Here is a 52,502-nt window from a genome sequence, read left to right on the forward strand (position 1 = left end):
TAATATCTCCTATTTTACCTTATACCAAATAAGAGCGGATTTTGACATGGCAAATCGAGCTTGCAAAACTCCAAAAGCACGCTCGACATCTTTACGGCAAGCTTTTTGATGTGTTGCAAATAAAGATGCTTTATCAATTTGTGGAAGTGAAATAGATTGGATAAAGGTAGCCCATTTAGGATAAATGCCATCCGTGAGATAGTAACCCAAATGATACTCATTCCCGTTGACTGTATAATTCACTGCTGGTGCTCGTCCTTTTAAGATGTCATCAAAAACCGGAGAGCGATCTAGAATATTGATATCGTTTAAAGTACCTGGAGGTCCAAAACACGCATGCCATATCCAAAGATCTTGGGAAGCTACAGCCTCTAAAACGATCGTTGGTTTTCCAGAGGCACGTGTATATTGTCCTTTCCAAGAGGTAGGGCAATTCTTCCACTCCCAATGCATACAATCAATGCTTCCCATCATCTCGGGAAATCCTCGAATCTCTCCAATAAGGAGTAGCCGTTGAAGATCTTCTGTAGTGGGTTGTCGTAGGTACTCATCTCCAAAGCAATCAATAATTCCGTCAACAAAATGTTCCATGCACTTCATCGAAATTGTTTCACCAATCTGGAGGTATTCGTCAACCGCCAAACCATATGCAAGCATACTAATTGTTGTTGTACACTTCTGTAGTGTAGAAAAACCGTATCTTCCTCTAGCATCTCTTTTTTGTTGAAAGAATGGAATTGTGGAGAGTCGATCAACAACACGCATGAATAATGGCTTATTCATTCTAAAACGGCGTCTGAATAGATTAGGAGGGAAAGTTGGATTTTCTGCGAAATAATCGTTCCATAACTGGATGTGTCCTTCTTCTCGATTTCTTTCAATATGGACTCGTTTTTTCCTCGGTTTTGCGGCTTGCTGACGATCACCGTAAGAGTCCAAAGAATTATCCAACGCTTGCTGGAAAATATTGGATAATTCTTTGTCCAACGCTTCTTCGAAATTGTAATTGGAAGATGATGTCATTTTCTATGTAGAATTTTTAGGAAGAAAAGGACTTGGGTTTAGAACAAGAAATTGTTGTGAAAAGAAATTGTTGGTTTTAGATTCGAAACATTTAGTTTTGGTATAACATTTGGATTTTTTTTTTTTGTGACTTTGTAAGTAAAAGAGAGAGTTTAGACGAGATAATTCAGGTGATATTACAAGTTGATATTTATAGGCAATGTTCCTAAATAATACATGGTTACAAAGCAAAGAAGACTTGTTGTGCAAAGCATATTGAAGACTTGTGGTTTCAAAGCATATTGAAACTTGTGGTTACAAACAAGACTTCTGGTGTTTGTTAAAGTACAAAGTCAGACTTGTGGTTTAAAGTACAACTCTTAAGTCTAACCTAATATTAACTAAAGAATAATCAATGTTCTAAATGGAGTTAAAGATAGCATTTAGATATCTTAATGTCTGGCCATTAAACTGTGAAAGAAGCACGCAGCTTATGATCCTCACAGTCCATCTCCACTCCTCTCAGTTCTCTCATCTTTATGTCCAATTAACACCATATCTCACAATAAACAGAAAACAATAAATCAAATTCAAGATTAAGAAACAAAACAGATTAACATTTTAAAATAAAAATCTCAAATAATCCTAACAATCATGCGAATTGCAATAAAACTAATCAACATCATTAATAAAATTAAAATCCAACATATTCGTAATCCAAAGAATCATCCACACTGATCAAAAACAGAGTATTACGATTCAACATAGTGTTAACCAAGCCTAGTTTGTTTACAATCATGCTTATTTACAATCATGTTTACAACCATGCTTAACAGAGTATTACAATCATGCTTATTTACAATCATGTTTACAAAAACAGAGTATTACGATTCAACAAAGTATTAACCAAGCCTAGTTTGTTTACAATCATGTTTACAATCATGTTTACAATCATGCTTAACAACGAATAACACTTTTTCCCCAGATCCAGAAATCCTAATTTAACAAATCCGAAGAACCCTAATTAGAAATTACTTTAACAATACAGACCCACTCAATCATGCTTCTAATTACCCAAATCAAATACTTAAAAACGAATAACCCCTTTTCCCCAAATCCAGAAACCCTAATTTTAGAAATCCAAAGAACCCTAATCAGAAATTACTTAAGCAATACAGACACACACTCAATCATGCTTCTAATTTGCCAAATTAAACACTTAACAACGAAAAATCCCTTGTCCCCAAATCATGAAACCCTAATTTCTCAAAAACGAAGAAACCCTAATTTGAAATTAGTTAAATACATCGATTCACACAATGAGATAGACATGCATACCTTGAAAAAGAGATAATTGAAGATAAGGATCCGATTTCGACTCGAAACTGGGAGATCCGGTGAACTTCTCCCCGATTTCGCAACCCAACCTCCAAGCTTTGGTGAATCGAAGACGCCGTGGACAACCGGAGACCATGGAGAAGATGGCCTAACGGAAGAACGATGGCCGGCGGTCATTCGCGTCGGAGATTCCTCCGATTCGAGTCGAAATTCGCAATTCGCCTCCGATTTCTTCTTTGTCGCATATCGCGATTTCAGAGAAGAGAGAGAGAGAAAGGAAAAAAAAACACGGATCCGTTTTTTCCGCTTATATATTAAAAATAACACTCAATGATCACGGGCCACGTGGCTCCTCTTAAAACAGAAAATGTGCCTTAACTAAGGAACGTTCTTTAGTTATAATCACCATTTCCGATTTAAATTAAATCATTCTAAAACCTAAGATTTGGTTAAGAACCTGCTGATAATCCTGCTCTAAGTACTTGTTCACTAAGGAGCTTGTTCTCCAAGCAAATATTAGTATAAATAAGTCGTCCACTTCATTGTAAAAATACATACACTAGTCAATAATAAAGAGCTTTCAATACTCTCTCATGTCTCCTTCTTCTTTTCTATTATTTTAATACTAGGGGTATAGACCGGACTACGCCCGGATATTCATTTTTTGTTTTTATTTATCATTAGTCTATATACTCCCTCCGTTTCATTTTACTTGTCGTTTTAGAGTTAAAATTTTGTTTCATAATAGTTGTCGTTTTAGGTTTTCGATGCAAATGTTTGGTGAAAATTCCAGTTTTATCCCTACTGTTTTAATGTTTTGGCCAATGAAATTTTTTATAAAATATATTAATAAAGGGTAAAATAAAAAAATCAAATGCTTTTCTTAATTTGTGTGAAAAAACCTTAAACGACAACTAAAACGAAACGGAGGGAGTAGTATTTTTTTCATCTATATATTTCTTGTGTTTTTACCTAGTTGTATCTATTTTCTTTATTTTTCTTTATCGATATAGTGTTCTGTATTCTAGCATTAAACATTGCCGTGAACTTGAAAAATATGTACCAAAAGATTATAGCATGAATACGAAACCTATAAACGTACACATGAATGATGACTCTGACCCATATAAGCTAGTATAATTCGCCATGATCTTCATGAGCCGGTATACTTCTCTGTAATATACTATTGTTTCTGTTACCAAAATACAACATATGTGCTCCACGACATGGCTCTAACTGGGTGAACAATGACGACCCAAAATCAAAATCAAACTTTCAAAAAGCAACATTGAAAGAGTTATATGAATCTAAAAGGCTGATGACTAATGGTACTATTATAAGATGAACGATACAGAGAGATATAACAAAGACATGAGTTTCTTTTTTTCAGCTTTTTATGTTATTCAAATATGAAAATGATTGATTAATAGTTCTATGTACGTTGATTTTTTGCGTACAATACTATATGACTAAATTGAGGAACTATACACACTTTAGTTAGTTGAACCAAACAAACAAAAAAAACACATATGATATTTCCTTTAGAATATTTTTGATGGAAGAGCAGCTCTTCCAATGTTCTCTCCAACATAAGATCCATCTCACCATCCTTGTAAAGAACATTACCTAGTAGGTTGGACTGAAGATGTGAATAAAAACTACAGTAGATAGTCTCACTAAGAATTTTTTTGACTACCTCATATATACAACTGATCATTCGTGTGGTGTCCAAATCCCCGTTTATGCTCTTTCGTGCAACCTCTACATTGCCGCCAAACCTTGTTGCATCTAGCAGCATATCACCATAAGATCCATTGCCCCTAATCATCAATCCCTTCTCACGTTATATTGTCGATTGTTCTCCCAGCTAAAATAGTGCATTATAATTTTGGGGAAGACAAAGGGGAATCATATTTTCAAACCAATATGAGATTAGGAGGGGTTTTTCCGAGGGATATGTAAAAAATTTTTGATGATAATCTAAATTAATGGCTAATTTCATTATACAGTAGTAAGTGGATGGATATTGAGAGAAAACCATCACATATATAGGGTGAACAAAGTGGCCCATAATTAAGAATTCTTACCGAACTGTAAAGTTGATTGTTATACCTTTTTGACATAGCTGGAATGTAACTTAAGAGTCGAGTAAGAGTTGGAAGGCGATGTGTTATGAGATTTGGCACTTGTGGCCGATGTGCAACGGCGGTGGTAGGTTTGATCATGAGATAGAAAGAGATAGAGAGAAGTGGAAAGGATGTGACGTTTTAGACTATGATCTACGGAGGAAGGAATAGAGTATGACCTAATTTTGAAGGCGTAACTGATGTGGTTATTGACTTACGAAGGAGTGGGGGGAATTATATTTGGTTTCTCAATTCTCATTGTAGTAAGTTTAGGAAGCTGATGTGACACGAAAAAGAGAAATTTTTTTAGAAGCTGATGTGGCATGTTGAGAATGTGTTTTAACAAAGCTGATGTGGCTATGTTGAGAGACCTCAAACTATCTTTTTTATTAGTAAGAGATTTTATTATTTTAGTATTTTATTCAACACATTATCAGCACGAGCGACTCTCGATCCGTTAGCACGAGCGACTCTAGTACAATCATATTTTTGGATCATAATGGTAGGCTCTGCCTCCTCGATCATATGTTCATATCTATATTTTTGGATCAAATGGTAGGCTCTGCCTCCTCGATCCTAAGAAAAGCTATGCCTCTTGTACAATCATATGGATGGCTATGCCTACTTAAATGATTGTTTTAAGAGAAATTGTTAAAAATGCCCCTTTTTCAATACCCCTTTTCAAAAATGCCCCCTTTGAGAGTCCATTTTTAAGTTTGCTCTCTTTTAATTTTTAATGACCATTGTACCCTTATTTGAAACAAAATTAGGTCCACAAAATACAAAATATTTTTTGGCGGGAAAAGTGATCCCGCAATTTTCCCGCCAAAACACTTGTAAAAGCCTTTAAAATACCTTGTAAAATTTTCCCGTAAAAATTTTTCCCGCCATAAATTTATTTTGCGGGATAAGTTATTCCGCAATTTTTTTGGCGGGAAAATTTACAAGGTATTTTAAAGGTTTTACGGAGTATTTACAAGTGTTTTGTAAGGTTTTACAATGTATTTTAAAAGGTTTTACAAGGTACTTATAATGTTTTATAAGGTATTTATAACTTGTAAAACCTTACAAAAAACTTGTAAAACCTTATAACTTGTAAAATCTTATAATATCTTATAAATACGTTGTAAAACCTTTTAAAATACATTGTAAAACCTTATAAATACCATGTAAAAAACCTTTACAATACCTTGTAAATTTTTTCCGCCAAAAGTTTTCCCGCCCAAAATTCAACGCCAAAAAAATTGCGGAATCACTTTTCGCGCAAAAAAAAATTTTTGGCGGGAAAATTTTTTTGCGGGAAAAAATTTTACGGGAAAATTTTACAAGGTATTTTAAAGGTTTTACAAGTTTTTACAAGTGTTTTGGCGGGAAAAATTGCGGGATCACTTTTCCCGCCAAAAAATATTTTATATTTTGTGGACCTAATTTTGTTATATTTCCTTATATATTTGTGATATCTTTTATTAAAAGAAGGGTAATTTAGTCATTTTGTACATAAAAAGGGGTATTTTTAAAAATGGACAGCCAAAGAGGGCATTTTTGAAAAGGGGTATTGAAAAAGGGGCATTTTTGTGAGTCTCCCTTGTTTTAATTTATGCTTTTATCATAGCTTATAGTATATAATTATTTTTAAATTTATTTTTTATGTCGCTTTATTTCTAAAATAAGATTTTGCAAAAGTTTTTCAAAAATTTATATTTAACAAATTGCTTTATTAATTATAGTTATCATGTCGAATTTAGCAAAGCTTGATATCGCTGCCCTTGATGTTTCTGAAAAAGATTATATGACATGGGCATTAGATGCAAAAATGTATTTAAAAGGGAATGGGCTTCTCAAAACCCTCGATCCGTCGGAAACGATGTTAGAAGAAGAAAAGGCAAAAGCCATGATGTTTTTACGTCACCATCTCCATGATAGTTTATAAGATGAATACATCATGAGAGAAAATCCCGCAGATCTCTGGGTCTCTCTCAGAGATAGGTTTGATCACCAGAAATATGTGATCTTACCAAAAGTCAAACATGAATGGCTAAATCTGCGATTTCAGGATTACAAAAGTGTAAGTGAATATAATTCCGCTTTGTTCGGAATCACTTCCAGGATGATTTTATGTGGAGAGAGTGTTTTCGATTATGATATGATCGAGAAAACTTTCCAATCATTTCATCCTACAAATGTAATCCTGCATCAACAATATCGAGCTAGAGGATATACTCGATATTATGACTTAATGCAAGTTCTTCTTGTTGCTGGGCAAAATAATGAACTCATGATGATGAATCATCAAACTCGCCCAACTAGAGCAGCTCCACTTTTAGAAGTGAATGTTGCTTCATCCAGCTATAATTATTGGCGAGGACGCGGACGCGGTCGAGGCAGTGTTCGCGGTCGTGGACGAGGAAAAAGAAGGGGCCTCCCTCCAAATAATTTCAACGCAAGAAAACCAACAAAAATCTTCAAGTTAATGATGTTGGTCGCGTTTCCAAGAAACAAGATGAAAGTACTTATTACAGATGTGGCATGAAAGGTCATTGGTACCAGACCTGTCGTATACCAAAACAGTTAGCCGATCTGTATCAAGCATCTCAAAAATCAAAAGAAAGAGATGTTGAGACCAATCTCATCTCTGATGAAGCTGGACCTTCCTTCCATGGCCTTAATGATGAAACCCATCTTGATATCGCAGATTTTCTCGTTGATCATGAAAACGGAAAATCAGGCTAATAAGATCGTTATGACATGATATGATTGTAATAGTATTATATGTACTTTTTGGTTTAAAATGTATCGTTTGGTTTTCAAAGTCTTTTTGAATAATGGTTTCCTTGTAATATACAATAAAGTTTTCTTTGTAAGTCTTTATGTTATTTTATTAATGCATATTTTATCTCAGAAAATGTCAAATTTTGCGATTGAGGATGGAGATATATGTCTGGCAGACAGTGCTACGACACACACGATACTTAAAGATAAAAAATATTTCTCCTCTCTCATAATAAAGGACTCCGCTGGAAGCGTGAGTACCATATCTGGTAATGAAAAGATCATTGTGGACTTTGGAAAAGCCATTTTTTTAATGCTAAGGGGAACGAAATTTGAAATTGATGCATTATATTCCCCTATGTCTCATAGAAACTTAATAAGTTTCAAAGATATCCGAAGAAATGGATATCATATAGAGACTATGAATAAGAATAGCGTTGAATATCTTTGTATTACATCCGAGGGGAAACATATACTAGAAGAATTGCCAATGTTTATCCTCTGGATTATACTGCACAAAAATAAATATGTTCGCATCATATGTTACAGTAAACTCAAAGTTTACTAGTACATTTAAGATTTGGCATGAAAGACTTGGACATCCCGGTTCAGTCATGATGCGAAAAATTGTGCAAAATTTTAGTGGCTATCCATTGAAAAACCAAAAGATTTTTCAATCTAATGAGTTTTCATGCGATGCATGTTCTCAAGGAAAACTCATAATTCGGCCATCGCCAAGCAAAATTGGGAATGAATTTCCATTATTCTTAGAGAGAATACATGGTGGTATATGTGGACCTATCCACCCTTCGTGTGGGACGTTTCGTTACTTTATGGTAATGATTGATGCATCCAGTAGATGGTCACATGTGTGTCTATTAACAACACGAAATACGGCTTTCGCGAAATTCATTTCCCAAATAATCAGGTTGAAAACACAATTCCCTGATTACGCCATAAAGAATGTCAGGCTTGATAACGCTGGTGAATTCACTTCACAAGCCTTTAATGACTATTGTATGTCAATGAGAATCGATGTTGAGCATCCGGTCCCTCATGTTCATACACAAAATGGTATGGCTGAATCTTTAATTAAACAGTTGCAACTCATTGCTAGACCGTTGATATTAAGAACAAAGCTCCCAATTTCTATATAGGGTCATGCTATATTGCATGCTGCGGCGTTAGTCCAGATACGACCAAGCGCATATAACAAATATGCCCCTTTACAATTAACGCCTGGTCAAGAGCCAAACATAGCCCATCTCCGTATTTTTGGGTGTGCGGTTTATGTTCCTATAGTCCAACCACAAAGAACAAAAATGGGACCACAACGGAGATTAGGTATATACGTCGGTTATTGCTTAGAACTAAACATCGCCCTTAGGGGGGGGGGGGGGGGGGAAGAATTAAACAAGTACCAAAAGATATGGCATGGTCTACACCATCTTTGGTATATCTTGATCCTCCTACAAATCAACGTGAGCTGGAAGTCCAGAAAATTGTACATTTACAAAATTTGGCAAATCAATTACCAGATACATTCCCGCTGCAAATTTCCTATCAAGAGTTGAAATTCCTAGAGAGGAATTCGATGGAAGCAAAGTTAATGAACTTAAGGTTCAATTGAAACGCGGAAGACCGATGGGCTCTAAAAATAAAAATTCCCGAAAGAAAAAGAAAATGGGAGACGAAAATGAAAAGGTTCAAGAAAAACCTAATAAAGAGAAAAATCCCCAGGACGAAATAGAAAAATATGAGATTTCCATTAACTATGCCCGAGATGGAAAATTATGGGCTAGAGATGAAATCGATGATGATGATGGAATATTCTCTTTTTCTGTATCTAAAGAGATCGATCATGAAAATGATGATCTAGATTCAAAGTCCGTATCAGAATGCCAACAAAGACTTGATTGAGAGAAATGGAAAACTGCAATGCAAATTGGGTTGCTCTCCCTCAACAAAAGAGATGTCTTTGGACCTCTTGTCACTACATCTAAAGATGTAAACCTGTTGGGTGCAAGTGGATATTTGTGTGTAAAAGAAATGAGAAAGATGAAATGACACGATATAAAGCCCGACTTGTTGCACAAGGTTTTTCTCAAAGACCTGGAATTGATATGAAGAAACATATTCTCCGGTCATGGATGTAGTGACAGCATATTTATACAGATCATTGGATAATGATATTTATATGAAAATCCCAGAAAGATTTAAAGTTCCTGAGGCATTAGACTCAAAGTCTAATGAAATATGTGCTATCAAATTACAGCGATCACTTTACGAATTAAAACAATCCGGACACATGTGGTATAATTGTTTAAGCGATTATTAGTTAAAGAAAGGGTATGTTAATAATGAAATATGCCCTTGCGTCTTTATTAAGAAATCTCCATCGGAATTTGTGATCATTTCTGTATATGTTGATGACCTAAACATAATTGCAACTCAAAAGGAGATTGATGATACAAGAACTCATATGAAAGAAGAGTTCGAAATGAAAGATCTTGGAAAAACAAAATTTTGTCTTGGACTCCAAATAGAGCATTTCCAAGACGGAATATTTGTCATCAATCAAACTATACCAAAAGGACCATTAAGCGTTTTTATATGGATAAAGCGCATCCTTTGAGTACTCCAATGGTAATGATCCATTCAGACCTTGTGAAGATAACGAAGAAATACTTGGTCCCGAAGTACCTTACATATGTGCTATTGGTGGACTTATGTATCTTGCAAATTGCACCCGACCGGACATTGCATTTGCCACTAATCTACTTGCGAGATACAACTCATCCTCTACCCACAGACATTGGAATGGGATAAAACACATCTTCCGCTATCTTCAAGGTACGATTGACTTAAGATTATATTATCCTAGAAACTCTACGTTTGGTCTAGTTGGTTTTGCAAATGCAGGATATTTATCGGATCCGCATAAATCTCGATCGCAAACTGGATACGTTTTCACAATTGGAGGAACTACAATCTCGTGGCGTTCTCAAAAACAGAATTTGGTCGCCACCTCTTCAAACCATGCAGAAATGATTGCGCTTCATGAAGCATGTAGAGAATGTATGTGGCTCAGATATATGACCAACAACATACAAGAAGCAAGTGGAATAGTCACAAGAAAAGAGCCGACAACGTTATTCGAAGACAATGCTGCATGCGTCGCCCAAATCAAAGAAGGTTATATCAAGAGCGACAGAACGAAGCATATCCCTCCAAGGTTTTTCTCCTACACCCAAGAACTCGAGAAAAACAAAGAAGTTGATATCCAGTATATCCGCTCAAGTGACAATGCAGCAGACCTGTTAACAAAAGCGCTTCCTACGTCAACATTCAGAAATCATATTCAGAGTATTGGAATGCGTCATTTACGAGATCTACAAAGGTAAGATTATACTTATCTTTTCTAGGGGGAGATTACGCTACTGTACTCTTTTTTCCTTGTTATGGTTTTTATCCCAATGGGTTTTTCTATGATAAGATTTTTAACGAGGCAGTACGTAATTATGGATGATCAAGGGGGAGTATTAAGATTAAAATGGATAATGTCCCATGTGATTATCCATATTCTAACTTACTCCCTAAGCTCCTTATCCTCTAAGTACTTGTTCACTAAGGAGCTTGTTCTCCAAGCAAATGTTTGTATAAATAAGTCGTCCACTTCATTGTAAAAATACATACACAAGTCAATAATAAAGAGCTTTCAATACTCTCTCACATCTCTTTCTTCTTTTCTATTATTTTAATATTTCATTATTTTAGTATTTTATTCAACCTTTTTTTCCTTTTTTTTAGCTAACTCAATTTTTAACTATTTAGGTTTTTTTTAAAATTAATTAGGTTTTATATAGATGTAATTTGAGAACAATCAATAATTTCAACATCTAAAAAGTTTAGAGAGAGATAAAATGATTTACTTTATGAAAGATATGTACTTATTTATCTTTGGTTTCTGCTCAAAGCTAAACACAAACTAATTTTCACGAGGATATACTTCATTCCAGCTTTCTAAATTACATATATATAGGAAAATGATTACAATTACTTTACTCTTTGTCAAGGCAAACGAAGAGTTTATACTTCATACAGCTTTTGTATCTTGAAACAAAATGTGTGGTTCGTATAGTTGTTGTATGATTCAATCTACAGAGAGTATAATTAAGACCATTTTCATCTAATTCGATGGGCTTGGTTCCAAAAGCATCGATCACATATCTTTCACTCTATGCCAAAGAAAATGATACAATAATAAGCCTCTAAACATGTGATCATGCTATACATAATCAAAGAGGTCAAGATTTGTAAAATACGTAGATATGTATGTAAAATACTCCTTGTAGAGTTCCATCAAACTATTTGCAACAAATAAGCAAGAGATAGTGATAAACACCAAAACTGAACTAAGAATCGCATTCTACTTTAATTTCTTGTCCCACTCTGGTCGTCATGCCCATTAAATAAGTTGGAATCGATTATATCAACAGGTCTAACGAATTCTCATTGAAAGTATAACTTGGTGCATTCCAAACGCGTTCAATTACGACAATAGGAACCCGCATAAGATCCACAAATATATGCATGTCTTGTATTGCCCGGTTGTTAATCTACAACAATAGTTTAAACAATAAACAGAGATCAAATCCCACACCGGCAAGATAAAATGCACAGTCTCAATGCAAACCACCGCTACACATTAAAGAAATTGCAGTCGAAGGAGCAAGATTTCTGCTAAAGTTCTTAAGCAGAAATGTCAGTTTCATCATTTTCAAGAGTCTTGCAAACAATTCACAAAAATAAGTGACAACAATCTAAACAATAATAAAACAGTTTAAAAACTAACAAAATAAATTCTAAAACATACACGTTTTGTGAATTTATTTAGTGTAATTGATTATTTTAACTTACATGTAGAAACTAAAATTGCCATTAACCTTGCATTTGGGACAAAGCCAATTATTCTTCAACTCAACGCCACTTCTTAAGCTTTCCCTTTGTACCTATAATTTGAGCCAGAATCATATTCATAACACGATCTTCATATCTTATATATCTCTCGTACCACAAAACATAAATCTCAAAATATATATCAAATTAAACATTTTTAATAAGCATTTGGGACAAAACTTGATCGGTAGCTCCTACGATAAGCAGATCTCTACATGTATAGGAAAACCACTCAAGCAAATTATAAAATTTATTGATGCATTACGAATCACATCTATCATTCCTCATATTCAATCTCGTTTAGCGGCCTCGGCAAATTTTTATGAAACAATGCAATGGGACCCTCATTTCTAGAGGGACCCCACATAAATTTTTTGGTTATATATATACAGATTTATTGTATGTGTCTAATGTTTTTATAATTATTATATATAATTGAATGATTAAAAAATATAATTTTTTACTTAAAAATTTTCTAAATCAATCAAGAGTTTTGCTTAAATTGAATGTTTTTATTCTAGTTTTTTTTTTTCTATGATGCTTTTGAACTAAGAAAAAACTACATGCTATTTTTTTTTAAAATCCGTATGGGGCCCAAATTTCTTTGGTTCGGCTATGGGCATAACCTTCATAACTTCTCCTCTCCTCATGCCGGCATCTTTTCAGCTTGCTTTCTATAAATCTCTGCTTTTCAAATCCAAAACCATTTAAGGATGCATAAATCATTTGATCAAATTTGAATGATTAGATTTTATATATCATAATGAAACAAAAATGCTAACCAAACTTTTCTCATTATAAGAAACCAATGAATGAAACATTCAAAACATTTATTACCAAACCTACTGACATGTATACGACTTAGCTCACATTTTGTCCTCACCGCATTGCTACAAAATGAGAGGAGAAGGACAAAATCCAAAATCAAAATTCAATTAGATTACTCATTCAGAATACAAACAGATTCAATATTGTTTTAAAATTCAAATACTAAACTGGAAAAATATATGTTAATCGCCCCAAACTACCATCTATGTTCTAAGGATTCCACGGTCATCGCATAGTAAATTGTGATGAATATTTACAAAAGTTGAATGGTTTGAGATGTGTTGATAATAAACAAGTATGTTGTTTATATAGGAAATTGTGATCAGTCAACATAGTTTTAGGTTTTGCAAAATATAATCTTTGAGAAAGAAGCACAATTGTGGCAGTCAGCCCAAATTGAGCACAATTAATAGTTAAAATCCGTTAGAGGTAATACGGTTAGCGGAAAAAGAAGCACAATTGTGACAGTCAGCCCAAATAGAACCTCATAATGGAAATCATGGTCATGCGGAATTGGTAACTCGATCTCGAGTGGGGGATGCTTCGCTTGATTCGAATTATTCTGGATACCACTGCTTTGTGGATGGATCATGGAAAGAAAGTGATAAGTTCTCCGGTACAGGGTGGTTTTGTACATCATTAAATGGAGAGCCGCCAACCATGAGAGCTGCCAACCTTCGTAGAAGTCTATCTCCATTACATACAGAGGTCGAGGCCCTTCTATGGGCGATGAAGTGTATGATTGGTACAGATAATCAAGAGGTAGCGTTCTTTACAAACTGTTCTGATCTGGTGAAGATGGTGTCTTTTCCAACCGAATGACCGACGTTTTCAGTGTATTTGGAGCAATTTTAGAGCGACAAGGACGAATTTACAACTTTCTCTTTATCTTTAATTTTTCGTAGTGCTAATGTAAAAGCGGATAATCTGGCACGAAAAGTTCGTACAGAACCGTTTCATATCACATTTGTAAACAACATTCCCCAAGAATGGCTCTTTTGAGCTCTAATTAATTTCGGATGACAAAAAAATAATTAATCTTTGAGAATCTTTACATCCTATATTATTATGCATATTGAAGACGCATTGCAATTTCAAGGATAATCTAATTATTGTTTTTAATAAATTAATTGAATTTTTATTTATTTATCTTTAGACTTCTTTTTGTAAGAATTTTTTTCGAAATCTATACTATTAATTGGGAATTACTAGATATTAAATAACCTTATAAAAGATAAAATATTACATAAATTCCCATTAGTTTTTAGTTTTTGCTAATATTCAGTTTTGTTATAATATTTTCACAAAATTTAAAATTTAAACGAAATTTTATTTCATAATTTCTAAAAAATGATATTAGATATTAACAAATATTTATATTTACTATGAAATAAACTCAAATAATGATAAATTTAAAGTAATTATCATTATGGTCTTCGTTTAAAGCAAATTTCAGAAATATCTAAACAATAGATTATGCATATTAATTTCGAATATTTTGTGTTTCATTTTTTCCTTTTTAACCGGATCTTCCTTAAATAAATCCATAATACATTGCACACACTGTTCAAAATAATGTGAACAAATTATATATTTTGCATTCAAAACAAATTATGCAGCAATAGTATATCTCTTTTATAGCTGTATCTCAAATTTTTATTTTTGTCCAAAAAATTGAATTAAATATAATTAAACAATAAAAAGAAAAATATGCAAAATTTAGCTAAGAAAAGAAACACTAATAAATTGGGGATGTGCCTTTAGTCAAGTGGATAGGTCCATTTGACTCCGCCTTCCCCACCAGACTTCGACTCCACTAAGTCGCGTTATCCCGCGTAGTAGGGATTGGCTATGGATCGGGCCTTGTCGATCCGAAGATGTCAAAAAAAAAGAAACACTAATAAATTTGTTAAAATATATTTGTAACTTTGATAGCATACATATTAATCCGCAAAACTCAATATATATTGTATGGAATTTAAAGGTAAGAAAACAAGAATTTGGAAAATGATTTTAATGGAATAAAATGGAAATAGGAATTACGAGACGGGATGGGAGGGGAACATAAATTAAAAATCAAACTAAATACTCAACTGGCTTGAGTTCGGGTTATGAGCACTGTATAAAATAAATTTGTTTACACATAACCATGTACGTATGTTTTCAGTTACATATATTCTATTTATGACGGATACGGACTGTATTATTTTTATTTCACATATACGACAGGTTATGGGACGAAGAATTTTTATGACATATACAAGACGGGATCGGTTTCCCGTTCCAAAATAGTTACGCCTAGCTAATATACATGAAATGACCCAAACTAAAACCGAATCCATATCCTATTTAATATCTGTAATCAAACTGTTAGAAATGTTTTGATTAGTTTAGAAAATAAAAACATAAAATCACTTAACTTTTACAACTAAATTAGTCCGGATCTTGAAATATATGCACTAACAAAACTGAATTTCATTCATTACTCTAACTATATAATATCTATACTATTACGAATTTTACGAACACAAAAAAATATTTTATAGTTTTAAAATCTATATAACAATTTCTAGAAAAATATCTCTGCACGTACGTGTGGATCCAAATCTAATACACTAAAATATATATCATAAAAAAAAAATCTATATTGAATTAAAATTTGATAGAAATTCTTTTAAAATATGAAACCCCGCACGTACATGCGGGTCAGGATCTAATATAAAACTAAATTCGACTTGTAAAAATTTATGGAAACAAAACGTATTAATATATGTGTACATATAATTATATCTTTATTAATTAATTTAATTTTATTACTTCAAATTAGTCTTGAAAATAGTTGATATCATTTTAATGATTATGAAGATTTTAATCATCAATTCTGATTATTATTGGAATTATTTTCTAAAACAGAAAACCAAAATATTGTGTTCATAGAAATCGGATCTTTCATCATTTAATAAATATTCTATTTTTCGCCAAGATTTAGATTGATATCTTAATGATTTTTTCCAAATCAAATTTCTGTTTCAATTTATTCAAATCTTGGCATAATGTGCAAGAGGATATCCTAAAGAAATCTAAAAAACAAAATCAACGATCATAATTTTTTGTAATGAACGGTCACGATTAAAACATAAGATCCTAAATAAATCCTATCGGGTTTGATTAGATACACATGTTTTTAAACGGATCTTTTTATGTCTTCGAAATTTTTATATCAAGGGCATTGTATCGTAAATACTTTAAAACTTCAAGGGGAAGATTGTAAATGTACTTCTTAATTAATAGTATTGGATTGGAAAAATACATTACATGCAATGTGCAACAAATATGTCCTTGATATAAAAATTTCTAAAGTTACAATTTTTCTGATTGCTAATGTTTTTCTTCTTGTAGGATAATTCTATTTCATATAATGAAGGTGTAAAAGATTTTTTTAAATGGGCTAATCCTGGTAAAGCAGGCTTACCATCATAAAAAATATGTTGATGTTGATATTTGTTGTTCTATTAGATTTCTATGTAGGTGTTTGAACTTTTTCTTGTAATTTTTGCTTAATATTTTGTAGTTGTTCGAATAGATGGGCTTTGATACACTGCCACAAGTTATCTCTTAGCTGCTGATATTCAAGATGAGGATGAACTGGAAGAGAATGAAGCTTCTGATCATGAAGATAATGAATTGGAAGAGAATGAAGCTGCTGATCTTCAACAGAATGAAGCTGAATTGGAAGAGAATGCTAAATTTGATGAGCACGATGCTGAGTTTGCTGATGGAAATCTTTAGCATATTGATCATCAAGACTTGGCTCCGATCTTTGAAGCCTCAAGAAACCGCCGGTTAACGGCTAGCGAACTCTCTCAAATCTTTTAGAGGAGATTTAAAAATTCACTTATTGCCATTCCGCCTAACCCACTAGTTGAAGTTCTTTACTATATTGTAGGTACGTTGATCGTAATGTCTGGGATCATGTACAGCCACCTCCTCCTAATCGCTTTTGCAGACCCGCTAGATTGGTTTGAAACAATTTTTGTTTTGATATTATTGATTTCTTTGATGACCTATGACTTTCCACTTTTGTTTCAGAATAATGATGTCTCTATTAATCTGATAATAGCACGAGCAAATTTAAGGCATGAGCTCTATTATCACAAACGAGTTCATAGGAGCTCACCAAAAAAAAAGTTCATAGGAATAGAGATTGGTTTCTTTATCCATGCCTCGTACATTACCGACTGAGCTTGGATCCAGATGGTGTTGATCCCTTTTGGGTTTGAAAATGTAAGTGCACAATCCAAGATTTATTCCCTTAGACATAAATTTGCATATTAGTAGTTTGATATGTACATATATGGAAAAAGTACAAGTAGGTTTATAAAAAAAACGCAAAAAAAAATGCAAGAGGGATTAATAGTCAAATTAAAGATCCAAAAACAAATATTTATAACATAAAATAAACATTAAAAAACAAAAAAAAAATATAAAGAAAAAACAAAAGAAATTGATAGTCGATTAGAAAATCTAAAAACATATTTTATTTACAACATGAAACAAAAGAAATATATATAATTTTATTTAAAAAATAAGATATAATTGTTTATAGGGGTCAATTTTTTTTTAATATAAAATATATATAATTTTATTAAAAAAAAAAGATATAATCAAAATATAATTTTTTAGAAATATATCATAGTATTATTTATATCATTTAAATGTTTTATTAATTTTTTTTATTTGTCACAGTGTTACACGACTACGGGAAGTCATTTTCAAAATATTCATAGTAAAAAAATTTCTTTCAACTATTGCAATTGCAATTTTAAAACATCAAAAATAGTTTTAAAAATCGATAAATAAAAAAATGAGACATATTTTTCTTTGTAGTATATGAGCAAAATCATCAAAACGTTTCATGTCAAACTAAAAAGTATATAAATTTGAACTTAAAATTTTATTTCCATTATGATTTTCAATGGATAATGTTAATTGAAATAGAGGAAAAAGAAAAAAAATCATAAAATAGCGAAAGAATAGTGATAATTAGGTTGAACTCATTTTAATGGATATTTTTTTATTTTTAAATTTATTTGTAATGAGTTTAATTATAATAATTCTTTTTGATATATAATATTTAGTGGTTTTCTCTTAAATTAAAATTTGATGGGGGTCAAATTTTATTTTATAATAGGGTCAATTTATAAATGATTAATCAAATTAAACTAAGTTTTAAAAATTCATGGGGGTCAATTGACCCCCATGGTATAACACTACCTCCGCCACTGATTGTATGAATGATGCATTGTTGAGAATGTTGCTAGAAAATATATTTTAATACTAAAAATAGTAAATAATTAGATAATTAAAAATTACATTTATCAAAATATAATATCAAATAAACTAAAATAAATAAAACAGAAAAATTCCGCGACGTAAGCGGATTATCACCTAGTAATATAATTTTTATACAACTTGTTTTTTTTTTTTTCCTCTTTTTTATACAACTTGTACAAACTTTAATAAACTTACGAAGTTAAGCAATTCAGCTCCTGGGCCAGTAAGGCAGTAAGGCCCATATTTACACGTTGACACAGATATTTATTTTTGCCTCTTAAAATAGTTTATAACGAAAAAAAGAAAAAGAAAAAAAAAAAGAGAGAAGAGAAAAGCATTATCCCTTACGACGAGGAAGCCGTCGTTTTGAGGGTTCGTACAAATCCTGAGATCTGCCCTTCAAACTCTTTTTTCTTGTCTTCTTTTTTAATCTCACTCCGTCGTCGTTTTGATTCATTCAAAGTTCTTCGTCCTCTGTTCCGCGCTGTTTTCTGGTTAGTCCTCCCTTCTCCGGCGTCGTTTCGTGTTTAACGTCTCTGTCTCTCTGATTCCATATCGTTTCTTCTCTGTAACCTAACAATGATAATAAAAATCAAACCTTTTTCTCTGTTAATTGAATTCCTAGTGTTGAGGAAATCTCTGTCTTTTACATTTGAAAGATTGGATTTTGTTTTAGGGTTTCTTCGATTTGATGGATGAATCTATAATTTGCTTCGAATTTGCTTCAGGGCACATCAAAATTATTGTTTTTTTCTGGTAAAGTTTGAAGCTTTGGAGCGTTTTTGATTAAAGTTTGAAGATTTGTTTGGTTTTGTGCAGGTGAGTGTTGATTCTGATGGATGTCTTAGCGAATCCAGGTCCACTTAAGGACATTGTGCTTTATGATCAAGAGAAACATGTTTCCTCTGCTGTTTGGGATGGCCAGGTTTAAAACTCTTATGGCTCTTTTTAATAGTTACAATCGATTTGTGGAAGCAGTGATATAAATGGATGGTTTTGCTTAGTATTGTTGTTGATGTATTTGCATTTTCTGGTCCTTAGACTAACAATTATGTGGTTTAGGAGCGAGGTGCGTTGAGGTGTCATGAGCATACTTCAAAGTTGGGTGAGTGGAAGCTTAAACCAAAGCAGATAGAATTGGTGGAGAGAGCCGGTTTCGGGTTTTTGAGACGGATCCCTGCCATTAGTCTTGATAACCCTCTTATCTCTGCGTTGGTTGAGAGATGGAGGAGAGAAACCAACACTTTCCATTTCACTGTTGGGGAAATGACTGTGACTCTTGAGGACATTGCCTTGTTACTGGGATTGGGGATTGATGGTAAACCTGTCATTGGAGTTACGTATACAACTTGTTCTGCGATATGTGAGAGGTACTTAGGGGAGGCACCAGCATCTAATTACGCTAGTGGTGGGATGGTTAAGCTTAGCTGGTTGAAAGAGAAGTTCTCTGAATGTGAAGTTGATGCATCTTTTGAAAAAGTTGAGCGCTGTACACGGGCTTACCTCTTGTACTTAGTAGGGAGCACCATCTTCTCTACTACCACTGGAAACAAGGTGCCTGTTATGTATCTTCCGCTGTTTGAGGATTTTGATGATGCGGGAACATTTGCTTGGGGTGCAGCTGCTTTGGCTTTCTTGTATAGAGCACTTGGCAATGCTTCTGTTAAATCCCAAAGCACGATATGTGGTTGCTTGACGCTATTACAGGTACTTAATTTTTCATTTCTTGTTCTTAAACTGTTGATCCAAGAGGATATTATTACCGAGCCTATCCAGAATGTTTCTGCTAGTTTCAGCAGTTTGAATACTTATGAAATCGAAGACATTGATTTAATCTTCTTTCCTTATCTTTTGTTTTCTGTAGTGTTGGAGTTACTATCACTTAAACATTGGCCGGCCAAAGCTGAATCGCGAGCCCATCCATGATCATTTCCCATTTGTGCTTAGGTGGAAGGGGAAGCAAAATGGTCCAACAGCAAACCGTGATGTGGTCTTTTACCGGAAAGCGTTGGACGTCTTGAAGCCATGTGAGGTAAGCTTGTTTATCTTTCACATTCATCAGCTACTCTTCTTTGTGTAAAATTCTATTGATCTAATGTTGCTGATATACCTTGGGAATTAGGTGGAGTGGCTTCCGTATGAAAATATGAATGGTAGATTCATACCGGATCATATTAGAGACTCTCTGCAGTTGGGTAGATCGAAAACAATGCTGATATCTTTTGACAAGGCGGAGAGACATCTGCCTGATCGCTGTCTCAAACAATTTGGCTTGTTTCAAGGCATCCCAGAAGATGTGCAAAGGTGGGTAAGAAAGTCCCGGGGAGTTGATGGAGGGGTAGACCTGTCGGTTAAAATGGAATCAGAGTTGAGTGAATGGGAAATGCGGTGGGAAAACATTGTTCCTGATGATGTTCTAGGTGTTGATGAAGCAGACTACATGAGGTGGTATCTGGGAATTACCCGAAAAATTGTGGGAAGGCCCATCTCTCTCTCAAGCGAGTTTCAAAGAACGGTAATAGCTAAGCACAAGTTTCTTGACACTCAGTCGTATTGACATTAGGTTTCTATGTGTGACTTTAATACTTTATCCTCGTTATTTCAGATTTCAAATGTGAGGGATATATTGGAGTTGGCTGAGAATTTTCAAATACATGATTTGGACCTTGAAAGAGGCAACATGATTTCACGGATTATAGGCCTTGCGCAAGATTGCCTGAGAGATCAAGTTGGAGTAACGGCTACAACAGAAAGCCAGCAGCAGATCGAACTTGGGAAAAGAATGCGCGGTAAAGAGAGGGTGAGAAGGAAGGGGATGGGAAAGAGAAGAAAAGGTATCGATCCAATGGAAGACTATGGAGGTAGTGAAGATGAATCCCAGTTTGGACCTTTGGTTGAGGTTGGTCAGATGCATTTACCACTTAGTCATACAAATTCGGTTTACGATGGAACACATATGTACGATGCAGTCACCAAAGTTGATGACATGGAGCTTTGCGACACCATCCCTCAATTGCCCGAGACTCAAGACATCCACAAGATTGAAGGGTCATTGCTAGACGACACAGACAAGTCTATTGAGGACAGTAAGTTACAAGAAGAAATTGGAGTAACTAATGTTCTGAGTGGCGAGGAGCCAACTGAGAGCTATGATGTGAAGAAAGAAGATAAAGAATCAAAGGCTGAAGATGATGATGCAACAAAGGGCTTTAGTGATGTGAGCGGTGAAGAAAACGCGAACAGAGAGGAAGAAGATGGAACAGAGATGGGAGAAAGTGTTGCAGAGTCGTCTTCTCTTGAAAGAAGAGGAGAGAACACTGTGTTGGCTTGAAACCAGTTGGTTTCCTTCTCATCTGTTTAACCAATGTGAATTTCTGCCTCTTCTTTCTCTCGAGTTAATGGAACTGTAAGATTCCATGAGAGTTATACTATACATCAAGGCAAATCAAGATTGATGAAGAAAAGCTGGAGAAGAAGTTGAGTTTAGTTTTTATGTTGTGTTTTTTTTTCTTTTCTTAACTTGTAGTCTTAAGTACTGCCTTTTTCAAGATTGTGTTAAATTGTTTGTAGAAGAGGTAACAGAAGAAAGATAGTTCTTTTGCCATATATGAAGTTGTCGAATAGTTGTACATTACAGTCGAATTATATGACTCTCTCATTATACAAACTAGGAAGAAATTTAATAAGAGATGGAGACTATCTTCGGAAAGCCCCGGCCCAACTTAAATATTGACCCTTGTGCAAAAAAAAAATTGGACCTTTCATTATTAATTTTTTTTTTGAGTTTTTTTGAAGTTTTAGTTAAAATCTGAACCATTTAATAAATAACTGTTGAATGTTTTTAAAATATATTGAATAAAGCTTTAGAGTGATTTATATTAAAATGACAAATCCTATGTTAGTCAAAAATGAATTTAAAAAGGTTTTAAAAATCAAGTGTTATTGGATTAATAATTTTTAAATGGACAATCAAATCGAATGTTATTGGAAACATTTTAAGTAATAGATTTGAAGTGATTTGAGTGACTTAGGTGAAATTTCTGGGAATTTCTTAGTTAGAAATATAATGAATCCAAATTCCATGGTTTTAGCCTTTTAGGTAATATTTGAAAGAATTTTAATAACAGATTTTCTAATTCACCAAAATTCAGTAAAATCATCTCGAAACTCATTAAAACTCAAATCACTCCAAATACATTATCCAATATACCCTGAGCCTTTTTTATTAATTTTCAGTTCACTTTAATTTTTTTTTTTAAATATGAGCTATTTTTAAAAACAAATTTCACAAAAAACATAGACCCATGGACCTATGGGCCAATGCTTCTCTACCCACCCTATTTGGATAGTACCTATTTTTAGACCAGTGAAGTAATTCGCATATGTCTGAATGGTAAAGGAAAACAGTAAAGACAGACTTGTCACATATGAAATAGCGAAAAGCTTCTCTGGAAGTTTTTTTTTCCAGAATTACGCACACCCTACCGCAAGATGCTCCTGTTTATAGGAGACCGCCAGATCCTAACTACAACCGGACCGGTTGGACCGCGGAAGAAGACAACATAATCTTCCTCTTTAATGTTTTTAGAAGAAATTAATTCCTTCTATCTGGTATTTTTCTTGCTTTATACGGTGGTGAGTTCTTGAACGATATTGAAATCACACATCGTGTCGCTGACATGGTCAAAAAGAAATGTTGTTTTACAGATGATTTTTAGGTATGTTTTATAGTAAGAGAAAAAAATGTGGTGTTTGGTGAGCAATGTTCAATGTGACTTTGAATGATAAAGTCCACCTCTTCTCTACTCACCGGACCAATCGATCTGTCCGCCGGTGTAAATCCTACTAACCTCTAAGTCGAAGATAGCTGCCTTTTTTGAATTGTTTTGTAAAAATAGAATCTAAGACATTAATGCACTTTTGCAATAAAAACAAATTCTCACTTAAACATATAAGGTTGTTTTAAAGTTTTATTTTATTTTTTGAATAATGAATTTAAAAAAAAAAAACTTATTGTGGTTATTAATACTCTTATGAAAAAAATTATAAATATGTTTGGTGGGTTAAATTCATGAAAATTATCCCTAATTTTTACTTTTTTTTATAAAAACTACAAACTTTTGTATTATATGAAAAATATATCCGTTAATAAAAAATGTCTTTTAATGCTTAAAGTTTCAAATATTGTTCTTTTAAACCTACAATTTTACAAACAAATCTATTTTTTAGAAAATTCAGGAATACCCCTAGTTATCTCTAATATTTTTTTTTTTTAAAAACATAAAAAATCTGTGCAGTTTGATCCTAAATAAAAAATATTTGGAGTTATTTTTCGAAATTGTTTCTGTAATTTACCTTAAAAGATGCTTCTTTTTTTTTTTTTTTTTTTTTTTTTTTTTTTTTTCAATTTCTCTCTTTTTCTACTCATCTAATTTGGTATAGAATGTAGTATTAATCTTTACCATTTCACATTTGTTCTTTTGTAAATTTTGGAATTTAAAAAAATTATCACCAAAATTCATTAGTGTTTAGAGATAGATCAGCGGTGGTTCAACAAATTGACATTGAAAATTCTCCTTTTTATTAAACATTTTCTTACAAAAGTATTCTAAGTTCTTAAACAAAAGTAGTCCTAAAAAAGATATACATCCACTTGTGTAAGAATCAATACTTTGTTTTGTTCCTCGTAGTAACTAATTTATATATATTTGCAAAACCGATCCCTAAACTTTAACATTACTCTTACTTTGTAACCAAGAAACAACAATACTAATGAGAGACACATCTAACCGTTAGATCAACGACGTCCACATATATTATTGTACACCGCATCACACCCAATTACAACCTCTCCTTCCCACTTTCTTCTTCTCTCGAAGCTTTTTTTCTTCTTTCTTCATTAGTCATTTCTAAGTCCAACCATCTGATTTTTGGACAAGAGTCTTGTCACAAGACCTTTTGTTCTTCTCTCTCTGAAACCCAATTTGAGGTTGTTCGATTCGATCTACGAGATTCTTGATCTTATTACAAGAACTTAAGCGGCTTCAGTTTTTATTTGGTCGGGTGATGATCTTCTCGATGTCTGTGCTAGGTAAATTCTTTTTTATTTTTGAAGTTGTATTAAATTCTTTAATTTAGTTTAGTAATTAGTATTAAATGCTTAATCTTTATGCGAATCTTGATACTGGGTCGTCTCTAACTCCGTAGAATATGGAACCAATTTGCCGACTTTTTATGATTTGGTTAAAAGATTTTAGCAAATGCTTTAATTTTGGGGTTTAAATCCCTACAAAAATGGGTATTTTGTTTGTTTCAAAGATGTCTATTGGTAATACTTGAGTCTGAAGATCTTTAGATCTTTATGAAGATTGTAATTGACATAGAAATTTCCAAAAGTGGAGACTTTTAGTGGTTATTCTGCAAAATTATGTTCCTAATTGTTGTTTCTGTGGAGTTTAATGTCAATTCACTGAAATAATTTGGTTATTGTTTGTTTGATTTCTCCTTCAGGCTTTGGGAAGTAAATATATTTGGTGTTAAGCTTGAGTCTCTCCGGTTTTGAGCTGACTTGAGTTTGTTAGTATTTATGGCTGAGGTGGGAAAAGTTCCGGCTAGTGACATGGAACTAGCCGATTCAAGCGAGACTAAAGCAGCTGATGATGTTGCCGCCACGGATAAAGTGGAGGTCACACCAGTGACTGTAACTATAACTGACACTGTTGTTGAAAGTTCGAAATCTACAGACTGCAAAGAGCTACAACAACTTGTTCCCCATACCGTAGCTTCACTGTCAGAAGTAGATGTGGCTTCCCCGACATCCGAGAAAGCACCGAAGATTTCTGAAAGTAGCACTCCTATCAAATCGCTTAAAAACGCCGATTTTCGCGTTACAGTAACAACTCGAAAAATGGTGACACTGATCGTAGCCACCACCTCCGATCCAGCGTCGATCAATCCTGCAGCGGCGCTTCTCGCCATGCCCGGTTGGATCGCCGGACCTATCTTACCGCCGGTAAAGTTTCTCAATCTTTCTCCGCATGTAAAGTTTCAATCTTTGACTAACACTTTCCGGCTACGATTCTTTTCAAGACATAAAGAGTTTCAGTAACAAGCAAACGAGAGTGATTCAACACGATAGATCTATAGTTAAAGAAGACGATCTTGATTTACGTTGGGAAGAAGCTACCGGTGAAGTTATTGATGAAGTCATCTTCCTCAGCCGTCACACCGCCGTCTCAAATCGTCCTGCTTTAACTGTTCATCCGATTGGTAATGCATAAAAATCCAAACTTTTGATTTGGGTTTTGTTTGTTTTATGAGTTTCTGAAGGATGATGTTTTGGTTGATAAGTGTAGGAGTGCTTCATCTAAAGGATGGAGAATCACCGCCGCAAGGAGGAAAGCCAGGATGGGCGGCGTTGCCAAACCCTAGAATTGGTCCATGGTTTCGTCTTTTGAAGAAAATGGCTGAAGCTCATGGTTTAGTTCCTGAGTTTGAGGTATTTGTTGTTTAGTCTCTCTCTCATGAGTTTTGGTTTTCGTTGGAATTGAAATTTGGTTTTAAGTAAGGTGAGAATGTAAATTGCTTTGTGTGGATGTAGATAACATTGGAAGCTACTCATCATGGACCAATAACTAACAAGCCAACGATGTTTTTGGAGATTGGTGAGTTTCTTTCTTTGTTCCTTTTATCTGAATTGATTAGCTCTCTGCGTTCTCGAAATTGCCATTTTGTTGGTATTAAATTTTGATGGTTATATGAATTTATAGTCATCATTGATCTCTAAGAATGTTTATCGTGTGTGTGTCGACAATTCTGAGCTCTAGTTAACCGTTGCTTATTGTGTATATGTAGGTAGTACAGAGGAATACTGGAAGAGAGATGATGCGGCTCAAGTCATGGCTCTTGTAAGTAAAAAAAGTTTGTTACTTTCATTGGTTTCTTTCAGGAGGTAGAAGAAGGTCGTTGTTCTTGTTTCTTGTTGCTTCCTGTGGGTTTAAAGACTGATTAACAACAATTTTGCGGCTCATGACTGGCCAGTAGCGTTTAGTCTATATCAATGCTTCATGAATTAACGTAAAATTGCTTGACAATATCTATAATTTTGCTTCCATTTAGCAAAATGCATTTGTGTTTTATGATTTCAGTTAATGTGGGAAGGACTTGGGCTAGGAGGCGGTGAAGCCGTGGGGAACTGGAACAGGTATATTTATGGTAGCTTGACCATTACCACGACATAAAGAAGAAAAGTAGTATCGATCTAAATTAATGTGGATCGTTTTTGGTAGACAGTGAAACCGGAAAGAGGAAAGTTCTCTTAGGGATTGGAGGTGGACACTATGCTCCTCGTCACATGGATATAGTTTTGTAAGTTGTCAAGAACTCTGCTTTGTGCGAGCACAACATTGAATCTGTTATTTTGCTCATTGTTTTGATTCTGCAATCATCAGGAAAGACGATATTTGGGTAGGCCATTTACTTTCTGGATACTCATTACCGATGGAAGATCCAACTCAAACCAAAACAACGCCTGTAGAGAATTACATTGGTGGAAATTGGAGACAGTCTATTAAGGCAGCATTTGAAGCTACTAAAGCAGCATTCCCAGGAGGCGAAATATTGGCTCATCTTGACCACAAGTAAACTCTATAACTTCCTTCCTCCTCTTGATATTGTTTGCTTTCTTGATCCTCGCATTGGATAACGAGTAACGGGGTTTGTTTTTCTTTATTGCAGGAGCTTCAAAGGATGGCAAAAGAAGGCCATTACAGAGTTTTTGGCTGAAGAGAGTATCAATGTTGGGAAGCCAAACGATTTCACATAAACTGTGAGACCCTAAAACATGTTTATGGATTCAGAATCTATCATTTGATGATGGGTTTAGATTATTTTCAACTATTACAACTAAGTTGAGATTGGAATTCATCTGTAAAAGTTTCACTTTCAGATTTAGATAGACGAAGAATAAAACATGAAAAGACAAAACAGGAGAAATATAGAATAAAACACAAGTTGAGTTTTTGTTTTTGTTTGTCTCTTTTCAATTGTTGAGAGACTTTTGAGAATTTCAAATTTGTCACTTTTATCTCTCTATTAGTCAGTGGCATGGCATAGTTGACTTTACTGAAGTTTTGGATAGGAAATTCCTTTTGAGTTTGATGGTTTCTAACTTTGTCTGAAGCTTCACAAATTACAATTTCAAAATTAGTTTATTTAGCTAAATTATTGAAAATTTAGACCAAGGAGATACAGTAACATTTTATTCAAGTAAGTCAACTGATCACTATATCAATTATGAATTGGTCATTTTCGCACTTTTGTTAGTGCTTTTTCTTTTGCTTCGTTTTCCTCGAAGAGGGGGAGAAATTATGATGTGGGGATGTGAAAATCAGATAAAGAACCACTTTGGTACTTTGTTTGTGGTTCAATAGTATCATCATATTTCATATAGTTTTCTTATAATTTATATTTTGAACTATGTGTTTGAAATAAGAACTTATAAATTATCCATTCCAAAGAACTTATATTGCATTCCGGTTAGTTAGAAAACTAAATCACGTCTAATATGGGGAATTGAAAATAACGTGACTACTGCCCATTTTATAGGGGAAAAAAAAATACAGTACATGACATTATCTAATGCATGCACCTATGTATTAATTAGGGACATTTTTTTTTTTTTGGTTAATATTAATTAGGGACATTGCCATGTTTATTTTCTTGGTATTCAAAACCTTCCCGATTGAAATTTGAGATAATATATTTTTGAACGAAAATGATTCATATTTCATATTGTAACCCTAACAAATAGTATTTTATTTATTTACATCTTCATCTAATATATTTTAAAACATTATATCGGAGATAACTTGGTAAGCGAAATGCATATTTTACGAACCAAAGACCTAAATATTTTGGACTATATTAAAAACCCATCTATAAAATGAATCCCATGAATCTGAAAGAAAAATTGTCTAGTTCTTGGTATATATTGTCTTAGCATATTTACTTTATGTGTTTAGAAAAATTTAAATTATGTTAGTGTTATCATTATGTTAATGTTGTCGGTATATATATCTTGTTTTTAGTATTAAACACAACTTACTAAACTATTATATTCTATATTATTTGTCAGATTTCATAAAATAACATTAGTTGCTCAAACTATTCACATCTTCGTCAAATAATACTCTCTCTATTTCATAATATAAGTCGATTTTTGAATGACAAAAATTTATATGTGTGAATTTTTGAATGACAAACTATTCACACATTTACTTAAGTGTGAAATACTGTATTTTTGAATGACAAAAATTCATATTTCGAATTTCTATGAAAGTATTGGATATCAAAAAGAAAAAAATATATATATACAAAGTATATATTACATAGATAATATCACACAAAAGAAATGGAACCATAAGAAATCAACTTGTATTAAACTAAGAAAATGTTGGCAATGTAGATAGTAGATACATCAAAAATATAATTATAGGTATACTAAGATTGAAACGTAGGGCCAACATAGCCAACGAAACATAGCCGTCGATTAGTAGGAAACAGTTAATAAACTCGCTGGCACACGCAGAGATCCTACGGTACTCATTACCTTCGGACTATATTAATACTATACACCTCCACGTACCCAACTAATTTTTTTTTTTTATATTTTCGATATTTATAATTTTATTATTTTAATATCTTAGGTTTAAACATTCAAAATTAAATCAAAAATGATTAAAATGCTAAGAAGTGAATCTTAGCTTAGATGTTTTATGTGTGTTAAGAAACGTCGACGTGTAGCAAGATTGGTCGATAGTAAAGACAAAACCAAAAAGAAAAAAATTCACGCGTGTTTTCTTTTTTTCTTCCCAGTTCATCGTTTCTCTCTCTCTCGCTCTCGCTCTCTCTCGACATGCAACAAAGAACTGCGAAATCTCTTCGCTCACAATCCTGAATCTGCTCCTGCTATTGCTCTTAATGCTCAGATCGAGAAAACCAAACGCAGGTTCGTCTTCGATTTTGATTTTTTCGTTAAAACAGAGCTTTCCTCTAAATCGAAATTAGGGTTTTCTGAAATTGGGGATTCGGTGTTATCAATTTTTTTCTTATCCTTCCCTTCCTCCGCCAGATTCCTTTCATGCGAAGATGAGCATAAAACATCTGTTTTTGGTTTTGACGATTGTCTCTGCATATTAATTTGATTGTTTGAAAGTTTGTGACTTTTAATAGCTATTGTATTTATCATGATTTGATTTGTGTGTTTGCTGCAGAACAAGTTGCAGAATTTGGCTGCTACTTAGGTGAATGATTAATTTGCATCAAATATGAGTCTACGTAGAATTCGTGGCTTCTGACTGTGCTTGGAGCATCTCTGCTTTGAGAGTTTTATTGAAGTGGTCAAATATCTGTTGACATTATGCTTTTGGTTTTGAGTATGTATATTTAGGTGATGTTTATTCAAAGTTCTCTCTTTTTAATTTAGTTCAAGAGATAATGTTTGTTAGTCTTAACTTATTCTTTGGATTCTTGTGGTTGAAGGTTATATACACTAGGGAAACTGACCAGAGTCGTGGGTTTGGATTCTTGGTAACTTTGTGTTTTTCCAAGTGTCTATTTGGTGTTCTCTGCTCAAGTAGCTTACCAAATCTATGATTCTCTTCACTACCATGCTTTTGAACAGCACTAGAAACTGGAGTTTGTGTATAACGATTCACTCGTTTGTTGTGTAAACTCTTTTTCGGTGTTGGTGTTAGGTTCTCTGGTTATATAGTAACATTTCAAAGTCAGTCACGTTATTGGAGATTAAGGTGATCAGCAATTGCTCAAGCTCATGACTCTTTGTTGAGAAATGCATTGAAGGGAGAGGTATATAAAGCTTTATAGCTTCCATTATCTCATCAATGGTTTTGTTGTGTTTGTTAGCTCACAACAGGTAGTCTTGATCCTACCATATCTTTGTGAGCTTATACTATGTTATGTTATCTTTTATGTAAAAGCTCCTTTATTTTCTCTTAGGCTGAGAAGCTTGGAAGGAGAAGAGAAGTAGCAAACATAGTGTTCGATTTTTCTGTTAGGACAGCAACAATTTATACACCTCAACAACAGTTTTGGGATATGGATAGTGTTGACCTCTTAAGTTCAAATGCAAATGTTGTAATGTGTTTTATTGATGGTTTGCTTGTACTATAAGATATTGTTTTGCAACAATTTGAATTTTTTTTTCTTAAGAACCCATTGCTTCTTAACCATTGGAGTAGAAAATAACTAAGATACTATCTAACTTTTCTTAACTAACAAAATTCAAAATTTTAATTTAAAATAATGTTAGGATCCAAGGTTAAGCATTGGAGATGCTCTAAACAAAAGTAGTCCTAAAGAAGATATCCATCCACTTGTGTAAGAATCAATTCTTTGTTTTGTTCCTCGTAGTAACTAATTTATATATATTTGCAAAACCGATCCCTAAACTTTAACATTACTCTTACTTTGTAACCAAGAAACAACAATACTAATGAGACACGAGATTATTATGCACTGGGTTCTCTGGGTCCCACAGCTTCTGCTTTTGTCGGCTTGCGTTTTGTGGGTGGAGAATATATGTCATGAGAAACGTATCATCTAACCGTTAGATCAACGACGTCCACATATATTATTGTACACCGCATCACATCCAATTATAACCTCTCCTTCCCACTTTCTTCTTCTCTCGAAGCTTTCTTTCTTCATTAGTCATTTCTAAGTCCAACCATCTGATTTTTGGACAAGACCTTTTGTTCTTCTCTCTCTGAAACCCAATTTGAGGTTGTTCGATTCGATCTACGAGATTCTTGATCTTATTACAAGAACTTAAGCGGCTTCAGTTTTTATTTGGTCGGGTGATGATCTTCTCGATGTCTGTGCTAGGTAAATTCTTTTTTATTTTTGAAGTTGTATTAAATTCTTTAATTTAGTTTAGTAATTAGTATTAAATGCTTAATCTTTATGCGAATCTTGATACTGGGTCGTCTCTAACTCCGTAGAATATGGAACCAATTTGCCGACTTTTTATAATTTGGTTAAAAGATTTTAGCAAATGCTTTAATTTTGGGGTTTAAATCTCTACAAAAATGGGTATTTTGTTTGTTTCAAAGATGTCTATTGGTAATACTTGAGTCTAAAGATCTTTAGATCTTTATGAAGATTGTAATTGACATAGAAATTTCCAAAAGTGGAGACTTTTAGTGGTTATTCTGCAAAATTATGTTCCTAATTGTTGTTTCTGTGGAGTTTAATGTCAATTCACTGAAAGAATTTGGTTATTGTTTGTTTGATTTCTCCTTCAGGCTTTGGGAAGTAAATATATTTGGTGTTAAGCTTGAGTCTCTCCGGTTTTGAGCTGACTTGAGTTTGTTAGTATTTATGGCTGAGGTGGGAAAAGTTCCGGCTAGTGACATGGAACTAGCCTATTCAAGCGAGACTAAAGCAGCTGATGATGTTGCCGCCACGGATAAAGTGGAGGTCACACCAGTGACTGTAACTATAACTGACACTGTTGTTGAAAGTTCGAAATCTACAGACTGCAAGGAGCTACAACAACTTGTTCCCCATACCGTAGCTTCACTGTCAGAAGTAGATGTGGCTTCCCCGACATCCGAGAAAGCACCGAAGATTTCTGAAAGTAGCACTGCATTATCTTTGCAATCTGGTTCGGAAGGGAATAGCCCGTTTATTCGCGAGAAAGTTATGGAAGACGGATACAACTGGCGGAAATATGGGCAGAAACTTGTTAAAGGAAATGAGTTTGTAAGGAGCTATTACAGGTGCACACACCCAAACTGCAAAGCGAAAAAGCAGTTGGAACGGTCGTCTGGTGGACAAGTCGTGGACACCGTTTACTTTGGTGAACATGATCATCCAAAGCCTCTTACTGGTGCTGTTTTTATCAATCAGGATAAACGAAGTGATGTCTTCATGGCTGTGAGTAAAGGTGAATAAAGAACAGATAAAATTTTCTATTTATAAGAAAGTTTTCGTTGGGGCTTATGATGATGTAGTGTAACATATCAGCTGTTCACTGTTTCTTATGGTATTATGTTTGTAGAGAAATCATCTGGATCCAGTGTTCAGGCACATCGTCAAACCGAACCACCGAAGATCCATGGAGGATTACATGTTACAGTTATTCCACCAGCTGAAGACGCGAAAACTGATATTTCACAATCAAGTAGGATAAAAGGCGACAACACTCACAAAGATTATAATAGTCCTACCTCAAAGCGAAGGTATTGATGATCGATATTTCAGTGTTTTTTTTCATTGTTCTGGAGGAAGACTTCACCATTGGTGTTCTTTGTTTTTCTTCTTATGTCGATGTCACTAAATTAGGAAGAAAGGAGGGAACATCGAGCTGAGTCCAGTGGAGAGGTCAACCAATGATTCACGCATTGTTGTTCACACTCAGACTCTGTTTGATATTGTGAATGATGGGTACCGATGGCGTAAATATGGTCAGAAATCAGTGAAAGGCAGCCCATATCCAAGGTAGTGATTGTTTACATGTTAAAATGTGATGTCAAACATTCAGTTTCATTCTTCTCTGCTTACGTTCTTTCTTCATTTGATGTTTTATGTATTAGGAGCTACTATAGATGCTCAAGCTCTGGATGCCCCGTGAAGAAACACGTAGAAAGGTCATCTCATGACACAAAGTTGCTTATAACGACTTACGAGGGAAAACATGATCATGATATGCCTCCAGGAAGAGTTGTTACTCATAATAACATGCTGGACTCCGAAGTTGATGATAAAGAAGGAGATGCCAACAAGACTCCACAGAGCTCAGCTCTTCAATCTATTACAAAAGACCAGCATGTCGAAGATCACCCAAGAAAGAAAACGAAGACTAATGGCTTTGAGAAAAGTCTTGATCAAGGTCCAGTTTTGGATGAGAAGCTGAAGGAGAAAATAAAAGAGAGATCAGATGTGAACAAAGATCAAGCAGCCAATCACGCCAAGTCGGAGACAAAGTCAGATGATAAAACCACTGCTTGTCATGAGAAGGCAGTGGTAACCCTGGAGAATGAGGAACAGAAACCCAAGACAGAGCCTGCCCGAAGCTAAGCATTCGGTGTTGTATCGAGTGGTAATTTATATGGCTGTTTAACATAGATTAGTACAGGCGATATGATTATAGACTGTACAGTTGTTGTTCAGGCGGGACCAAACTTAGATTAGTGTTTAATGGAATAGTATGCTTTAATACCTTTATGTAACCACTTCCATTTGGTTTAAATAAGAGTAACACAACAAGAGCCTTTCTTTGTTGATGGAGCCTGGTGTAATAGTTGTAGCATGGGGATGTATATGATTTGATTCAACCTTATTAATGGTATTAAGACAAAACCATCTATTACTTCCAGTTCTGTCTTTTGCATTACATTCTCTGAGACATTTATTCTTTCACTTCCATGCACAAGATGAGACCAAGATTCTGTCCATCCAACCAAGGTACAGAGCACCATCTCTTTCTTCAATCGCATACCCGTTGCTGTAATCTCTCAAGAGGGCTCTAATGGTGGCTGAAATGATTGAGCTCAAGGGGTATGGCTCAAAACCCGCCATGGAAAACCTTGACTTCCATTTCCCGAGGAGCTCATGTCTTTCGATCCTCTCAGCTCCTTCACAAGCTATGATGTTGACGACATCCCTTGCCAAGCAGTGCTGCTCGATATTGATCCTTTCCTTGTGATTTCTCGGAAGCATCACATCGATAGATTCAAACATTGCTGTGTAATAACTTAATGTCTCAAGGAACCTAGGAAGGAAAGGGGAAGTGTTTGTGTTGCATTCTTGTTCCACAAGAGTGACTACTTTAGGTGATAGACTCTTCACCATCCTCAACAACCGGTCCCTGTGGTTTTCCATGCTTACACTCTCATCTGGCAAATGGTGCAGCATGTAAGCAAAGTTCACTCCAAGGGCTTCGCCTTCTAGGACATCAAGATTTTCCATTTCAACTTCACAACTTGGCCGTGAAACCGCATTGAACCTGAATGGGACATCAAACTTCTTTGCAAGTTTCTCTAGTCTTTTCTTGACTGTAACCAATACAGATACATCACCAACTCCGGTAATTCGAATATTTGGAGCCCCACCAGGCCTAGCTGCAAAAGCCTGAATCAGTGAAATCCACTGGCTCCCTTGCCCAATTTGGAAGTCAATAATGTGGATCCTCTCTTCATCCTTCATTGCTTCTGCGATCGCACCATTCGCTGACATGTACCCAAACTTGAAATATGGGCAAACCTCATGCAGAACATACACATAAGATAAAAATTCATAACTCTCCGGTTCTCTGGATTGAAGAGACTTGTATATCGAACTACCAGAGGCAGCAAGCCTTGCCACAAGCCCTTCTAACATGTAAGCTCCCAACCTCTGGATTGGCTCACCAGAAATCGAAACCATACCGCGTAACTCGCCCATACACCATCGTGCCATCAGAAGATTATTCTCAGAAACAGCTTTTGCACAAGCAACCAGTACCAATTTCAAGTCTCCCCTTGATATTGCCTCCACTATCAACAACAAATCATTAGCCTCTTCAGGCCACATGGAGAGTTTATGACAGATAGCATCATCGATACTCTCAGCTATATCTGGCAATGGCTTCAACATTATTGTTTCCACTTCTCTCAGATTGTGTCTCGAACCTCTTACATTTTCCATCACAAATAAGCAAGTAAGAAACTTAGAGCATCAACCATTATCCTCAGAAAATGACCTTTATTTATCTGATCTATATAGAAGGCTACACACCTGTAGAATTCATAGACAAAGTCTTTAATCAGATTGAATTAGATATCAAATTGAACAATCATATCCATGGAGATCAAGGACTCTAGTATCATTAAAATCAACTCATGAGGCTATGAATCTACATCAACTATGAACTACTACATCAATAAACAAGACATAAAGAGTTCCAATCATAAACCAACACACTTCCATTATCACAATTTGACCATTTCTCTTCAGAGTTTAGTATAAACTTGAGAGTAAGAGCAATCATTCACAACAAACCAACATCAAACTTAACAATAACTTCGTTTTAAATGCAAAATTGTAAACAAAGAAGAGAAATTTCAAGTTTTGTGGATAAGAAGAAGCAGATCATCAAAATCATCTAGAAAAGAGAACAAAGGTTAGATTTTTATTGGAAAAAAACCAACCTTGTGTAGATTAAGAAGTGATCTTTCGGTGGAAATAGACAAGAGATTTGGTTTTGCAAGTGAGAGATCCACCCAAAGCTCGAAGTTGAAGCAAAAGGAAGAATCTTTTAGTTGCTGTGGTAAAGAAAATAACCCCTGTTCTAAAAATCCCCGCCTAGCCCCGATTACTCCCCGCTTAATCGCTAGGCCCACCCTATCCGCCTCGATTAATGACTAATCCCCTAAAAAATCAGTAACCCGATTATTCTCCGTCTAATCCGATTATTTCCCGCCTAATCCGATTATTTCCCGCCTAATCTTACATACCCCGATTATTTTTTATATTACAAATATAAAAAAAACATTTTATTTTTGTTATTCAATCATTTGAATTGGGAGTTTGTGATGTTTTATATAACTTGTGTTCAAATTTTAATAAAAATCATAAAAATTTGTTTTTACTGTAATTTTGAAAACAATATTGAATTAATATATTTTAAAAATATTAAAATAACCCTAAAACTAATCCCCGATTAATCCCCGATTTTAATCCGATTTTCCGATTAATCGCTAGACCCATGCCGAACGCCCGACTAGCGCCTAGCGATTTTTCAAACAAGGAAAATAACACACCACATACGACGCCGTTTTAAGCTTAAACCACCCACTGTCCACTTGACACATCTCTCTTAAAGTCTCTGGTCAAATGGGAAATTGTGTAAGAAGCAATCTTAGAGACATCAGAGGAAGACGATCGATGGATCCTCGGATATGGCACAAAGTCGCAGCTATTTCCGGTGAGATTTAAGATAAAGTAATGATCTTTGATTTGATCTTGTAAAGGCAAGGTACTGATTCGTTAAGAATTCGTTTAGGTATGGCTGCTCTTGGTTTGGGAACTTATGGCGCTCATGTCTTTAAACCAGAAAACCCTTCTTACAAACAGGTTTAGATTCTTGAAATTGTTAGAAAATTCGATTGCTTTTGCATTTGTTGTTTGATTTGTCTGAGAAAGTTTAGGTTTTTGTTTGTTCAGGTGTGGCAAACGGCTTCTCTTTACCATTTGGTTCACACTGCTGCTCTTGTTTCTGCTCCTAGTACCAAATATCCCAACATTGTAAGCTTTCTCTTCTTTCTCTGTTTCTCTAGTTTGTGTTCTTTGATAGTTGATGGAGCTGAAATATCATTTTATTGCTCAGTTTGGTGGCTTGTTGACTGCTGGGATTGTAGCCTTTTCCGGCACGTAAGTTGTTATCTTTTTGTTTCTCAGATTCCTCAGTTTAAGCTCTTGAATGGATGTGTTGGTAGAGTTTTTGTGCTTCATGTTTGTTTGGATGTATTGTAATTGAGATTATAGTAGTGCATCATGGTTATTTGAGCGATTTCGATATGATTTGGAGTTTCCAGTATAGACTCTAAGCTCTGGCACTAGCAATACTTGCCACAATTCTCAGTTGCTAGGGAGATTTTATCGATTTCGACATGTGTCTAACTCTGAATCATTTGAAAAGCATTGCATCACTTATTAATAGCATAGGTGTTGGTATTTGAGTTAATGATGCTTTTTTACGAAATAGTAGTTGTCCCCTTGTATTTCCTTCGAATTCGATATTTGAAATTATGGTCTTTTGCGAAAGAACTAAATTTCAGATGCTTACTAGGTAACTCTAATGTTTTGGATCAGTCTGGGTATGAATATGTGAGAAGTTTCATGTTTGTCAAAATGCTGCAGGTGTTATATGGTAGCGCTGCGTGAGGACAGAAAGTTTTCTACCTTGGCACCATTCGGAGGCTTTGCGTTCATTGCTGCATGGGCAACTTTACTTTTCTAAACAATCTCAAAACCATCTATAAGGTCAAGTTGTGGTCAAGCTTATCCTACATATGAACTCACTGTTTTTTCCCTAAGAGATTGCTTAATACAATACCGTGTCGACAAACATAAATCATCTTCCTTTACTTATTCACTTTGTTGCTAAAGGGATTATGTAAATGACCAGAATAATGTAATCTTATTACCATACAAATTATCAAAATTCTACATTAGAGAAACTTCCAAGTTGCAACAAAGATTGGATTTAGTTTATATTGTTCAACAGTAGTAACTATGAAAAACATTCACTCTATTCATCATCCTTTCATGTCATCTTGGCCCTTTCCTTTGAATCACTGGATATATTCAAAATGGCACGAACCGTTACCTATCAAATCATGAGATAATCAGTCACAAATGGTTCAAGATCTTGATTGATCAAAGAGCTTAAATAGCTGTTAACAAAAGGGTTGATATAAATTTGCTTACTAGGGTCGCGCTGCGTGATTACTGCAGCGCTGTGGAAGTCACAGGTACCGCCCTTGTGCTTATAACGCTGATAATAATCATTGAAGACAACAGAGGCATGGTCCTTAACAGTGTTGGGCAAGAAGCAAGGCTGGTCAGGCTGAATCTTACTGCAATCTGCTCCGCCTATTTGACAGGCCCAGTCTAAGGCTGCTTGTATCACATTATCTGGTATTTGTGGATCAGCTACACACCATTGTCCGAATTCCGCTTTCGCTATAAAAATAAGATACACAAATTATATCTTTGAGATTATGTGTATCAGTGTATGCGAGTAGATGTTACAATAATGTTGTACCTGTAAACGTTACTGTTATGAAAAGTAGCGCAATTTGCTATCCTTAACCAAAGAGTTTTCATCTTCACAAGAGGCAAGTTGAAAGGTTTGAGAGCTTAAAAATGGTCATAACTCGAGTATTTATAATGCTAGTATTCTGTGTTTAGAATGAATTATACTTTGACCAACAAAATAAAAGAATAATGAATTATACAAGATCTTAAACTTATGTGTAATTCTTATCAACTGCCAAATTGTTGACTATGAATTTGATACAAATATATATGGTCAAATTATCTTATATGGAATGTGGTCAAGCTTATCCTACATATGAACTCACTGTTTTTCCCTATGAGATTTGCTTAAGATAATCAATCATAAAGCTTCTTTCTTTACTTGTGCACTTTGTTGCTGAAGGGATAATGTCAATTACCAAATTGATGTAATTTGAATTCCATATATCTTATTAAAATTCTACATTAGAACATAATATCTGTTTCCTTAGCTGGAGAAGAAGAGAAAAGTGAAACATCTCATCTTTACAATATTTACCACTTTTCTTAAATACTGTAAACTTAAGTACTCATTATACATTTTACATTTGTCATCCTTGATATAAAAGTTTGGCAATAAATTTCTAAGGTTTCTTATAATTTTTTTTTAATAAAAAATAATAATTATGTTATCTATCTAACAATTTTAGAACATTTATGGTGATGAAAATTTTTTATGGTAACATATATAATTTTTATACAAGTCTAATTTATCATTAATTAATAAATAAATTTACACCCTAATTTCTTGTTTGTATATAAGACAAAGAAAGGGGCAAAGTGAAAAAACTCAAACCCCTAATTTCTACTACAAAGCTTTTGAGTCGCTTTCTTCTTTCACAAGAGAAACGATGTCCGATCTTCCACCGGATTTGGTAGAAGAAATACTCTCAAGGATCCCAGCCACATCTCTGAAACGATTACGATCCACTTGCAAACAATGGAACTCTTTATTCAAGAACCGAAGATTCACCGAGAAGCACTTTCGTGAAGCTCCAAAGCAGTCTCATGCTCTGTTATGGAACGATCGTAGGGTTTGTCCAATGAGCATCAATCTCAACGTTGCTCCTCCATCTATAGAGTTTAAGAGTGTACTTAGTATTAAGGACCCAGAACCCGTCTATATATCCAATGTTTCTCACTGCGACGGTTTATTGTTATGCACCACCGATGATGGTAGACTCGTAGTTTGGAATCCGTGTTTGGGGCAAACCAGGTGGATCAACTTTGAAAATGATTACAAGACATACTATAGGTTTGCTCTAGGATACAAAAATAACAAATCTTGCCGTAGCTACAAACTCTTGAGGTTTTGGACATCTTATTTTACACCAAACCATATTGGTCTCGTGTATAATATCTATGAGTTTACCTCTGATTCGTGGAGGGTTCTTCTTGATAAAGTCTCTCTCAACTACTTTCTAATAGAATCAGAGAATGGTGTGTCTATCAAGGGAAATACTTATTGGCTTGCTTTAGATGTCGAAACAAATTTGTTACTCGGTTTTGATTTTACAATGGAGAGATTTAAACGTTTGTGTCTTCCCTCAAATAAGTATGGTGATACGATGGTTCTATCTGTTGTTAGAGAAGAAAAACTCTTAGTGTCACATCAGAACTTTCGTTCATCAAAGATGGATATTTGGATGACCAATATAATTGATAGTGAAACCGCCTTGTCCTGGAAGAAGTACTTTTCTGTGGAGTTTATAATCCTTAGTACTTGTCATTCTTGTCCGTTTAGCATTACTTTTCTGATCGATGAGGAGAAGAAAGTTGTCGTATCGATTGTAATGGATAATGAGAATATGGTAAACATTATTGGAGCGTTCGATGCATATTACGTAGAGGTCCCTGTGGAATCAACAAATTGTCCATATAGTCCATGTATTTTTAGTTATGTTCCAAGTTTGGTTCAAATCTAGTAATGTAAAGGCAAAAAAATAAAATAAAACTAGTCTTGAAAAGTAAGGAAATGATTTCTTGCAGTTCTTTCTTCGGTTTTGTTTTTCTAAAAAAAATGTAGTTTGATTAATTTAATGAATTGATTATTAATATAAATAATTTTTTTTTTTGTATATCACTTGGTTCTTAGTGATTCCTTTCTTAAGAGATCATGTTCTTGGGAAGTGTCCCTTCTGCTTATATATATAACGTAACCTCACTTTTTGTTACTACTAAATATATATGTACCATTAACGCTGGTAATAATTATTGAAGACAGAAGATGCATGGTCCTTGATAGTGTTGGGCTTGAAGCAATGCTGCTTAGGCTTAATCTTACTGCAGTCTACTCTACCGGCTTGACAAGCCTAGTCTATGGCTGCTCCTGCTTGTAATAGATCATCTTGTGCCATTTTATCGGCTACGCGTACCATTGTTCAATCTCCACTTCTATTATGAAAAGAAATACACATATATATTTGTGAACTGCGTGTATGCAATATGGACCTTACAAGAATGTTTTTACCTGAATTTTGTGAAAACGTTACTAATATGAAAAACAGAGCAATTGTTATCCTTGACAAGAAAGGCAAGTTTGAGAACTTAACGATGGTGCGAAGTTGAGTATTTTATCATTAGAAAATATCTGTTTAGAATTAATACACGATCTTGTAATTGATGTACATTTCTTAAATATTGCAAAAGGGCTTGATTGATTCTCCCGCTAGCATTCGCCTAGTGGTTGTTAGCAGTCGGTTGCGGTTGTTAGCGGTTGGTACCAATCATAGAAACCGCTTCATACCGCTTCGAATCGTTCGAAATCGATGGATCTCAAAAGCTCTTTCTCGCAAGCGTTTACGGTTGCGAGCGGTTGCGTTTGGTTTAAAAAAGGAAAGAAACTAAAAAAGGAAAATGAATAAATTAAAATATATATTATTAAGTCTTATCTACATTCACGTTAATTTTTTAAAAATAATAATTATCTAACTTTAATTTTCCAATATTAATAATTATTTTTGTTTTCAATATAAAATTTATTTGAATAATTATTTATGGTTTTTAATCATTAATCATGTTTAAAATTTTTATACTTTTTCATAATTATAGTTTTTGATGTTTTATACTTTTTTATAATCAATATATTAAATTTATTTTGGTAAATTTTGGTTTAACCGCTATCATACCCGCTGATCAACCAGTCGTAAATCTCTCGCAAACGCATCCGTTTTCAACCGCTAAACCAGTCGGTCGAAACGCTAAATAACGCTTAAAACCGCAATCGCCCGCTTCCTCAAACTCCCACAACCGCAACCGCAACCGCTGCGTTTAAACCAGTCAAGCCCTTAGCAGAAGTTAAAAAGTAATTATTAAATTTGCGTCATTTAGGATATAAATCCTATGGGATCACTTAATACAATATTTACTACTTTTCTTAAATACTGTATAAACTTAAGTCATTATACATTTTACATTTTACATTTGTCATCTTTGATATAAAAACTTTAGGAGTAAATTTCTTTTTCTAAAAAAAAAAAAAACTTTGCCAATAAATTTCAAATATTTCTTACAATTGTTTTTAATAAAGAAAAATAATTATTGTTTCTATCTAACTTTTTTGAATATCTATGGTGATTAAAAGAATTTCTGGTAACATTTATAATTTTGTATAGAAGTCTATCTTATCATTAATTATAATAAATAAATTAACACCCTAATTAATTTCTTGTTTGTATATAAGACAAAGATTGGTTTAAGGGGCAAAACGTGAAAAAAAAAAACTCAAAACCCTAATTTCTACTAAAGAGCCTTCGAGTCACTTTCTTCTTTCACAAGAGAAACAATGTCAGATCTTCCACTAGATTTGGTAGAAGAATTACTCTCTCGTGTCCCGGCCACATCTCTGAAACGGTTACGATCTACTTGCAAAAAATGGAACGCTTTATTAAATAACCGGAGATTCACCGAGAAGCACTTTCGTGAAGCTTCAAAGCAATCTCATGCTCTCTTATGGAAGGATTTTAGGGTTTGTCCAATGAGAATCAATCTCAACGTTGCTGCTCCGTCTATAGAGTTTAAGAGTGTTCTTAGCCTAAAGGTTTTGGACATCTTATTTGACACCAAACCATATGGGTGTCGTGTCTAAAATCTATGAGTTAACCTCTGATTCTTCTTGATAAAGTCGCTCTCAACTACTACCTCTTAGAATCAGAGAATGGTGTGTCTTTGAAGGGAAATACTTACTGGTTTGCTTTAGATGATGACACAAGTTTCTTACTCGGTTTTGATTTTACAACAGAGAGATTTAACCGTTTTTCTCTTCCCTCAACTGAGAATTTGGATATGATGGTTTTATCGGTTTTTAGAGAAGAAAAACTCTCAATGTCACATGAAAAATTTTGTACATCAAAGATGGATATTTGGATACCCAATAGAATTGATAGTGAAGCCGCCTTGTCCTGGAAAAAATCCTTTTCTATAGAGTTTAAAATCCTTAGTATTTGTCATTATTTTCCGTTTTGCAATAGTTTTATGATCGATAAGGAGAAGAAAGTGGTCGTGTGTACTGCGACTACTCTTGTAAGGGATAAGAACATGGTAAGCATTATTGGAGAGGACAATGCGTATTACACAGAAATCCCTGTGGAATCTACAAATTGTTCATGTAGTCCATATATTTTCAATTATGTTCCAAGTTTGGTTCAAATCCAGCAATGTAGAGACAAAATAGAAGAATAAAACTATTAGTGGAAAGTAAGGAAATGATTTCTCGCAGCTCTTTCTTCGGTGTTGTTTTTCTAAACAAATGTCGTTTGATTAATTTAGTGAACTGATTAGTTCTTCAGACATCAAGAATCTTTCTCTTCAAACGGTTTTGATACATAACCATCCATTTCACACTTCATGCAATTTTTGTCTGTAGCCTAAATCATAACGCGGTTTTCTTGTTGATCTCTTAATTTCCAGATCCCAGACTCTCCTTGTTGCTTTAAATCTGCTCATGTAAACAATAAAGTAACAGTTAAAATAAAATGATCAGATTAGCTTGAGTCACAGACTCACCTTCATGAAACACAACCAAGTAACAAGACTTACTCATCAATTTCGGGCATTTGCAGATCCATGAAGCTTGCATTGAAATCTGTTTTCCTATAATTAAGTTTCCCATGACAAGTATATTATAGCTTGGGGATATAATTGGCGTTTTTAGACACGGATAAGCACTACACTGCGTTGAATTCGTGGTATGAGGTTGCAAATCTGAAGCAGTACTCGGTTTATGGCCTCTACTCTAATCTTAAGGACTCTCCAACCAATCCATTCAAAAACATTTCATGACTTTCTTTTTCCTTTGTGTGTTGCTACTTTTCTAATTTTGTATTATTTCTCACCTACTTTGTTCGTTTTAGTTTATTTCTTTCATATAAATTACGCTATATAGTAAAATTATGCTATATACTGTGCTTTACTAATTGGCGTGTAACATTTGCGTAAATTAGATATATAGTTAGAATACTCGGTTGTTAATGTCGCTTCCTTCCTTTTGTACTCCCAGATCATGGCTCATGAAATCAAAAAGGTGTGGCCTTGGTTGATTCGTAGCCATTATTGAATTGTTTGTCATGGTTTAGTAAATTATATAAAGGTGAGAGACAGACCCAACCAAACTATGAAAGGTCATCATTCGGGGAAAAACTGGATCCATCTCCAAATAAGGGTTTACGTTGCTACTACTGCTTCCTTCGTATGGACAATAGCTTCTAGGGTTTGGATTTCCATTCCCAATTTGCTAGTATATTTCAGGTTTGGGGGGGAGGGGACTGGGTGGAAAATACAATTGATCAATTAAGTAATGACTTTTATTCTCTATTAAAGTACCAATGCTAATTCTTCTTATTGTTTCATCCGTCTTTGCAGCTCTCTCATCTTCTTGACCGCTTCCAACAAAAATATCATTTGTGTTGGTCTAAAACTCTTCGACTTGTACTTCAAATGGAAATATAGGTCATAGGTGGATCACAAAAAGGAGTAAACTGCATATTATCTAGCTTCTTCCTACAACGTATGATAATATTCCTTAAGAAAGATACCAAGGCATAGATTTCACTCAAGTTATGATCACCAATTCTACGACCGCTTTATAGTTGCATCATCAACTCATCAGTAACATACTCGTTTTCCTGCTTATAGTTCTTCATCAATTGCTCATGAATCTTCTCTGTCTTGTGTATCACTCAGCACTCTTCTATTTTTTCTTCTAACCAAAAAAACAGTTTGCCGTCAAGCCCAGCAAATTTTATTCAAAAATCTTGCAAGAGAATCTTAAGAAAAGAGGAAATCTCAAGATAATTTTGATGGCAATCCATCTAATAGAGAAAGTATTGACAAGAAGAATCAAGATAATCATGTTAGTTACAAACCAAAAAGAAGATGTCTAAGAGGAAAAACGGCAAACTATCTTGATACAAATTCTATCGCTAAATGTTTAGTTTAATATCTTTTGTTATACAAAATATTTATTTAAACGAAATTCAAAAATTTCATGTAATCAACATCAAGTACTTGGGTCTAAAACGAGACGTAAATTTCATTATTTCAACAACAATCTGAAGTAATGTGGGAATCACATCTACAAATTTCCACACACACAGCGGCAAAGAAATAATTTTTTTGATTAGCTAGTCAACAAAGGCGAATTGTTTTGCTGCGACCTCGAACACCTCCCCCGCTTTCTTATAGATGACTTACTATGAGAATTCCTATGCATGGTCAGAACTACTACAAAATAGGATCTCTACTATAGGCCGAAGGAGGTAAACCACGTTTACTTTGATACATACAAAGAAAATGAATCAAATTTCATTGAAATAAACTTTCATTTAAGGAAATAAATTACACCAAACAATTAAATGGCACACGAGAGCTAGGACTACCACTCAACCTAACTATGACTGACAGGGTCTTATAGCCAACATTGACGGTTCTGCGATTCAAATCTTCTCTTCTTCTCGGGCTTGGATACATTGCATGGCACGCAACACTTAGAAACTTGGGCAAAATTTGTTTGGTAGAAAGGTTCTTTTCACCTTCATTACTTGGCAGACAATGAAGAATACACAATTGGTCCAACAACTCTCTAGAAATGGGTGGCTCATGTGTTAACCTATCTGATTTCGAATCAAGGGTTACATACTCAAATTTCAGAAATAGTGGACACAATTTTAAAGTGGCTGGACTGTCTTGTTATCGTGCTTCTTTCTTGACAACATAGGTAGCGATTCTCTAATCTTATGCCCCTCTGGTTAGAACATAGCTAAATCATCCAAAGAGCAGAGACCAAATTAAGTTTTCCCCTGGTTTAATTAAAAAAAAAAGTTTTGGCAAGAAAAAACTCAATGAGCTAAGAACCGGCTAATATATATAATGGGAGAGTTTCTCTCCTCTTAGGATGTCCACATCATCACCACATTAATATTATAGATCACACCAACAATTATTTCAAAATATTTAATTTTATGGTTAATACATCTCATTATCAAAGAAGTAATCATCAATTAATGCATAATTTTAAATAAAGGTTACTTGAATAAGAATAACATAAGTGTAACATATATACATATAAAACATTTAAAATTAAATTTATGTTAATATATAACTTAAAATGAACATAACCCCTAAATATTTAATTAAGAAATAAAAAATAATTATGAAAATTTTATAAAGATATCAATGTTATTTAAGATGGATAAAAGGATTCTTAATGAAATTTATTATACAATTACAAACAAATAATAACTTATTAAAAATAAAATAAAACATTAAAAACTATCATTTTAAGAATAATAAGGAAACCTCAAATATAATTTAGGATGAACAAAAGAATTGAATTGAAATGGAAAGCTATAAGAGTTTTTTTTTTTTAATAATAAGAAGATATTCATATTTCATGGAAACATTAACTTAAAGAGATAATAATGAAATATAAGAAATTCATTTAAAATAATAATATTTTTAGATTAAAAAAATAAATGGTTAAATGTTGTAGTAAATGTATGTTTGTATAAGTTTTTAAAGATAAAAGAAATAATTTATATTTAATATTATATTTCGAGAGAGTAATAGTATAGATTCACATTGACGAAAAAAATAGAAAGATTCAATGTATCTTAATATTAAATTAGAGTAAAATATAAGAATAAAAACAATACAATTATATCTACATTATTTCGAGATAGTAATAGTATAGATTCACATTGATGAAAAAAAATAGAAAGATTCATTGTATCTAAATATTAAATTAGAGTAAAATATAAGAATAAAAATAATACAATTATATCTACATTATTGTTTGCTTTCTAAATAAAAATTGAATATGTTTAAATATAGGTAAAAATCTAAATAAGTACTATTGAGAAAATTATAACAAATATATATCTTTCGTAAAATTACATTACACTGAAGCACGAAAACCATATAACTGATAAACGAAAGATAAACTAAGAAGATGAAAATGAGGAAATAGTTTTGAGTTAAGAATCAATTTAAAGTTTTATTATATGTAAGTGAGCATAGAAGATAATAGAAGAGTAGATGTTGGAAAGCGAACACATGCATCATAGAAGATGACGAAAAAATGTTTGAAGATCCTGAAGCATCAGATATATGTATGCACATGACTAAACGAAATTCATCGGATATATGTATGCACTATAGATAATTTGGTTTAGTAAACCAGACTATCATATTCAACATCGGGTTAAATCGTCGAACCATGTAAGCATAGTAGGATAGATAAGATAAAGACATTTATGATTTGGTCAAAACTTTCCTTTAGGTATTATGGTCTTGCTTCAATAGATAAATTATGCTCTCCAAACCTATTGAAGTGGCATGAATATTACGTTTATATATTTTCATAGATTGATGTTCAAACTTAGCAAATTTACTTTTAGTACGAGGTACGATAGGTCAAAACATCAAGAAAAATATACTTACAAGATTTGTTTATGGAAATAACTCTCTTTTTGATAAAGTCCATTGATAACTACCGAGACCGAATCATCTTATATAATTTTTATTATTACGTGGTACCTACCAAATATATTTTATAATTTCTATGTTGTATATTGTTTCGTAAAACAAGTATAAATATATAGAGTTTTTAAAATTCAAACGATTATGATTAGTTTTTTTTTCGGGTATTTATGAGAAGAATTATGATTAAAATTTAATGTTTAATTAAGTTATATGCTAAGAACCGGCTCTTATATAAGAGTCAAAGAACCAGTTCTTAGCATTAATTTTTAGCAATTATTTATCTTCTTATTTTTTAAAATATCTCTGGAATCCATGATAACCCGAGAAATTCGATCCGAACCAGAACCCGAAAATTTAGTTTTATTCTATTGGGTCCTAAACTCATAAAACCGAACCCAAACCAGAACCCAAAAATACCCGAATGTTTTATTCGAAAATTCGAAATTTTACCCAAAATTTGAATTTTTAACAGAAAATCCGAATATTTACCCGAAAAATCGGGTATTTATCCAAAAACCCGATAATTTACCCAAACATTTATGTAGTGGGTATTTAGCAGTTCTGAAAATCAATACCCGAACCAACCTGAATCTGAAAGGACCCGAACCGAAATCGAACCAATCTTATGATTTACCTTATTGGATCCTAAACTCCTCTACCCGAAAGACACGTTACCGATTTTTTATTTTATGAATTGCAAGTTTTTTTTTTTTTTTGTCATCCGCAGTTAATTAGAGCTCAAAAGAGCCATTCCTGAGGAATGTTGTTTACATAGGTGAGATGAAGCGGTTCTGTACGAACTTTTCGTGCCAGATTATCCTCCTTACTATTAGCCCTACGAGAAATTAAAGATAAAGAAAAAGATGAAAACTCCTCCTTGTCGCTCTGAAATTCCTCCAAATACACTGAAAACGCCGGCCATTCGGTTGGAGAAGACACCATCTTCACCAGGTCTGAACAGTCTGTAAAGAAAGCTACCTCTTGAATATCTGCACCAATCATACACTTCATCGCCCAGAGAAGGGCCTCGACTTCGGCATGTAGTGGAGATAGACTTCTACGGAGGTTCGCAGCTCCCATGGTTGGCGGCTCTCCATTTGACGACGTACAGAACCAGCCTGTACCGGAGAACTTATCACTTTCTTTCCATGATCCATCCACAAAACAACGGTATCCCGAATACTCCGCCTCAAGTGAAATATCCCTCACTCGATCTTGATTTACCAAGTCCACAGAACCATGATTTTCATTATGGAGCTCAATTTGAGCTGACTGCCACAATTGTGCCTCTTTTTCCGCTAATCGCAATACTTCTGCTGGGTCTGTATCTATGTTTTCAAAGATTTTTTCGTTCCTTGCTTTCCAAATATACCAAATAATCCATGGGAAGGCTGATGAATCAAATTCCGTAGGTATTCTCCAAAATAAGTGATCCAAATTCGTAAAATTAGATTCCGTGGGGAAAATCCCCATAGCCGTAGGAATCTGTGAAAGTGCCCAAATCTGCGTGCCGGGTGGCACTTAAAGAGTGTATGATTGATCGTTTCCTCTGATGCGCCACATATGGCACACCCCGTGTCACAATCAATTCCTCTTTTCCGCAGATTTTCCGTAACCGGTACACATCCCGTTAAGATTTGCCATATGAAATGGCGTATCTTAGGTGGACACTGCACTTGCCAAGAATATGCTTTTAACGGGTTGATGTTAGGGCCAAAAAAGTTTAAATTGGTCTCCGACTTCTCCATCCGTGTAGAATGATATCCCGATTTGACTGTATATTTTCCGGATTTTGTAAAATGCCAACCCAAAGAATCTTCTTTTGTTGGCACACCCACAGGTATGGCGCTTATTAGAGCGACATCTTCTGGATTATAGATCGCTTTTAAGAGATCAATATTCCAAAAGTTCGACCGACTATCTATAAGTTCTTTAACTTTTAAAGATGGGTCAGCAACTGAACCATTACTTTTTGCTTGTCTCGGGAATTGAGCTGGAATCCAGGGAGAATATGATTTTATATTTTCCAAAGGATTGGATTTCATAAAATACCGTCCTTTAAACACTTTTGCGAATAGAGAATCTGGAACCGTAATCAACCGCCATAATTGTTTTGCTAGTAAAGCTGAATTAAAATCGTCCACATTCCGAAATCCTAACCCCCCTTCCGATTTGCTATTGCACAATTTGTTCCAAGCCATCCAATGCATACCTCTGGAGTCACCATTTGAGCTCCACCAGAAATTTGCTACCGCGCTAGTAAGTTTAGAAGTGATTGTTTTCGGTAGTCTGAAGCACGACATAACATAAGTTGGTAGTGCTGCAGCTACCGATTTAATCATCACTTCTTTTCCCCCTTTTGATAAAAATTTGGCCGACCATCCGTTAATCCTTGTTTGTAGTCTATCTCTGACAAAAGAGAAAATTTTTGTCTTGGAGCCCCCCAAACTCTCCGGCAATCCGAGATAAGAACCCATACCACCGATATTAGTGATACCTAAGGTAGATTTGATTTCTTCCTTGATATCATCATCTACCTTGTGTCCAAACTGAATCGAGGATTTTAAAAAATTTATCTGCTGTCCCGAGACCTCTTCATACTTCTTTACAATCCCCAAAACTATCCCGCATTGGTCCTTGTTAGCCTTGCAAAAAAATAAACTATCATCCGCAAATAACAAATGTGAAACCGAAGGGCTTGCATTTGCCACTTTGATGCCCGTAATTAATTTTTCCCGTTCAGCTTTCCGAATATTTGCAATGAGCACTTCTGTGCAAAGGATGAATAAATAAGGTGAGAGCGGGTCTCCTTGTCGTAAACCCCTCTCTGGTACTATTAGTCCTCTAGGTTGTCCATTAAGGAGAACTCTATATTGGACCGTTGTAATACACCACATTATCCATTTAATCCATTTTTCACAGAAACCCAACTTCCTTAAGACCTTCTCGATGAAAATCCATTCTACCCTATCGTAAGCCTTGCTCATATCCGTTTTAATGGCCATAAATTTGCCTTTACAAGACGGGTTAGTTCTCAACCCATGGAACATCTCTTGTGCAATGAGAATATTATCCGAAATCAAGTGTTCTTCTACAAAAGCCGATTGTGTTTCCGAAATCAGTTTTGGAAGCACCGTCTTAAGTCTTTGGCAAAGGATCTTCGATATAATTTTATACCCAACATTGCAAAGACTAATAGGCCGTAATTCCGTCATCCGTGTTGGTCTTTCCGTTTTTGGAATCAGGCAAATATTAGTCGTATTTAGCCGTTTATCAAAAATTTCATCCTCTAAAATGGAGTTAACCAGACAAAGAAGATCTGTTTTAATAGTAACCCAAGCCTTTTGGAAAAATAAGGCTGTCATACCATCAGGTCCAGGCGCTTTTTCCGGGTGCATCATAAACAGAGCCGTTCTCACCTCACACTCCGTCGCGCGTGCCGTTAGAAAATTATTAATTTGATCCGTAAACAGAGCAAGTTTATTATTTATTTTATTTATTTTTAAAATTAATATTTTTTTTCTAAGAACTACAAGTTAAGAACCTACCATTGGAGAGACATAAAAATTAAAATCAATAACTAATCTCTTAACTCTAAAATTTACAAAATTAATATTAAACTAATCCTAGGACTAGGAGCTAAAAATAAGAGACCCTCAATAAGGTTGTAATTAACTACGATTTTCCTAAATTTATAAAAGTTAGAAAAAAAAAAACAACAACCGTAGACTACCCCTCATACGGTCATACCCTAATTTATAAGACAAAGATTGGTTGAGAGGGACGAAACTAAAAACCCTAATTTATACTTACCGAGCCTGAGTCGCTTTCTTCTTTCACAAGAAAAAACAATGATGATGCCTCACCTTCCAGCGGAATTAGTAGAGGAAATACTCTCTAGAGTCCCCGCCAAATCTCTGAAACGATTACGCTCTACTTGCAAACAATGGACCACTTTATTAAAAAACCGAGGATTAAGCGAGAAGCACTTTCGTAAAGCTCCAAAGCAGTCTCTGGTTCTCATATCGAACGATTATAGGGTTTGTCCAATGAGCATCAATCTTAACGTTGTTGCTCCATCTATAGAGTTTAAGAGAGAACTTAGCCTAAAGGATTTCCTTTATAGTTCTATACAAGTTGATATAACCACAGTTTTTCATTGCGACGGTTTGTTGTTATGCACCACCAATGATGATAGACTCGTAGTTTGGAACCCGTGTTTGGGGGAAACCAGGTGGATTCAACTCAAAGCTGATTACGAGAAACACTCTATGTTTGCTCTAGGATACCAAAATAACAAATCTTGTCGCAGCTAAAAATCGTGAGGTGTTGGAACTGTAACGAACCAAACATAGGTGTTGCATTTGAAATATATGAGTTTAGCTTCATGGAGGTTTTGTGATAATGTTTGTGTCGGCTACGTTATAAAACCACAGACTGGTGTGTCTTTTAAGGGAAATACATATTGGGTTACTTTCAATGAAAGAAGTATCTTGGCCAGTTTTGATTTTACAACAGAGAGATTTAAACGTGTGTATCTTCCGCCAATTGAGAATTTGGATTGGAAGATTCTATCAATTGTTAGAGAAGAAGAACTCTCAGTGTTAATACAGAAAGAGTATACATCAAAGATGGAGATTTGGGTGGCCAATAATATTGAAACTGAAGCCACCTTGTCATGGAAGAAATCCTTTACTGTGGATATACGAATTCGCACTAATTCTCATAATTATACAGTTTGCCATAGCTTTCTGATCGAGGAGGAGAAGAAAGTGGTCGTGTGTTGTAATGAAAGGAATTATGACATCATGATAGACATTATTGGAGAGGACGATGACTATTACACAAAATTCCCTTTTGTACAACCTAGATGTTGGCCGTGGTGTCCATGTATTTTCAATTATGTTCCAAGTTTGGTTCAAATTCGGCTGAGGTAGAGGATAAATGAAAATAATGAAACTAGCTAGTCTCCTTTTTATTTCTTCGATCGGTTTTGTTTTTCTAGACAAATGTCAATTATTTTACGTTATGATTTCTTTATTCTTTGCATTACATTCAAGTTTTTAGCTTAAAACATTTTTACATTATAAGTCGGGTATTGATGATAGGATATGCGGCGGGTGTAATGTTTGAGAAAAGGTACATGAGATGTAGAGGATCACAATGGTATATGCGATATCCGATATCCGCTTGTGCTAAGCTAGAGGATCAATTGAAACTTGGACATATAAACTATAAAACGTAAGAAATTCCATAAAAATGATCTCAAATCAACTTCTTGATGTTCTGCTACATTGGTGTTTG

At 34.2% G+C, this 52,502-nt stretch overlaps 8 protein-coding genes, 1 long non-coding RNA gene and 1 pseudogene across 9 annotated transcripts; 8 read left to right on the forward strand and 2 right to left on the reverse strand.

The window, feature by feature from the left end:
* The first annotated feature begins 18,613 nt into the window (after positions 1-18,613).
* Positions 18,614-21,998, forward strand: LOC110230252 (protein MAIN-LIKE 2). The gene is made up of 6 exons (XM_021032521.1): positions 18,614-18,850; positions 19,176-19,281; positions 19,419-20,063; positions 20,221-20,388; positions 20,479-20,871; positions 20,962-21,998. The coding sequence occupies exons 2-6, from the start codon at positions 19,192-19,194 to the stop codon at positions 21,685-21,687; spliced, it is 2,022 nt and encodes a 673-aa protein (XP_020888180.1). The 5' UTR covers positions 18,614-18,850; positions 19,176-19,191; the 3' UTR covers positions 21,688-21,998.
* A 2,272-nt stretch (positions 21,999-24,270) lies between these two features.
* LOC9321844 (D-aminoacyl-tRNA deacylase) lies at positions 24,271-27,381 on the forward strand. Its single transcript, XM_002883622.2, has 10 exons — positions 24,271-24,447; positions 24,867-25,368; positions 25,445-25,625; positions 25,712-25,854; positions 25,957-26,020; positions 26,211-26,263; positions 26,504-26,559; positions 26,649-26,723; positions 26,807-26,995; positions 27,093-27,381. Exons 2-10 carry the CDS (start codon positions 24,943-24,945, stop codon positions 27,178-27,180), a joined length of 1,275 nt encoding a protein of 424 aa, XP_002883668.2. The 5' UTR covers positions 24,271-24,447; positions 24,867-24,942; the 3' UTR covers positions 27,181-27,381.
* Positions 27,382-29,187: 1,806 nt separating this feature from the next.
* LOC110229753 lies at positions 29,188-30,368 on the forward strand. Its single transcript, XR_002333138.1, has 3 exons — positions 29,188-29,364; positions 29,630-29,805; positions 29,898-30,368. It is a non-coding gene; the product is annotated as an uncharacterized LOC110229753 (long non-coding RNA).
* Positions 30,369-31,042: 674 nt separating this feature from the next.
* Positions 31,043-33,720, forward strand: LOC9319736 (WRKY transcription factor 1). The gene is made up of 5 exons (XM_021030562.1): positions 31,043-31,262; positions 31,682-32,325; positions 32,440-32,620; positions 32,724-32,879; positions 32,975-33,720. Exons 2-5 carry the CDS (start codon positions 31,758-31,760, stop codon positions 33,456-33,458), a joined length of 1,389 nt encoding a protein of 462 aa, XP_020886221.1. The 5' UTR covers positions 31,043-31,262; positions 31,682-31,757; the 3' UTR covers positions 33,459-33,720.
* Positions 33,635-35,704, reverse strand: LOC9319737 (scarecrow-like protein 21). The gene is made up of 2 exons (XM_002885732.2): positions 35,570-35,704; positions 33,635-35,156 (listed from the first exon to the last, which is right to left on the reverse strand). The coding sequence occupies exon 2, from the start codon at positions 35,064-35,066 to the stop codon at positions 33,798-33,800; it is 1,269 nt and encodes a 422-aa protein (XP_002885778.1). The 5' UTR covers positions 35,067-35,156; positions 35,570-35,704; the 3' UTR covers positions 33,635-33,797.
* A 523-nt stretch (positions 35,705-36,227) lies between these two features.
* LOC9321845 (transmembrane protein 256 homolog) lies at positions 36,228-37,600 on the forward strand. The gene is made up of 5 exons (XM_002883624.2): positions 36,228-36,345; positions 36,424-36,494; positions 36,585-36,665; positions 36,748-36,791; positions 37,281-37,600. The coding sequence occupies exons 1-5, from the start codon at positions 36,255-36,257 to the stop codon at positions 37,378-37,380; spliced, it is 387 nt and encodes a 128-aa protein (XP_002883670.1). The 5' UTR covers positions 36,228-36,254; the 3' UTR covers positions 37,381-37,600.
* LOC9319738 (glucan endo-1,3-beta-glucosidase 4) lies at positions 37,542-38,249 on the reverse strand. Its single transcript, XM_021032085.1, has 3 exons — positions 38,201-38,249; positions 37,851-38,105; positions 37,542-37,749 (listed from the first exon to the last, which is right to left on the reverse strand). The coding sequence occupies exons 1-3, from the start codon at positions 38,247-38,249 to the stop codon at positions 37,715-37,717; spliced, it is 339 nt and encodes a 112-aa protein (XP_020887744.1). The 3' UTR covers positions 37,542-37,714.
* A 658-nt stretch (positions 38,250-38,907) lies between these two features.
* Positions 38,908-40,700, forward strand: LOC9321846 (putative F-box only protein 9). Its single transcript, XM_021030563.1, has one exon. It carries the CDS (start codon positions 39,071-39,073, stop codon positions 40,142-40,144), a length of 1,074 nt encoding a protein of 357 aa, XP_020886222.1. The 5' UTR covers positions 38,908-39,070; the 3' UTR covers positions 40,145-40,700.
* A 1,303-nt stretch (positions 40,701-42,003) lies between these two features.
* Positions 42,004-43,031, forward strand: LOC9319739 (annotated as a pseudogene).
* Positions 43,032-50,988: 7,957 nt separating this feature from the next.
* LOC9319740 (putative F-box only protein 9) lies at positions 50,989-51,685 on the forward strand. Its single transcript, XM_021030480.1, is given in 2 exon segments — positions 50,989-51,506; positions 51,509-51,685. Coding segments are annotated over 2 exon segments (549 nt in total). The 5' UTR covers positions 50,989-51,049; the 3' UTR covers positions 51,601-51,685.
* The last annotated feature ends 817 nt before the right edge of the window (positions 51,686-52,502 follow it).

Source organism: Arabidopsis lyrata, assembly GCF_000004255.2.
Source record: "Arabidopsis lyrata subsp. lyrata unplaced genomic scaffold ARALYscaffold_3, whole genome shotgun sequence".
NCBI lineage: Eukaryota > Viridiplantae > Streptophyta > Magnoliopsida > Brassicales > Brassicaceae > Arabidopsis > Arabidopsis lyrata.

Bases quoted from the DNA above. Each gene is read 5' to 3' on its own strand.
- LOC9319737 (XM_002885732.2), bottom strand. From the start codon at position 35,066: ATGGAAAATGTAAGAGGTTCGAGACACAATCTGAGAGAAGTGGAAACA.
- LOC110230252 (XM_021032521.1), top strand. From the start codon at position 19,192: ATGGATGTCTTAGCGAATCCAGGTCCACTTAAGGACATTGTGCTTTAT. The intron at 19,282-19,418 runs GTTTAAAACTCT...TATGTGGTTTAG, and splicing joins CTGCTGTTTGGGATGGCCAG to GAGCGAGGTGCGTTGAGGTG. The intron at 20,064-20,220 runs GTACTTAATTTT...TGTTTTCTGTAG, and splicing joins GTTGCTTGACGCTATTACAG to TGTTGGAGTTACTATCACTT.
- LOC9321844 (XM_002883622.2), top strand. From the start codon at position 24,943: ATGGCTGAGGTGGGAAAAGTTCCGGCTAGTGACATGGAACTAGCCGAT. The intron at 25,369-25,444 runs GTAAAGTTTCTC...GATTCTTTTCAA, and splicing joins CCGGACCTATCTTACCGCCG to GACATAAAGAGTTTCAGTAA. The intron at 26,021-26,210 runs GTGAGTTTCTTT...GTGTATATGTAG, and splicing joins AACGATGTTTTTGGAGATTG to GTAGTACAGAGGAATACTGG.
- LOC9319738 (XM_021032085.1), bottom strand. From the start codon at position 38,249: ATGAAAACTCTTTGGTTAAGGATAGCAAATTGCGCTACTTTTCATAAC. The intron at 38,106-38,200 runs GTAACGTTTACA...TTATTTTTATAG, and splicing joins TTGCGCTACTTTTCATAACA to CGAAAGCGGAATTCGGACAA. The intron at 37,750-37,850 runs GTAAGCAAATTT...ATGATTTGATAG, and splicing joins AATCACGCAGCGCGACCCTA to GTAACGGTTCGTGCCATTTT.
- LOC9319736 (XM_021030562.1), top strand. From the start codon at position 31,758: ATGGCTGAGGTGGGAAAAGTTCCGGCTAGTGACATGGAACTAGCCTAT. The intron at 32,326-32,439 runs GTGAATAAAGAA...TTATGTTTGTAG, and splicing joins CTTCATGGCTGTGAGTAAAG to AGAAATCATCTGGATCCAGT. The intron at 32,621-32,723 runs GTATTGATGATC...TCACTAAATTAG, and splicing joins AGTCCTACCTCAAAGCGAAG to GAAGAAAGGAGGGAACATCG.
- LOC9321845 (XM_002883624.2), top strand. From the start codon at position 36,255: ATGGGAAATTGTGTAAGAAGCAATCTTAGAGACATCAGAGGAAGACGA. The intron at 36,495-36,584 runs GTTTAGATTCTT...TTGTTTGTTCAG, and splicing joins AAAACCCTTCTTACAAACAG to GTGTGGCAAACGGCTTCTCT. The intron at 36,792-37,280 runs GTAAGTTGTTAT...AAAATGCTGCAG, and splicing joins ATTGTAGCCTTTTCCGGCAC to GTGTTATATGGTAGCGCTGC.
- LOC9321846 (XM_021030563.1), top strand. From the start codon at position 39,071: ATGTCCGATCTTCCACCGGATTTGGTAGAAGAAATACTCTCAAGGATC.